This window comes from Cryptomeria japonica, chromosome 2 (genome assembly GCF_030272615.1).
Source record: "Cryptomeria japonica chromosome 2, Sugi_1.0, whole genome shotgun sequence".
Lineage (NCBI taxonomy): Eukaryota > Viridiplantae > Streptophyta > Pinopsida > Cupressales > Cupressaceae > Cryptomeria > Cryptomeria japonica.
Genome location: NC_081406.1, coordinates 138,686,870 through 138,758,958, shown reverse-complemented (window position 1 = coordinate 138,758,958; position 72,089 = coordinate 138,686,870).

The window sequence follows — 72,089 nt, the reverse complement described above, 5'->3', positions numbered from 1 at the left end:
ATACTCAGCCTCTGCAGTAGACAAGATTACAAATTCAAGTTTCTTGCTTAACCAAGCAACCAACTTTAACCTCAAAAAAAATGCACCACCACTAGCACTTCATATATCATCAATACAATCTGCCCAATCTACATTTGTATAAGCTATCACAGTGAAATTATTAGTCCATGGATACCATAAATCATAATTTATTGTGCCTTTGAGATACCTATAGATTCTTTTTATTGCATTTACATGAGAAACTTAAGGAGTAGACTGAAAATGAGAAACCATACACACTGCTTGCATAATGTCAAGTCTTACTGTGGGAAGATACAACAAACTACCTATCATAGACCTATACTTTGTCTAATTTGTATCAAGTGAGTCAACATGTTTACTTAACTTGCAACCAGTGATTATCGAAGTACTAATAGGTTTACAATCCTCCATTTGGAATTTCTTAAGCATTTCTATTACATATTTGGTTTGAGATAAAAAAAATATACCCGTATCCAACTAAGAGACTTGTAACCCAAGTAAAAATGCGAGTTCTCCGATCATTGACATCTCAAACTTTGTTTGCATTTGGTTAGCACAAATATCATCATTGCCACCAAATACAGTATCATCAACATAAATGACCACAACTAATGCATGTTCATCTATAAACTTGAAATATAGATTTCTTCTTGCATTACCTATGTTAAACCCTTGTTGAAGAAGATAGTAATCAAGTCTGGAATACCAAGCCCTAGGAGCTTGTTTTAAGTCGTACAAAGCCTTCTTCCACTTACAAAAATGCCCTTCTTTTCCTGGATACTCAAAACCTTCTATCTACTCTATATATACCTCTTCCTCTAGGTTCCCATACAGAAAAGTTGATTTTGACATCCATCTGCCACACTTTGAAATTTTAATAAATTGAAAAAGCTAAAAATATTTGAATATTGTCGGTAAACCCTGTCTCCGGTAGACTAAATCACTTAGATGACAAACCAAACATCAGGAAAAAATAGTTAACATCATTTAACATCAGTTGCCATTAATGAAAACATAAATAACTAACCAAGTCATCTAATCACAAAATCTCAATCTCTTCATCACAAATAGTCTTCTATATTCTACCCGTTCAGTCATCGGTCTTCAACTGCATCACCTCATCTGCATCAGTTATGCCAATCATGCCAGCATTTTCACCATTACATTTTGGTGAACTCGACATATTACACTTTAATTTTTTTTTTTATGTACTCGGGATCTAAGTGTTTATGCATTTCAAATTCAAATTTACATTTACGAGTTTAATTTTCAAACTAAATTTTAAAAATTTAGACGTTAAATTCACACAAACCCTAATTTTTTAGTTCTAAAATTGAGCTTGTGGTTTGTCTAATTCGGATTTATTATTTTAGATCTAATTATTCATTCAATTTAAAATTCAAATTTTCCCTCCTAGATCCCATTTTCAAATTGAATTACATAAATTTAGTGGTTGAATTTACAAAAACCCTAATTTATAATTTTAATATTTATATGTGGGTGGCATTAAATCAATTTTCAGATCTAATCTTTATGATATGCTATGCTATGCTATGATCTAGAAGCATTTATATTTCAAATTCACAATTCAAATTGCTTAATTAATTGGTTAATCAATCATTTTTCCAAAATTTTGTATTTTTAAATCACAATTTTCAATTTCAAATTCAAATTTCCCTCCTTTGTGCATGAGTTTTACTTCCATTAGTCCTACCTATAATATTCCTATGAGAAATAGTTGTAGAATTAAGGCTTCCCAAGGTTTAATTACTAAGGATGTGGAGCCTAGTTTGGATAACTTGTTTCATGAGAATGTTGGTGGTTCTTCTATTCCAACAATTGATGGACCATTTATCCCCATTCTTTACATAATTCTTATGATGAGGGTGAATCACTAACTAGGGTTTTCGTTGATCAATTAGAGAAGATTGACAATAAATTTGAGAATCTTCAACAATGGATGAGTCAACAATACCCGAAAAGTGAGGCAATCCCATTAATTGAAGGATTAAAGAGAATTGTTTAAAGTGGTAAAATTGGTGTTGATTTATTGTGTGGCCTTGCTCATATTGTTGATAATAATATCATCCCTATGAAAAGTTGTGCTGAAATCCTTGGTTTTGCCCAATCTCCTAGTCAAATTAATCATTTTATTCCTATGGCTACATTTATGCCTAGTGTTCCTACTTTCACATCCACAATCATGGCTACATCCACACAAAATTGTGATCCTATACATGTTAGCCAAGGGGAAAATATTGCTAATCTAAACTCTTTTGAGCATACCTCCTTACGCGAGTCTTCCATTTGTAACCCAATCATCTCCCATGCCTACATATCATAGTGTTCCACCTCCTTACTCTTAACCTCCACCTTCATTCAACAATGTTACCCCTCCATCCCAATCCAACATGTCCAATTTCAATCCATCCATCAAAGCAACCATGAATAGCCTAGCCCAAACCTTCTCATCCCTACAACAATAAATAGCTTCTATGAACCAATACAAGTTTAATGTGCCCACATTTGATCTAGCAATCCCATTATCTAATGATATTGTTCGTGTTGTCCCTCCTAAACATATTGAAGTCCCTCAATTGGACCTTTATAATGGAAAAGGTTATCCCTTGACTCATGTGAAAACATTTCAATATTTGTGTAGTGATTTTTCTCATGATCAAAGACTTTTGTCTAATTTTTTTACTAAAACATTTAGGGATAACTTAGCATTGCAATGGTATTGTTTTTTGTCTCCTTATTATATTATATCATTTCAATAATTGGCTAATTCTTTCATTCAACAATTTCACAATAATATTGGTCCTAATATTACTTTGACTAATTTGATTCATTGTAAGCAAGGTGTTAAAGAAAAACATCAACTAACATATGATAAATCTAATGTAGTGGTTAAGGTCTTTGATAGTTTCTCTTGTCCTACTATTGGTTCTATTACTCTTCCCATTAAGGTTGGTACTAAGTTCTTATATATCAATTTTGTTATCATTCCTACATTGGATCAATTTCGTGTGGAAGTTGGGACACCCTTGTCTCTCTTACATGAAAATTATTCCTTCTACTATTCATAAATGTCTTAAATTTCCTCTTAATGACAAAATCATAACAATTAATCATAGCATGTATCAACCCACAGTGACACGTTGAGATGTTAATCATGATTACTTTTGATCTAAACAATTTGAACCTCTTAAGCCTCATAGTGATTCTCTTTTTCAATCTTATCAAAAGTGGAAAAATGATATGACCTTATCCTTGAGTAAGCCTATAAACCCTAGACCTATTCCTCCTCGTGATGAACCCAGTCTCCTCCCTACACCTTCAATTCCTCCTTTATATGTTGCAGTATTTCCTCCTACATTTTACAAAGGGAAGTGCCTGACATCCCCTATTTTTCAACCTAGTAGAACTTCTCTTATCCCTCCTTTAAAGGAAGAGAAGAATCCTATGTCTATTGATCCTAAACCTTCACAACCCTCAACTTAAACTAAATGAAACCATTGTGTGAGAGAATGTTGATGGAGATGTCATGCTAAGGCTCGTGAACTTGCTTCTCAACCCATTTCCTCCCCGAAGACACCAAATGTTGACATGATTCTATTTGTACAACCTTTGCCTAACCCTAGGGTGGAAATTCAACCTAAATCATCAAGATTAAAAATGCTTAAGAAAGATGACGGTTCATGTTCTATTTGTGTTAAAGATCCTATTTTTATTAATCTTGATAAAGAGATGGATGAAAATGATGTTCATGCTAACAATGTTGATGCTAATGATTCCAATGATGGATGTGAGACTACTGTTGTTGATAATAATTTATCTAAACAATTTTCAAAAACATTAATCCTAGCTCTTAGTAACAGGCAAAGCGACTCATCATTAGAGCATGGTCTTTGCTTGGAACTTGTAGTAGCTCCATCTACCATACTCGAAGTTTCTTCTCTTGCCTATTGTCCACCTTCCAAAAACAATATTCAGCAAGATTGGGAGGTGGATAATTTTCTTGATTAGCTTCATTCGTGCCATAGATTCCCTCTCTCCTCTCTTTCTTGTTTGTGACTTTCCTCTATTTGTTTCTCAATTCTTCTATTTGTTGTCACTAGTGTTGTCTACTTGAGGACAGTGCAAAGCATTGAGATCTCCTTTGGTCTCTTCCATGGTGACTCAAAATACACATGTGCCCTTCTTCCATTGTGGTTCTACTTTCTTTGAGGGATGAGGTCAATTCAATGCAAATATACTTCATGATATACATTATTTATCATAAGAGCATATTGACCCAAGAGTTATGTAGAACCCTAATGTGTTTTGTCTTTTGTGATCATTATCCTTTGATTTGTTCTTTCTTAGGGGCATATCAATGTGATAATATACTTATCTTTTGGATGCATGTATACCACCTTAAAGCAGTTTCTCCTCTTATGACTTATGCAATCTCTTTAACATAGGGGCATACACTCTGCTCAACATTTCTCTCTTTTCATGTTTCAATACTCAAGTTACTTTGCAAACTTAGCCTTTTTGTTGTGTAATTTTGGTATTTTTCTTTCATGATTCATAGTAAGAAAACCTTACTAGGCTAGTAGTCATGATTCTCTCTCTTTCTTATGATGTCCTTTTTATCTTCATATTGAAGTAGTAAGATCCCAAATTCCTTTGGGGGCTTGGTGTATCTTGCCTCTTTGATGACTTGATGAAATTTTCCAATGTTAACCTTTGTACTTTCCTAAGAGTATGCTTAGTCTCATACTCCTGCTAAAGTGGGGGCTAAATATAGCATCCTAAATAGTACTCCCTTACATTTTTGTCCTTATTTGGGCACTCACCTTGGCGTTTGAGGCCTGATCAAAGCCTTGATTCTACTCACACAATGCAAATAATTCATTTTTTTCAAAATGTACACTTTCTTACCCCATTTCTTGTGTCCTTGACTGGTCAAGACTAGGACGCTAGCACTCTGTTCTTCGCCCAATGCTCTAATCCTCCCAATCAATACCTATTTTGGGGCCCCTCAATGGTAACATCATTTTGGTGAGGATCTAGATGCTGTGTCGTCTCATGTTGAAAAATTAAGTTGTTTTTCAATGGGCATGTATAAATGGAGGTCTACCCATCTCATTTTGACATTCAAGAATTTAATAAAGCAATCAAACTGTAACCAGGAATTTAGGTAAAGACATCAAAAACCTATAATTAGGAAACCACAAACCTAACAAGCTTATGAAATGAAATCCTAATACACTCAACAAAGGAATGCAAGACAAGATTCAAACCAAAAGAAAACCAATATTGTAGAAATATCCTTCATTGACCTCCATTGGCATTCATTCTCCTTCAAATTATGTGGGTGTCACCTACAAATTCAAGTAAAAATGAGAACAAGTTGGATTGAAAAAGATGGATTTGAAAGCGACAACGTAAGGGTACTCGAATTGTGGTTAGCCATGATCGAAGAAAATGACTCAATTTATAGACAAAATGATGAAGGAATCAAATTGGAATGAGCAATTTGAAAGAGGGAATTGAATTTGAAATTGGCATGATTATGACATGATTGAATGACAAATTGGAAGAAAAATTACTATGTCAAAATAGTGACAAATTGAGAGCAAATTGTGCTCGCCAATTATGACATGATTAGGAGGTAACATAGCCATTTAGCTATGACAAATCAGGCCTAAAAAATAGCTCATTAATTGAATGACAAAATGAGCATGAAAATAGCCTCATAATTTATGACATAATTGAGCATAAAAAGTGGAGACAAAATAGAGGAGAAATTAGTGGGAAAAGTTAGGGGAAAATTAGATGGAAAAAGGAAATTAGAAAATTAGAAAAATTAGGTTACACTTAATTAATAAAATTCATTTATTAATTATCTCACACAAAAGGGAAACTAATTAGCCAATTAAAAAATTCAATTTAGTTGTGACATAAAAGACTTAGGATAAATGAATTAATTCACTTAACCTAAAGAGAAATATTAGATAGTCCATTTAAATGATTAAATCATAAAAACCCTAGGAGGCAGACTAGAAATGAAATAGGTCTTGACACAATTAGAGGACAATTGACAAAGAAATTGATCATGATAAAAAAAAAATGAAAACAATTTGATATCGATATGACAAAGATCGATGATGAATCGATCAAAAATGACAAAAGGATCAAATTTATAGAGGACAATTGATAAATGATCGATGACTAATTGACCCAAAAGTGAGGAAGGTTGATGACATATTGAGATCAATGACAAACTGATCAAAGATTGATAAAAGGTCGATTTGATGAAGGTTGACTTGATAAAGACTAACAAGGACCAATGACGAATCGATCGCAAATTGATAAAAGATTGACGACAATGACAATTGAAGATTGAAAGGGATTCAAAATGATCCAAAATAATTGATAATTGATCAAGGATGATTTACAATTGATTGAAAATGATTAAGATCTATGACAAAACCCTAATTCAATACAAATTAGGATTGACGATTTCCAATTGACATGATAAGGTTGATGACGACCAAAGATTGCAATTTGAAAATGATATCGACAAGACCCAATTGAAATGCGAGGGATTTGGAAGCAAATAATAAAAGAATACAAAGGAATGATATGATGTGGAAAAATGATAAATATTAAGCGTGCAACATAGAAGAAACGTTAATAAGATGCAAAAACCCTAAAATAATGTCACATGGACATGTTAGAGTATGACGTTGCAAGAGTTGACCAAGTTTAGATTCCTACACAAGCATTCATTCAAATTCAAGTGAGCAAGCAATCAGGCGTCCTCAAGCATTGGAGCAGAAGTAATGTCGAGATTTAAGCATCGGAGTTGACATTCATGTTCTAAGTTTATGAATACTTCATGAAACCCTAATTTCTTGTGGAGACAAACAAAACTTCATTAAAATGTACAACATTTGTGTTTCACACATTATTCAGTATTTCCCTCAAAAGGAGATCATTTCCATTACTACAATTCGGTTACATTTCATTTCTATTTCATGGTTATTTCAAAAACCAAGGTTTGACCTAAGGCAAACCCCTATTTCTAGCCTATTTCCCTTCTCTAGTGTGCATAGGAATAGGTACAGAGCTACGATCTTCAGAATTGGCTTTATTTACAGAGGGAAATAGGTTCACCTTTGGACAATGAAAAGTATTGAGGACTAGAACAATGAGCATTCCAGACCCAACATTTCAAGAGCTCCTTCTAGGAATAGATCCGAACACTCTTACACTGCTCAAATCCAGGTTTGTGTCTCAATCTGACGACTGTAGCTCAAAGTTCATGTGTTTTCACTTCAATTCTAGCACATTTACCCTAATTTTAGCATTCAATTTAAAAGAGGATAAACAATCAACCCCCAAGGTGAATCTAATAAGAATTCTCAGCCTTATCCTTGTTGATTTGAGGTTAGATCTATTAGGTTTGCCCCTCTTTTAATGTGATGGTCCCTAACTCTAAATATTAGCGATTTCCATACATCCAATTGTATTTAGATCTTTTTATATATTGCATACTTCTTTACACAACACAATTTTCTTTTCAAATTTTACTAGACATATAAAAGCCTTACACATCCAATCACCACAAACTCCACACTCTCAACTCTTTCATAAATTAAATGAAGGAATGTATAAATGGAAGGTATCAAATGAGTATATGTTAAGAAGTTACAACTAACTTCAACCTCAATTGCCAACTATCATTGAACCTACATATGGGTATGCCACATCATCTAACTATCATTTATTTATTTGAACAAGTCAAAATAACAATAACTAGTCTTCATTCATTGATGGAAATCAATGAAGGATTAAAAAACTTTGTATTGATAGAAAAGCATAAACTATCTGCACAACTAATAACTATCACCAAACCTCCTTCATCGTGGATTTTATTTAAGCAATCAAAGATCCTTTCAAAAATTATAAATGTTTAAACTATCAAATGCTTATGCATATACATATTATTATAGACGATGATCAATCAGAAAAAATTTCAATAAAGAATATCTAATCACAAACCGATAAAAAGACTATGAACAACATTCTTTTCTTCTGAAATGTTTCATCCAAGAAATTTGAACAGTGATCCTTCAATCCATCTGTGCAACCCAATTGTGTTTTACTGAAACTTATTTTTGAAAAATGATATTGTTCTAGACAAACAAACCATATGCCAATTATATTCAATCTTCTAAAAAAAATGCCTTTTGCATGATGCTTTCTATGCATTTGAAACATCTAACATGACAAAGCTTTATGTGCATTTGATACATACAACGATGTTGTGATCATCAATGTAGATTGTATAAAAGAAAAGGATCCAGTCACACACAAGTTAAGTCTGCTACAAAGCATTCAAACAATGCATATAAATTGAGCAAGTATCACTTCCTTCAATTACTCCATCAAACATGTGTTCATGTTTTCTATTGGGTGTTTAATAATAGTGATCATTCATGCAAACAAATTATCGTTTCATTTTGATTCTTATTTGACATCAATGACAAGATATTTTAACAAAAGAGTCGGTCTTTCTATTTCCATAATTATCTCTGATGCAAAAAAATGATTATTCTAAGTTGGCCAAAAGGTGATTTTACTTTTAAATCCCTATATAAGATGTCACTCCTAATTCATTTCATCGTCTTTTATCATCTCATTATTTCCTTCCTAGGGCAATTATTCCATTTCAAGAGCATATCTGAGTTTAAGGAGCAACAAGATACAACAAGGAATCTTTAATTATATTTCAATTATGATTTCATGATGGATTTTATGATGATTTATCATATTATTGCATCAAAACATGGAGGACTTGACCTAAGAGAATTGTATCATCAATTGAAGGAATAATCATTTCAATTGAGCATTTCCATTCAAGCATTTCAATTCGGGATTTTATTTCCTATTCATCATTATTTTAGGGTTGAGTCCCAACCTAAAGTTTGACAAAGGAAAACCCCTTTACAACTCCAAACACTATTTTTCTCCTCTTGTATGCAAATCCAGGTTAGCTACAGGTTTCTGACAGAGACAAAAGACAAAAAAAAAAGTGATCATGACCCAAACACAAAGAAATACTACAAATTCATTAGAAACACTCTAGACAAGGGTGCCTAGTGAGTGGTCTCCACTATATACATATGGTCAGTGCAAAATATCATGCACTCAACCCAGTCAAAGTGTCCAACAAGGTAACCAAATGTCCTAAGTGAAGGCTCATCGAATTATCGACTAGGGATGTAACTCTAGGATGATGTTGGCACTATATGTGTAGTAGAGGTTTCTCAAGCCTTATATCGTTGCATGAAAGGAATACTAACTAAATAAATTGTAACAATGCAATAAATGGAAATCATATCATACAATAGTTATCACGGGTTACTTGAAGAGTGACTCAGCAGTGGTTGTAGGTAACATTATACTAATTTGGTTGCAACCAAGACTCTATGAACTAAATGACTACATTAATTGAATCCATAAACTAAGTAACCACAATTAAGAGAGTAACATACTTAATCTAACTAATTCATATGTAAATGAATCAAATCTAATTGAAAGAAAGAAGAGGAAATTCATACTACCTCAAATGGTCATCTTGAGGAATGCAATCTCTAGAAAGTAACACTACGCTAACTCAAAGTGTAATAATTATTGTTCGTTCATATTAATAAGTTCAACAACAACAACGATACTCATAGAGATTAAAAAATTCTAGTCTTCATTATCATAATGATTAACTATTAATTGATTGAAGGAAAATTGTATATTGTAACAACAGAATTAACTTGAACAAAACTCTCCCATTTTAAAAAAACCTAAGAGAGGGCAAAGCATTTATGACCTTTGACTAATCCTAAAACATGTTTTGTTCATCCCTACTACTAAGGATGACTTATCCAAACTATAATAATGACTACATAAAAAAAGTCCTATTCTAGAATAGATTCTTTTATTTGATAGTAACACAAAACTAGAACCATACACAAGTACATTAAACTAAATTTATGAGGTACAACCTCATATTTATCCATGATACTACAAATTCTCTATGTGTGTTTGGTAGTCAGATTCAATCAAAGACTTAGCATGCCCACGCTTCTCACTGTAATATTTGATTGCTTCCACACAAATTGACAGGGTGAATCTCCTTTAGCTGTGGGTGAACAATGATCTCTCAAGCTACAGGCTAGTTGTAGTTCCTTCAAGCTACATGTTAGTCCTTTATAATAAGAATTCATCCACATAAATCATCATATACAACATATTCTAATTATAAAAATAAATAGTGTATTTCATATTAACATGGCATGTATATGCCATAAACTAGGCGATAATATTATTCAAAGGATAATTAAAACATATAATAATTTTAATAAAAGTAGTAGGAAATGCGTAAACCAGGACAATCCCAAGACTCATCACACCTCCCAACTTTGCCCTTTTCTTATCCTCAAGCAAACCAAATCCTAAGATTAAATCCTAGGACATCTAAAATGTAATTTATGGACTCGGTAACTCCTAATAATTGTTGTAAATAGAAACCTTTGTCTTTTGTAATCCAGTCCCAATGGTCCCTTTCCTTTGTGATGTCAAGCATCTATCTTTTGGTCCAATATGGTACTAGATAGAGAGGGAGAGGAGGATGGAATTTGAGTGGAATCCAAGATGATTTTGTATCCTTTGAGGCCTTCATATATTTGTGTGCTTTCCACTCCAAGGCAATAAAATTATAAAGGGAATGCGGTTCCCTTTGTTTGAGTTCTTGGGACAACTATGACCACTTGTGTTGACAATGTACTAGGTTCTTTTCCTTTGGAGTCTCTTGCATAAAAATTGTGAACCTATGATAGTCATGTTCTCTACATTCATGTTTTTTTATTGCAACCTCTAGCCTATTGGTCATCCTGAACCATTCAACCACAATTTTAATTGGCTCATCACACTCGGCTCTGATCATTAATGGATGTTACTTTTCTCTTTCTTGACATAGATAATATAGTTCTCCTTTCTCTTGCTCATTCCTTAAATGGGATGTTATCTCTTTTAACTACACATCTACCACACAAAGTAAGGGATTCCAAGTGGTATTGTAGGGAATTGTCTGATTGTGTAGGTAGAATTGACACATCTAGTCTCATGTGGTCAAGGTTGCTTTGTAGTAGGAAAAGAGTAATGAATTAGGTGAAATGATATATGTGTGCATTTCTAAGCATTTGACTAATATGGAAGCAAAAAAAATTCTCTTGTAAATGTAGGTCGTGGACTCTAGCAGCAGGTCAACAACTTGTGAGTTGATTGGCCAAATCAACCATCTTCTCTAGGTTGACAATCAATTTATTGTCCTCTATGTATTTATCTCCTAATTTTTCTTCACACCCAACCTTGAGTGATTGCTTTTCCTTCTCCCAGTGATTCTTGGCCACTCAAATTTCAAGTGTTCTTTCCACAAGGCAATATTGAGGGTGAGTGTGGTGAGTGGTACTGTTGTATCATTCTCTATAACAATAGGATATCCTTTATTTTATAGCTCTACAATAGCCACATTGGATAGCTTATCCAATCCTACCCTTTCTTACTGTTGGAGAGTCAATTGTGTCTCCATCTCTCTCACTTTGCCCTTTATCCCCATCTCCCTATCTTTGGGCTCTACCAAAGGTTGTTCCAAATCTTTTATCCTTTTAAGAGCTGCTTGCAGCTCATCATTCTATTTCTTCCCTTCCAGGGTGTATTATGGACCAATAGAGATATTGGACCCTACATCAATGTCATTATTTCCATCATAGTCCTCCATTGGGGGTATTATCCCCTATTGTACTAGGCTTAGTGTTTTGGTGGAATTTTTCTTTACGTCGAAGGGGTCATCATCTCGAATCCCATGACCAAAATCATATAGTTCTTGCCCCTTGTGTACCTTTTCTCTAGTGGGTTTCCTTTCTGGTATCCCTTCATCTCCATTAATATTCTCATGGTCCCTAAACAAGTATATCCTCTCTAAATCAGTATCAATATGTACAATATCTTGTATGAGAGGTTCTTGTTTAGATGAAATCCCCTTCTTGGAGAGACAATTATAGGGTCTCTCCAGTCTCTATGGCTCATGAAGCCCATTTTCTTTGGGATTCTTATACTAAGACTTCCTCTCAATTTTTGGGTGTCAAAGTTTTCTTTAGATTTCCCATTTTCAGACCCTCTTTTTGATACCTTCCTAGCTTCGTTTACAACTCTCTACCTTTTTGAAACATGATTTTTAGTCCATAGGTCAATATTTTTCTTCTTATGTTTTGATGTCTTAGAGGAGGCAGGTTCTTTTCTTTTCTTATTTGTAAGTGAGTTGGAAGGCCTAGGGCTTTGTTTTGAGGATGAAATGGGGATTTTTCTAGAATTTGCAGGTGTTTTCACTGATGCTACGAGTGAAGTTGTTTGTTCAGTGTCAAAATCACTTTAATATTTCAATTCTTTCATCTTTGACATCCTAGCATTTTGGGTAGGTCAGGAAGAAGATGGTATGTTACCCTCATTAACTCTTGATGTTTATCCTACGAGGGTTTCCAATTCTTCTACCTCTCTTGTCTAGCCTTCTTCCCTCTAAATTATTCCAAACCCTTCAACCCTATCATTTACATTTTCTCGAACATTTCTTAAAATCCTATTATAAATATTATCCCATTCTTTAAACTCGTGTCAGCTAGCATTCTGAAACTGAGAAGATAATCTCATTTTCACTAGAAGAACAATTAAACAATAATGTGACAAGGAATAGGATTTCCTCTTCTTTCTATATGCCCATTGTTGTCAACATGTGATGGAAGTAGTTTGACACAGTGACTAACCTATTATGATGAAGATGACTCATCAGCTTAAAATGTACAATATAGAGAAAAGAGTGGCTGCCATGACAAGTTAAATGTCTGATAATCTAGGATACCACCTCTCTCTAGAGTTGAGGCAAAGTAACTCGTTGAGTGCCCTAAGAGTTTGAATCGAAATTCTCATCAAGGTAGTCAAATTATGCTCTTACTAACATTGCATATGGAGATGTTGGAAATTCTTCTCTAGTCCATGGAAGAATAGTCACTTTTGAAAAGGCGACCTCTGATGCATCAACCCTTAGTCCTTTGACAATGGCTTCATTGTTACAAAAGGTTTCTGCAAATTCTTGTCTTCTCATCATTATATTCTATCAACCACAAAGCATAATGTATCCATCCCACTATTGGCTTGATGATGATTTTTGTATTGGATGACTTTATGTGTTGTCATTGATGGCACATATACACACACACATATGTTCATATTGTCATAGTCATCTTAGTTAAGTCAAACCGGTACTACTCCTAAGCCTTCATATTGTAAACCAATATCATATGTATAGAGTAAGTCTAACCAGTATATGTAGTTAAGACAATCGGTTTTGGTCTATTTCACTGTCACCAATTTCGAGATGCAGCGGAGAGCGACAAGGTGTGAATGGAAACAATGAGTATATGAGTTGGAAGTGGTCAACACTCAACCGACATCGGTGTTCCAACCGGTTTCCCTGATTATGTGATGAGATATCACCGGTTGTGATGTGCTACCACCAACTGACGTTTTTGGCGGTGATTTGTGATGTGTTATGGAAGATTGTCCAGATACACTGAACCTAGGAAATTGTGTTGAGGTTCTTGAGCCGACATGAAATCTAATGTCTATAAAAAGACATTGTGATGAGTTATTTTCATATGCAAGATACAAGTTGTGTTATGAGTTGATGTTGATATGATTTATTGAAGGAGTTGCAGAGTATGTTGTTGATGTAGTATTGAGTGAGCAGCAAAGGATCTATACAAGAAGAATGTGTTATTCCTAGATCATACCACTTGTTGTTTTCTAATCACTACAGTAGTTAAATCCACTAACCGGGTAAGCTCTAACAAGCTTCATTGTAGAAATCCTCTAACAAGGTGATTCATTAACTTGGATCTAAGTCATCCACTGAGAATACCTTTAACCATGTATAGCTCCTAACAGGGCTTTGGGATCTTTAATAGGATTCGCTCCTAACAGAGCACTTTGTAGACCTTAACCGATCAATTACCTATTTCTGCAGATAGTTAACTTGTGAGTTCCATCTCACTTTTATTTTTCCCAATATAATTACTTGTGTTATGGTGAGTGTCTTGTTGTGAATGCGTTTATAACACTTTGGATTGCATGCAAAGTCATAAGTAAACTTGTTAAATGTTTTTACCGGTTTAGGTTTAAAGTGTTATTGTTTTTGCTATCACTGATTCACATAAACTCCTAGTCCCCCTCCTTAAACTCTTTGGTTTTGATACACCAATCATGTCATTTGCTCCTCTAATTTTGAAAAAATCTCAATAAATTCCATTGCTTCCATTCGCATCTCATCAGGTGCATTAAATTGATGCAACCTATCATTTTGAGCTTGGTAGAGATTTATATCTAACTCCACTATTGTCCTTGATGTTTAAAATTTCAAACTCAATTGCGAGTACTTCCTTCTTTCCATACAAAATCTTGTAGGATGTAAAACTTGTCATCGTCTTTCATGTTGTTCTATATGCCTAAACTTCTTCAGGCAGTATGGCAGCCCAATTTTTCCATGTATTCAAATAGTCTTACTTAGAATGCCTTCCAATTCTCTGTCGGTAACCTCTACTTGACCATTTGATTGTGGATGATAGGGGGTGGATTTTTTATGTTTGATTTTAAATGCCTTGGCCAATTGTGCTATTAAATCACAGGTGAATTATGGACCTTGATCAATTACTATATCATGAAGAACACCATACCTACCGAATAACTTGTTATATGGGAATTGGGAAACTTTGGTATCACTAACAGTCTTAAAAGGCCTTGAATTCTGCCCATTTGGTTAGGTAATCATTGTACACTAGAATGTAAGCCTTGTTCTTAGATGTAAGTTTAATTTATCTAACAAAATATATACCCCACTTTTCAAATGGTACAAATGCTAGTTGGGGTTGAAGTGGAATTTCATTACTTCTGGTGGTCCTTCCCATCCTTTCACAGTGATCACATCTCCTTGTATGTTGGACACCATCTCTATGTATAGTAGGCCACTAATAGCCAGCATTAAGTATCTTGATAGTTATCCTTTTGACTGCAAAATGGCCTCCACATGGTTCATCATGGCATGCTTTAAGGACATCAAATGTCTCACCCTCTCTAATACATCTATGCATGATATTGTTAGGTATAGTATAAAATAGGTATCCAACTATCCAAGAATAGGAAGATTTGTGGTAGACTAGTTGCTTTTTCTCCTTGAGTGACAGATGTGGAGGTGGTTTACCTCCATCTATATAGCTAGCAATATCTACAAGCTATGGGGTATAAATTGATAAGGCAAAGAGATGATAATTTGGAAAAGAGTCATCCACCACTGGATCATCTGTTGAGGTTGTCAATCTAGAAAATAAATTTGCTACCATATTAGCCTTTCCATACTTGTCAAGAATGGTGATGTTAAACTCTCAAAACAATAGTAGCGATTTGACAAGTTGTCCGCTTACCACTAGTTTTTTCAATAAATAATGAATTGTTGCATGATTAGTATGAATGAAAATAGGGTATCCAATGATAGTGTCTAAATTTATTTATGGTATAAATGACAACAAGCATCTCTTTGTCTGTAACTATATAATTGCCCTCAACACCTTGCAAATTCTTACTAATATAGTAAATTACATATTAAAGATTATCTTCCTTTAGACCCAAGAATGCGCCAATTGCAAAGTCAGAGGCATTCATGTGTATGTGAAAAGGAAGAGTCCAATCAAGATCTCTGAGTACTAGTGCTTTTGTCAAAGAAAAATAATGTGATTCAATGGCTTGTTGGCAACTTGCAGTCCACTCAAACTCTACCTCTTTTGTAAGCAATGTAAATAGAGGGTGATTTTTTTTTACTGAATTCCTTAATGAGGTTCCTATAGTATCTAGCATGGCCTAGGAAACCCCTGACATCTCTTTATTTTTGTCGCACTAGAATCTTTGAGATGATTGCATTTTTTTCTAGACCAACTTGGATTGCATTGTGTAAGACAAAATGTCTAACAACAACTCCCTCTTCCATTAGCATACAACACTTTTCATGGCTGAGAGAGAGGTTGTTATCTTGACACCATTGAAGTACCTTCTCTAGATTTGCTAATACTTCCTCATAATTATTACCATAAGTTATTAAATCATCCATATAGATCTGCATGGTATCATGAGCGAAGTTTGGGAAGATGCTTAAGACAACTCTTTAAAATGTAGTTGGTGTATTCCATAATCCAAATAGAGGCACTAAATAGGCACATGTCCCCAATGGACATGTGATGGTGGTCTTGTCTTAACCTTCAAGGGCTATTTTTTATCTAATTGTATCCATTGAATCTAGCTAGAAAGGAGAAACACATTTTTACAGAATGAATCCAAGACTTAATCAATAAAGAGAAATGGAAAGTGATAGTTTCTTGTGGTTGCATTCAATTCCTTATAGCCTACACACACTTGACACTTGCCTCCTTCATTTGGCACAATTACAAAGGTTGATACCCATTCATTGTCTGATATGGGGTATATAAATCCTACATCAAGGAGATTTTCCAATTCAAACTTCACTATGTCTCTGAGTGTTGGATTCATTCATCTCTATGGTTGCCTCACTGATCTAGAACCTTCACTAATAAATATTCTATGCATGCATAAGCTTGGATTAATTTCCTTCATATCATGTTGTCTTGTTAGAGTAAGCATGTTGGATAGGCTTATTGTTAGGATTTGGTGCAACTTGAGCAAGCAACTACGATGTTCATGGTTAGCATAAGGTAGGTGTATTCTAATTTGTCATAATGGTTGGATATATAGGAATCACATGGGCTTCATTGGCTAAGCAATGTTATATCACGTGCATTCATATTGAGGTGTTTAATATCCAAAAAAATGAGCTCAATATATTTCCTATCTGGTGAAAATTTGTGTTCTGTATTAGGAGGGGGTGACAAAAAAGGAGTTTACGGCAATATTTTTGAAAATAGGGGGATTCTTTTGTATGCCATCAACGAACATGATATAACCCAGGTTCACTAAGTGAACCTTGTTAGCAACAACCAAGAAGGAAAACTGGGGGGGGGCTAATCAATTTTCACCAAATTAAACAATTTAAGCCCAAATTCGGATCTAAAAAACTGTAGCAAGAATAAAGATAAACACAATAGCACCAACACACATAACACCAAGATTTTGACATGGAAAACTCAGTTAAGAGAAAAACCACGATGGGAACCAACCCACAATAAGATGATACTCTGCAGTAGTATGTATAAATATTACAATGTGGAATTCACATACATTCAAGCACGCTGTCTAGAGCTCACTTCTCAAAATAAGATGACCCAGAAGACTGAAACCCTTAGGGAAGGCTCACTACCTTACAATGAGATTCAGACTACAATCCGGATTACATGAACTGCAAATATAACATCTCCTTATGCCTGATGGCAGTTTCAGTTAAGAACATTTGTCTTCACTGCAACAATCTATGCTCAATACTCCACACCGAAGGATAAATTCGCTTAAGCACCACATATACCACTCTCTAATAATGCAGACACAACATCGACACCTAAATTACATGACTATACCACCTATTTATACAAATCATCAACCTTGAATACAAGGTCAGCCAAACCCTCAACTCTCAATTACAAAATCACATCACACGATACATAAATGAACCACCAGACCAATATAATGATATACATGACATAACATGGACCTAAATCAAATTTCCAAACACGCATCACCACCGGATTTCTTGCCAAGATCAACCGCAACACGTTACACCATCAAGAATACCTCATAACACAAAGAATATCACCGCATCAACAAAACCACCAAGAACGCACACAAGAATCAATGTGGACCAATAAAACAAATAGGAAACGATCAATAAACACCAACAAGCACATTAGAACCATTCAAAATAGTTGCACCAACACCACTTATGCAAATCTTCATTGATCAACACGCTAACTAACAGGAACGCTCAACAACAACAATTCGGATTAGAAAGATAGCTTGCAAAGCACCAAATCGTGAACCATTTGATTTGAGGATACACATGAACACCAAAAACATTCTCCCAAATCTGCAACCAAATATATGATCATACCGGATCTCACGGAATCAAACACCAATCTATCAACCAGTGCACAGAAAGACTAAACTATAAATTGGATCAAATAATGTGATCGAGCAATCTCTTGGATCACTAAAACCAATAAAGAATTAAATAAAGATATTGAAGATACTTCATTATTGAACCACAAATCCTCAATCCAACTAAATCAATGCAATGCAATCACCAAAACACCAAATAGATCTCTGCAACACAGGAATATGTTGACATCAATGACAACAACATATCCTAGCAGAAGCAATATCCAACAATCTCCCCCTTTGGCATTGATGGAAACATATGAATGTGAAAAACAAGCAATGCAAAGGAAATAAATCATCATCAGCAATCTGCAACAAACTCCCCCTAAGATCATACACAACAAAGCTCCAAAGATAAAGCAGTTTTCACATGGCTCTCTCCCTCTTTGACAGCAATGCCAAAGACAACATTCAAATCATACTCTCTCCCCCTAAACTCATCTGCTAAGAAGCACAATCTTCCCCTTAGGATAAACCCACAACTGAAAATCTGAACCACACATTGACTACTCCGACTAAGTAGTAGCAACTCCTCGCATTTAGTTCTCAACAGAAGGGGCAAAGACCCTAACTTGTCTCTCAAATAAGCAAATGTATCTGCAGGCAAAGGCTTAGTGAAAATATCTACAATATGATCCTTTATAGATACATATTCCAATTTGACTTCCTCGTCATTGACCTTCTCCCTCAAGAAATGATACACTATAGACAAATGCTTTGTTTTAGAATGCAACACCGGATCCTTTGAAATATTGATAGAACTTGAATTGTTACAATATATGTAATATGGTGAAAAATGATGAGGGGAGATCAAGTGGAAATCTTTACTCCCCTCAAAAGAGGGATGAAAGTTTCACAAAGGATTCCCTCCAATTTTTCACACACATTACATTTAAAAGAGGGGTTGAATTCACTAGATCCAATCCCCAATGGTAAGAGATTGAATTCTAAGTGAAATGTAGTAATGTTTGGAAAGTATTAGGAAAGTAAATTAACCCTCTTATATAATAGACAAGTTTAATTAAGCAAATTAAGACTAAGTGCAGAAATGACAAAGAAACGATTATATCTTGAGATAGAGATGTGAGATGAAGTTGTGCACCTGGAATTAGCTATAGATCGAATGTTGAGATGAAACTTCCCTGCAAATCTGAGCAAAAGTTGCAAGGACTGTGTGTAAGTTGCACATGATCTTTTGAAAAATCCGTGCGTCGAAAAGGGTTTTTCTGTCTTTGAAAATGAAGCCCAAACCTGCAATTATAACTGCACACCTACAACCTACACACAGAAAAAAGAGGGAAATGTTGGGATAGGGGATTTTCCTTCAGGTCAAACCCCATTTTGGAATTAACCAAGTGGTTGTAAAATGTTGCAAGTAAATGAAAGGAAATGTCTAAAGTAAAATCCACCTCAAGAAGGGGATACAATTGAAATGTTGACATATTTGTAGATGAATTTGCTTGAATGGATATGTAAAATAGGATGTCTTGATTATTGATAGAAATCTCTTCTTCAATGGTTGAATCCTTGACTTGAATGCAACACCTATCCTTGAAAGGAGACTTGAAATGCTCAATGCTTGAATCTTTGAATGCTTGCACTTGATTTCTCTTTATGATCAACTTCGCCTATCATTGACTTCGCTTATGCAAATAGGAGGGGAAGTGCTCCTTGTATACTTGCCAATTAGGGGTATTTAGGTAATTTCTCGTCTTATGCCAACATAGAGAAATTGTTCCCGCTCAACAATTGATAAGCTCAATACAAGGGAGGATCAAAGGGAGCCCAAAATAGGGCTAGGACAAGGGCGCCATGCCCTTGTCCTGCCCTAATTTAGGACACGCAACATCAAAAGGCAATACAGTATGATGGAAAATGCCAGTTTTTTATGTTTTGAGCATGTTTCAAGTCTCTGATCAGGCTTAGGAATTCGTCCGCTAATGAAAAGACCCAAATGTGGTCTAAAATTGCAAGGGTCACAATTTTATGACACTACATTTAGCCCCCACTTTAACGGGAGTATAAGCATATGCCAATACTACTAGTAAAGTACAAGAAGACAATATTGAAAGACTTTCACCACGTCGAGGCAAGATGCACCAATCCCCCAATGGACTAAGGATCTTACAACTTAGATTGACAAAGTAAAAGGGAAGATCAAGAGGGAGAACCATGACTGCAAGTAGTAAAGTTCCCCTCACTATGAGTCATCAAAAGAAAGGATAAGAAAAATTACAAAGAAAAGCCAAGTTCACTAAGTAACTTTAAGTATCAAGAAGGAAAATATGAGCAGACTGTATGCCCCCATGTTAAACAGATCGCACATGCCTTATCAGGAGCGATTGCTTTAAGGTAGGATACACATAAGACAGAGAAAGAGAGGGAGCACGTTATCGCAGTTATGTAGCCCCCAATCAAGGAATAAACCCAAGGATAATTAACAAAAAACACAAAGCACGAGGTGGCTTTGCTTTCCTCGGGGTCAATATGTTGTATGATAACTCATGTATATCATGTATATATATATATGCATAGAATAGTCCTCATTCCCCAAAGAAAGGAAACCACCTTGGAAGAAAGGAAACACGTGTCTTTTGAGTCAACATGAAAGAGACCAAAAGATATCTCAATGCTTTGCATCATCCTCAAGTAGACATCACTAGGGACAACAAATAGAAGAATAGGGATACACATAGAAGAATGTTCACAAAAGAGCAAGAAAGGAGAGAGGTAGAGGATCTAGGGTGTTGACGCAACTAGTCTAGCATGACATCCACCTCCCGATCTTGCTGATCACTACTTTAGGAAGGTGGGAAACATGCCAGAGGAATGACATTAAGCACAGCAGATGGAGCTATCACAAGATCCAAACAAGGACTATACTCATGTGCTAAGTCACTATGTTCATTTCTAGGAGCTAGAATTAAAGATTTTGAAAATTCTGTAGATAAATGTTTGTCAACATCAACATATTCATATTCACTATCATAAGCATAGGAGTTGTATTGCCATCATGAATAACATTTTCACCCATTTCTTTATCAAGATTTATAAAAAGAGGAGCTCTAACATGAATAGAAGTAAAACCATCACATGTTTTTCTAGCTTATGATTTGGAGATTCAGGTTCAACATCTCGCTTAGAAGAAAATGGAATCATGTCAACTGTTGGTGTTTTCGGAGATTGAATAGTTTGAGAAACAACTTCATGAGCTCTAGCATGACGTTTTCGTAGGCGTTCTCTTGCACAACAATTCCATCTAGTCTTAGTGGAACGCTGAGAAGACTGAGGTATATTTGTTGAAGAAGGAATGTTCTCATCTTTGGTAGTTGGATGGTTAGGTTGAGGTCTTTTAGGTTGGACAAGAGGAGAGGCAGGTCTCTTCTCTCTATAAGAGGAAGGAGGTGGAAATGCAACATATAAAAGAGGAATGTTTGGTGTAGGAAGGAGACTAGATCCATCATGAGGAGGAGGTATAGGTATAACCTTAGGAGGAATATTATTTTTCTTCTTAGGAGAAGGAATAGTCTCATCCATAGGAATAGGTTGGGAATATTCCTTAGGAGGAAGATTAGTTATATCTATTAGGGGAAGAACTTTATCTTCAAGAATGATGGGAATATCAAGTGTTGGAGTTCTAGGTTGGATTAAGGGTAAAATCATATCTTTCTTCCATTTTTGATAAGATTGAAAGAGAGAATCACTTCTTGGTGGAAGAGATCCCAATTGTTGAGGCTAAAAGTAATCAATAGGAACACCTAGGCTTCTTCTGATTGGTCGAAATAAGCTATTGCTAACAATTATGATTTCTCTATTATGAGGAAATTTCAAAAACTTATGGATTGGAGAAGCAATAGCCTTCATGGAAGATAGCCAAGGGTATCCTAACTTCACACGAAATTTTTCAGATGAAGGAATGATTAAAAATTTGACATCTACAGATTTAGTATGAACCTCAATAGAAAGTGTGATAGAACCAATAGTAGGACAAGAAAATCCATCAAATAACTTAACGACCACATTAGTATCATCATAGATTTGTTGATGCAAATGTAAAGTATAAATATATTCTTCAGTGATGACATTAACCATGCAAGAAGGATCAATAAGAACACCACGATAAGGTTTGCCTTGGATCTTCACAACTATGTATAAAGGGCCATTAGGTGCCCTAATGGTCTCACTAGGATCAAATGTGATACATGGGTCCTTAGGTGTGTCTTGTTTCTCTACCATATTAACCACATTTGGAGTTGTGAAAGTGACATCAGAAGGAGAGAAAGAAGTGTGTTTAGTCTCAATTACGTTAGAGGTATGAGAGGGTAAAGGATCAGTGAAATTTTTAGATTTTGATTAGGAGGAGATACCGATTTGTTTCTCTTATCATTAACACATGTCATAGATATAGTATTATTATCAATCAAGTCTTGAATCTTATATTTTAATGCAAAAAAAAAAAATCGGTATCATGACCAGGTTGACGATGAAATTGACAAAAAGAATTACTATCAAAGTGAGGTGAATTTGCCTTAGAGAGGTCAACTGGTTTTATTGGAGGCAGTTTAATAACATTTATTTGTAACAACTGAGACATGATGCTATACAAAGATTCATTCAAAGGAGTACATTATTTCTCTCTTATGAAAAATTTAGAAATAGGAGCCACACCTGTTGTAGCATTCACATTGTTGTTGTTGATAGTGTCATTGAATTTGATGAAGCTTTTGTTTGGTTTGAACTTCGCAAATGGTTGTTGAGCACTCTCACTCTTAGCACTCGGAGCCATAGGAGTAGATTGTTCCATTTGACTCACAGTCAGTTGATAATTGTGAAGTGTTGCGCACAACTGCGGAAAGGAAGTAAACTCGGAAAGGAGAAGTTTTTCCTTAATGTCTTTTTGCAAATTAGAAATGAATTTTTTTTTAATATCATTATCAAGAACTAGAAAAGAAATTTGAGAACACAAATACTTGTATCTACCAATGAAATGAATCAGTTTTTCTTGAACACCTTGTTTATAATCCATTAAATCAGTCAAAATGATTTTAGGGCCTATGTTGTTTTGAAATTGTTGAAAAGAAGTAATAGAATAAGAAGGCAAAGAGCAATACCACTGTAAAGCCTTATCTCTTAATGTTCTAGTAAACAATTTGGCAAGCAATCTTTGATCATGAGCAAAGTCAATACACAAAGTTTGGAATATTTTGACATGTGTTAAAGGATCACCTTTTCTATTCTAGAGTTCCAATTGAGGTACTTCAACATGTTTAGGAAGAACAACTCTAACAATATCAAGAGAAAGTGGGTTCGCAACATCAAATGTGGGCACACTAAACTTGGATTAACTCATAGAAGCAATTTGTTGTTGCAATGAAGACATAGTTTGAGCAAGGTTATGAATGGTTGCTTCAATTGAAGAATTTATGTTAGACATGTTTGATTGAGAAGGTGGTGTGATGTTATTGAAAGAAGGCATTGCTTGAGAATAAGGTGGTGGGACACTATGGTAATTAGGCATAGGTTATGATTGAGTAGGGAATGGGACACTAAAAGGAGGAGTAAAATGATTAAATGAATTGCCCCCTTGTGTCACATTGGTTGGTTGAGAGACAATAGGAATACTCATTGAAGGCATAGATAAAGATGGACGATTGAATGAAGAAGAGGGATTTCCCCCATGACTAATGGTTGTAGGAATGCCATTTTGAGTTGAAGTAGCCATGATGTTTGAAGGGAAAGTAGGAATATTAGCCATAGAAGTGGTCAAAGGAATAGAATGATTGATTTGTGTAGGAGGTTGTGAATAACCTGAGTTCTCAACACAACTCTTCATAGGCATAACATTATAATCAACAATGTGAGCAATACCACGCAATATATCAATTCCATTATTATCACTTTGAATCATGAGTTTTAGGCCTTCAATTAATGGAAGAGCTTCACTATTAGGATATTCTTTGGACATCCATTGTTGGAAATTGTCAAATTGATTGTCCAATTTTGAAAGTTGATCTATAGAAACTCTAGTCAAAGATTCTTCATTATCATGGGAATCATCAATTGGATAGGTAGAGATATTATTAGGATGGGAAGAATTAGCAATATCTTCATGGTAGAATTCACCCAAATTAGGCTCCATCTCTTCGAGAATTAAACCTTGGGAAGCCTTAATTATAATGCTTCATCTAATGGGGATAGTATAGGTAGGACTAATAGTTGTAAAATCATGCACTAAAGGGAAAATTTGAAATTTGAATTTAAATTTTGAATTTTGGGAACAAAGTTTGCAAAACTGAATAATGCAAGATTCAAGAAAATGATGATTATACAATTTGAACTTTGTGGAAAGAAGAAATGACACAATCTCCAAGAAAGATTTATAAATAAAAAGGTATTTGAAATTTAAAATTAGGGCCAATGGGATACCACTTAATTTCAAATTTAAAATTGATAAAATTAAGATCATAAAATAAGGGCAGATTGTAATTAACCACTTAATTCTAAATGTTTTGTTGAAAATTGTAATGTTGAAATTGGGAAGTGTTTTCGATTTTAGAGGGATCAAAATTCAACAAAATCGGCCAATTTTCTAGATTCAAGCAATTAAATACAGTCATAACAGTCTCCCGAACTTTCGGGAAAAAAGTCAAGGACTGTGTGTAGGTTATGCACGGTCCTCCCAACTTTTTCGAAAATTTTCATGGATGAAAGCTACAATGATTTGAGAGCCAACCCCCAAAAATTGATTGATTTTACGATCTCTAGATAGGTGAGATTAAGTTTTGAATATCGAAATAGGACCCTATTAGGGTTTTGAAAAAGATAAGAAATTGAATTGCAATTTTGAAAAGGGCAAACCTAATGGATAGGGCCACCTTAAATAATATTTATAAAATTGAAATTGATTTAAATTTGCACAAAATCTAATTAAATTTGAAAAATAGGGTTTTAGGACCTAACCACTGAATTTTGAAATTTTGAATTTTGGGAAAGGAGGGAAATTAAAATTTTGAATTTTAGGTAAGAAGACAAGTCTGAAAACAGTCACAAATCTGAAAATTAAATGTAATCCAATTTTTGCACAAGTTTGATGTTGGAAAATTAGGGTTTTGACAATTAACCACTTAATTTTGTAAATTTGATTTGCAAATTGAACAAGACAATGAAAGAATTGAATTTGACAAGCAATGTAATTTTCAGATCTAAGACAATAGATAACATTTTTTGCAAAATACAACTTCAATTTCAATTTTAACAACTAGGGTTTTGAATGAATTAACCACTAAGTTTGTGTAAATTACAAGAAATTTAAACTTGTAAATGAAAAATATTGAATAATTTTCAATGTAAAGAATGTAAGACATCGAGTTCACCAAAATGTAATATGGTGGAAAATGATGAGGGGAGATCAAGTGGAAACCTTTACTCCCCTCAAAAGAGGGATGAAAGTTTCACAAAGGATTCCCTTCAATTTTTCACACACATTACATTTAAAAGAGGGGTTGAATTCACTAGATCCAATCCCCAATGGTAAGAGATTGAATACTAAGTGAATTATAGTAATGTTTGGAAAGTATTAGGAAAGTAAATTAACCCTCTTTTATAATAGACAAGTTGAATTAAGCAAATTGAGACTAAGTGCAGAAATGGCAAAGAAACGATTATATCTTAAGATAGAGATGTGGGATGAAGTTGTGCACCTGGAATTAGCAGTAGAATGTCAAGACGAAGCTTCCCTACAAATTTGAGCAAAAGTTGCAGGGACCATAAGTAAGTTGCACATGGTCCTTCGAAAAATTCGTGGGCCGAAAAGGGTTTTTTTGTCTCTGAAAATGAAGCCCAAACCTGCAATTACAGTTGCGCACCTGCAACCTACACACAAACAAGAGAGAGAAATATTGTTGGTATTTGGGATTTTCCTTCAGGTCAAACCCCATTTTAGAATTAACCAAGTGGTTGTAAAATGCTGCAAGTAAATGAAAGAAAATGTCTGAAGTAAAATCCACCTCAAAAAGGGGATGTAATTGAAATGTCGATACATGTGTAGATGAATTTTCTTAAATGGATATGTAAAATAGGATGTCTTGAATGTTTATATAAATCTCCTCTTCAATGGTTGAATCCTTGACTTGAATGCAACACCTATCCTTGAAAGGAGACTTGAAATGCTCAATGTTTGAATGAATGCTTGAATGTTTGAATGTATGCACTTGATTTTGCTTTATGATCAACTTCACCTATCATCGACTTCGCTTATGCAAATAGAAGGGGAAGATCTCCTTATATACTTGCCAATTAGGGGTATTTAGGTAATTTCTCATCTTAGGCTGACATAGAGAAACTTTTCCCGCTCAACAATTGACAAGCTCAATGCAAGGGAGGCTCAAAGGGGGCCCAAAATAGGGCTAGGACAAGGGAACCACGCCCCTATCCTGTCCTAATTTAGGACAGGAATCATCAAAAGGTAGTGCAGTATGATGGAAAATGCCAATTTTTTATGTCTTGAGCATGTTTTGGGTCTCCAATCAGGCTTAGGTATTCATTTGCTAATGCAAAGACCCAAATGCAGTCGAAAATTGAAAGCATTGCAATTTTATGATGCTACAATATATAACAGTATGCTCATCATAAATAACTCTAATATCCTTCAACATCTTCATCCAGACTACCTAAGTACAATTACTAGCAACAACAATATATTAAGCTTCAGCAATAGACAAAGATACAACGTCTTGTTTCTTACTGGACCATGAAATTAACTTCTTTCCCAAAAAGAATGCTCCATTGGTAGTGCTCTTCCAATCATCAACATCAGTGTAGGCTCATAGCAGGAAATCATCATTCTTCGGATACCACAAACCATAATCAACAGTCCCCTTCAAGTATCTGATAATCCTTTTCACAACAATACCATGAGTCTCTTTAGGATCTAATTGAAATATAGCACAAAGACAAACAACATGCATAATGTTTGGTCTAGATTGAGTTAAGTACAATAGTCCACCAACCATAGATCTATACAAAGTCTGATTAACTTTCTGAGATTCATCATTCTTATATAATTTGCATCTAGTCACCATAGGAGTTCCAACAGGCTTAGAATAAGCTAATCCAAACTTCTTTAACAATTTCTTCACATACTTAGATTGAGAAATGAAAATACCTTTACCGGTATGAGTAATATGCAATCCTAAGAAGAATTATATTTCACCTATCATAGACATCTCAAATTCCTTTTGCATATCATCAGCAAACTTCATACTCAAATTATCATCACCGCCAAAAATGATATCATCAACAAAGACTTCAACAATTAAAATTTTATCATTCTCAACTTTGAAGTACAAATTACTATCAGTAGTACCTTTACAGAATCCCAACTTCAACAAATACTTGTCCAATCTAGCATACCAAGCTCTAGGGGCTTGCTTCAATCCATATAGAGCTTTCTTCAATTTCCATACCATATCTCCTTCATCAGATAAAGAAAATCCATCTGGTTGGTCAATGTAGACTTCCTCTTTAAGGTCACCATTCAAAAACGTTGACTTGACATCCATCCGATATACCTTGAAATTCTTGTAACAAGCATATGAAAGAAACAATCTAACAGCTTCAATTCTAGATACAAGAGAAAAAAAATCTTCATAGTCAATACCTTCCATCTGAGAACAACCTTTATATAGCAATCTTGTTTTTTTTTTCTGACAACTTCAATGACTTCATTCAGTTTATTCTAGAACACCCCTTTAGTACCAATCACATTTTTGTCTTTAGGCCTCAGAACAAGCTCCCAAGTGTCATTATTTTCAATCTTGTTCATCTCTTCTTCCATTGCTTTTAACTAATTTTCATCCTTGCATGCTTCTACAACATCTTTAGGTTCAATCTTTGAAATCAAGCATATCTCTTTAGCAACAATCCTTCTCCTAGTCATCACACCTTTATTCTTATGACCAAAAATCTGATTTTTTGAATGATTCAATCTTACATACCTCGGAGTCTTCTGATTGTTCTGATTTTCAGGCTCTTGCACTTCTTCACCAGAAGCAGCAATATCCAGATTAACTATCTCCACCGGATCATTCTGCTTCAAGATCTCAATCTACACAGGCTTAGGAATATCTTCATCATCAAAATCATAATTGCATGCTCTAATATGTTTTCCAAGACATTCATCTACCTTCACATTTTCACTCTCAACTATCTTCTTCAGTCTCTTATTGTAGGACCGGTAGGACTTTCTCTTAGTAGAATATCCCAAGAAGATTCCTTCATCACATCTTGCATCAAACTTTCATATATTCTCATCTCTTTTGATATAGCATTTACTTCCAAAAATTCTGAAATATCTAACTGTAGGAACACGACCAAACCATATATCATAAGGAGTCTTATCAAAATCACCTTTAATATGCACCTGGTTGAATGTATAAACAACAGTGCTAACAACTTCTCTCCAAAAAGTTTGTGCAACATTTCCTTCAATCAACATAACCCTTGCAGCATCTAAGATAGTTATGTTCTTCCTTTCAACAACTTCCATTCTGTTGAGAGGTTCTAGGAGAAGATAACTATCTTCTAATTCCATTCCCCTCACAGAATGTATCAAACTCTCATAATGTAAATTCTCCTCTATTAGATCTCAGGCATTTCAGCTTCAACCATGTCTTAGTCTCCACTCTGTCTTTGAATATCTTGAGTTTCTCCAATGCTTCTGATTTCTCCCTTAAGAAGGTAACCCACATCATTCTTGAATAATCATCCATCAACAACATGAAATAGCTTCTCACTCTAGTAGGATTACATAAATCAGTATGAACTAGATCTAGTAATCCATTAGATGAATACAACTTACTCTTAAATGAAATTTTTGTTTTCTTTCCCATCTGACATTTCTTACACACCGGATTAGCAAGCTTCGCAATCTTAGGCATATCTCTAACAGCTTGAGTAGAACTTATCTTTACTATGTAGTCAAAATTAACATGACACGTTATTCTATACCATAACCAACTTTCATCAATCTAAGCAATCAAACAACTCTTTTCACCAACATTTAAATGAAATATATTACCTTTAGTCTTAGTACCCGATGCAATCTCTATACCGGAGGCATTTAGGATATTACATTTACCATTCTTGAATTGGAAATCATATCCTTTGGCAACCATCTATCCAACACTCAAAATATTATGCTTCAAACCTTCAACATACAAGACATCATCAGTATTATGCTTACCATTGAAACATATAGAGCCTCTACCACGAATCACACAAGCTTTGTCATCTCCAAATCTCACTATTCCACCATCATACCTTTCTATACTTACAAATTTTCTTTTATCACCTATCATATGATGTGAACAACCACTGGCAATCACCCATTCATCTTTCTCTTCAACCTTAGTAGCTAAAGCTTTCTCTTCAACAATGCAGCTTGTAGGATTCACGGATACTAGACCATCTTCCTTGATAACAATAAATACAAATTTGTCTTTTGAATTCCCATTCTTAGATTCCACATCTGTTACACCTTCATTAATAACATAGTAGCATCTCTTCTGATTTATGTACTTCTGGTAGGGCTTATAGGGCTTATCATACTTATCATGCTTCTCATATCTATCATTCGTATCGGATCTATCATGCCTTTCAAATTTATCATGCTTATCATATCTAGATATTCTCTCAGGGCACCTAGAAGAAAAATGTCATATCTTATTGCAAGAGAAACATTTCAAAGGTAACTTTCCATCATACTTATCGGCTCCTTTAGGCAGTCTCCGAGCAATAAGGCCCTCAAGCTCATCCAATTATCTTTCTTTCTCTTCCATCTCTCTCTTTCCTCTTTCAAATCTGGATACCCAACAAGAACTTTCTCCCAGAACATACTTTTGCTTCCTAGATACAGAGGTTATACATGTAGTTTCAGATTTACCATGTGATTCTCCAAATTTTCTCAACTTAAATGCAGTAAGCTTTCCAACCAACATATCTCTAGTCACTGTAGTCACACTCTGGATCTCATCAATACCAACTACTTTGTGTTTATAAGCAGGAGGCAATGATCTCAACACCTTAGAAACAATCTCATCTTCTTCAAGGGTTCCACATATACATCTAATATTCATAACAAGTTCATTCACCTTAGCCATAAAGGTTGATATATTTTCATCTTTCGCCATCTTCAATGCTTCATACTTTCCTTTCAATCTCTACAACTTAGCAACTTTAACTTGTGCATCACCTTCATACAAGGTCTCTACCTTCTTCCAAATCTCATGTGCAATCTGTAAACCCATCACATTAGTCATCTCTGAATCAGTTAAGGCACTAAGCAATGCTTCCTTCCCTCTTATGTTATGTTCAGCATCCTTGATCTCAGCAGTAGTAACCAATCCATTCTGAGGAACATTATAAGCATTCTTTGTGATCTTCCAATATTCTTCTCCAAGACATTTCAAGTGAACTTCCATCTAGTCCTTCCAAATAGTATAATTGATTCCATCCAATCTAGGACTCTCCTTCTTGAACACATAAGTTTCCATCCCGAATATCCTAAAGCAGTCAAGCTTCTATCAGAGGATCTAGCTCTGATACCAATTGTTAGCAGCAACCAAGAAGGAAAATTGAGATGGAGGGGTGAATCAATTTTCACCAGATTAAACAATTTAAGCCCATTCTCAAATCTAAACAATTGCAGCAAGAATAAAGATAAACAAAATATCACCAACACACATAATACCAAGATTTGATGTGGAAAACATGGTTAAGGGAGAAACCACGGTGCGAACCTACCCACAATAAGATGATACTCTACAGTAGTATGTGTAAATATTACAATGAGGAATGCACATGCATTCAGGTACATTGCCTAGAGCTCGTTGCTCAAAATAAGATGATCCAGAAGGCTACAACCCTTAGGGAAGGCTCACTAACTTACAATAAGATTTGGACTACAATCGGGATTACATGAACTGCAAATATAGCATCTCCTTATGCCTGATGATAGTTCCGGTTAAGCACATTTGTCCGCCTTGCAACAATCTCTGCTCAATACTCCACACCGAAGGATAAATTCACTTAAGCACCACATATACCACTCTTTGATAATGCAGACACAACATCGACACCTAAATTACATGACTATACCACCTATGTATACAAATCATCAACCTTGACTACAAGGTCGACCAAACCTTCAACTCTCAATTACAAAATTACATCACACAATATATAAATGAACCACCGGAATAATATAATGATATACATGACATAACATGGACCTAAATCAAATTTTCCAACACACATCACCACCGAAATTTCTCCAAGATCAACCACAACACGTTACACCATTAAGAATACTACATAACACGAAGAATATCACCAAATCAGCAAAATCACCAAGCATGCGCACAAAAATCAATGCGGACCACCAAAACAAATAGGACATGATCAGGAAACACCAACAAGCACATTAGAACCATCTGCAATAGCTACACCAACACCACTTATGCAAATCTCATCAATCACCACGCTAACTCACAGGAACACTCAACAACAGAAATTCAGATTAGAAAAATAGTTTGCGAAGCACCAAATCATGAACCATCTGATCTGAGGATAGACATGAACATCAAAAACATTCTCCTAGATCTGCAACCAAAGATATGATCATACTGGAGCTCATCGGATCAAACAGAAAACTCTTCCAACCACTGCACAGAAAGACTAAACTATAAATCGGATCAAATAATATGATCAAGCAATCTCCCAGATCAGTGAAACCAATAAAGAATGAAGTAGAGATATTGGAGATACTTCATTACTAAACTACAAATCCTTAATCCAACCAAATCAATGCAATGAAATCACCAAAACACAAAACAGATCTCTGCAACACAAGAATACATTGACATCAATGACAACAACATATCCTAGCAGCAACAATATCCAACAAAGCCCCTATGTGAGGAATTATGTTACACATGAGAATAGTTTAATGGGGTAAAGGTTGGTGTTGCTATGGGTAGGATGCATTGTGCTATTGCCATTGTTGGTTTCCAAGCCATCAAATCAAATGATGCATAAAACTCAAAGTTGATGAGGGAAAAGGTGTTATTTTCTAAAATGGAGAGGAATTATATGAATCCTAGAATGTGAGACTCATCAAATCATTTCTTTGGTGGATATGACCCTTGTGGGTCAACATGATAAAGTGAAGGAAGTGATTGGTGGTGCCCGATTTGATTTTGTTATTACAAATAACTATTTAACTTTGCACATCTTGGACATCATTTGATATTCAACATATAGACTATTTTATTTTAGTTGTATGTAGTAATGGTGGAATTTAACTTTGCACATCTCGGATATCATTTGATATTCAACATATAGACTATTTTATTTTAGTTATATGTAGTAATGGTGGAATAGTCTCTATTTTGGTCAAATAGTTGATCATCTATATTATAATTTGTGGATAGAAAATGGATACTATGAATATTATTGTTGCTAGAATTACTTTCATGTGATATTTTCAAATGTTTGATAGATGAAAATAAATGCTTTTATCCCACAAATTTAACTTATAAGATTATGATAAATTATCTTAAATCCTTTATTAAAGTTGTATTATTAAGACTATTACATTAATCAAATAATTTTTCGAACTTGTATTTGTTAAAAGTCCTAAAGTGGTAGTTGCACAATTAACTTGATCTTTAAAAGGACATAAAGGATCCAACAACAATAAGAAAAAAATATGTAGGTATATACAACTTAATTCTAATTTATACTATTTTCTTTTCTTTTCAAAATATTTTTTAATTGGTCATATTGATAGTAGGAGGATTATAACACATTCTCTAATTGATAGTACATACACTTGCGAATATAAATGATATACAACATTTTGAATTATATTTTTCTAATTATTTTTAGTAGTTTAAAGTTTGATCAATTATTATTTCCAAAACTATTTGAATGCCATTATCTTTGAATGGCGAATATTTATGTACTTAGTGCATAGTAGTTTATGATATTTTTGTTATGTTTGTCAAATATGTTTCTATTGGCATTTTCTAATCAAACTTGTTAATGTCTCTTATCATTGGTCTAAGTGGGTCCTCTTGTACTTATATTTGTACTTTCATAGTCTTTTCATGATGATGATGTATTTTTGTAGTTTAACTATTTAATTAGTTTTAGTATCTTAAATGTGTTGTATCATTTGTAATAATCACCTAAACATGTTAATATTTCATTAGGGTTTATATTTGATTCACTTAATTCTTTGAAATAATTCATATTGTATGAAACAAAATAGATCAACTACATTTTAGATCAAACATATGTTTAAGTAAATCCATTTATTTCATGTAGTTCCTTAATAATTACATTCGACTAATTCATCAAATTGTATGAAAATATTTTATTTTTTTCATGTATAAGTGAGACCCTTTCTTGTGCTTCTCTTCACACTTTGATCATAACATAGATTTACAAAATTAATTTTTTTAAAGAAAGATCCTAGAATCTACTAGGTACACATAATTTTTCCCTTGCAATTAAACCACCCTTCTCACATTTAAACTAGTTTTTAGTTAGAGGTCCTTATGATCAAACTAGTTGAATTCTATTTTTTATTTCAATAGGTTAAAAGGTTGATTGGTTGAGCCAATACATTTTTTGATGTCAACACCTTCTTCCCATGGAGTTGCTATCTTCAACTACTCGTACACTCTTATAATCACAACCTTTTTTTAAAAAATCTTGTTTTTATTTACATGATGCAATTGATTATGAATTTTCCAGCATTTTTTCTTATTGTGCAATAACACATTCTTCATAATGATTTTAGGGTATTTACAAACATGCACAATTACAACTTGTTCCTATCCTTGAAATTGAAAGATTTCTTGACTCCTTGTTTTGAAGTGCAATTTTTCTCTTGTATCAGATATGACAAGAAAAAGATGGCATTCTTACCAAATTTCATGATGAAATCACTAAGTGTGGTATCATCCAATAACTTCAACTCAGTCAAATATACTTTTTATGCAAATGTCAGTATAAAAAACTCTAATGTTCTTCCCTACCACATCATCTATACTGCATATCCCCATCATTGTTTCCAAAATATGGAACTCAATAGCATAATCAAACAAGGTTTGTCCCTTTTCTACATGTAGTTCCACTTGAGCGTTTTGACTCTTGAATAGTTAGGTAGAGATATATTTGGGTCTTGATCAATTCTTTAAACTTCACTCTGCACCTCATGGAAAAGGATGTCCACTAGTTTTAAGAGGCTCAACATAATTATCCCACTTAACAAGTCCATGACTACTCTCTATTCTAGAACAAGTAATTCTTTGCACATCGCTAAACTGTTAACAGCAATAAAAAGGGAAGACTGAGAAGGGGGCAAGGGGGTGAATCAGTCTTCACCGGAAATCAGATAATCAAACATCAAAGCATAAACTAATAAACAACAGCAACTTGAAAGATAAGCAAATGAACAACACAACACACAATACCAAGATTTTTGACATGGAAAACCCGGTTAAGGGAAAAACCACGGTGGGAACCTACCCACAATAAGATGATACTCTGTAGTAGTATGTGAAAATATTACAATGGGGAATACACATGCATTCAGGCACACTGCCTAGGCTCACTGCCAAAAGACATATTCCCGGAAGGCTCCAAGCCTCAGGGAAGTCTCACTGACTTACAAAAATGAATTGGACTACAATCCGGAAGAAGTGAACTGAAATAGTAGCATCTACAAATGCCTGAGAACAGTTCCAGTTAAGCACAGTTGTCTGCCCTGCAACATCGATCTCACCACTACACTTCACCGAATGATATATCTCTTTTTCGCATATACAACTCTCTCTGATAATGCAAACATCACACCAACTCCTAAATTATACAAGTATATCACCTATATATACAAATCATCAAGCTTGATAGCAAGGTCGGATAAACCCTCAACTCATAAATACAAAAATTACATTACACGATACAAAGATCAACCACTGAACTGATATTATGATTTACATTACATAGCATGGACCTAATTCAAATTTCAAAACAATCATATCCACAAAAAAATGTGCCAAGATCAATCGCAAAGCGCTACACCACCAGAAACACTCAAATCACCACCGGTTGATAGAAATCACCAAAATTCACACAACGATCAATGTGGATCATCAAGACAAATAGGACACGATTAGAAGACACCAGCAAACATGTAAGAATCATTTGAAACAGTTGCACAATCATCTCTTTTGAAATCTCCATCTGTCAATGTCTCAAAGCTCAAGAACACAACCAAACAACAACTGTCACGAAGGAAAGATAACTTGTGGGTCACCAAATCACGAGCCATCTTAAATGAAGATACACAAGATCATCCCAAGCAACATCCCAAAGTCTCAGCACAAGATCTGATCATACCGGAATATACCAGAGGGAATACCGACAAGAACACTAGGAACCGGTAACCAAAGAACAGCAAACCGGATCAGAAAATCTTCACCAGAAAAACTCATAGGAATATGTTGACATCAATGACAACAACATATCCAAGTCCAACAACCAAATCCAACAGACTACAACAATCACCCCCTTTGGCATTGATGGCAACATATGAATGTGAAAAACAGTTAATGCAAAGAAAGAACATATCACCAACAAATTCCCCCTAAGATCAGAATAGATAATGTAGTTTTTCACATGATCTCTTCCCCTTTGACAACAATGCCAAATCTCACCAAAAACAGAAAACCAAACACATATCTCCACCACAGAAACATGAATCTATCACAACCAAATCAACAGACTACTCCAGCAGAGGAGCAACAATAATACATCAATCCAAATAAGAAAAATAAGGCTCTGAAATCCATCGGATCAATGCAACTCAATGCATCTAGTTCTCATCAAGAGGGGTGGTTACCCCTATCTTATCTCTCAAATAGACAAATGTATTTGCAGGCAAAGGCTTAGTAAAAATATCAGCAATTTGTTCCTTTGTAGATACATATTCCAGCTTCATCTTTTGTTCACTGACTTGCTCCTTCAAGTAATTGTATTTGATTGATATATGCTTAGTCTTTGAATGTTGTACTGAATTATTTGACATGTTTATAGCATTGGAATTATCACAGTATATAATAGTAGGCTCATCATAGATAATTCTGATATCTTTCAACATTTGCTTCATCCAAACTATTTGAGTGTAGTTACTAGAAGCAACAATGTACTCAGCTTCAGTAGTAGATAGAGATACAGAATCTTGTTTCTTGCTAGCCCATGAAACCAGCTTATTACCCAAAAAGAATGCTCTGCCGGTAGTACTCTTTTGGTCATCTACATCACCTACCCAATCTGCATCAGTGTAAGCACATAACATGAAATCATCTTTCTTAGGATACCATAAACCATAATTCATAGTTTCCTTTAGATATCTGAATATTCTTTTAACAACAGTGACATGACTTTCCTTCGTATCAGCTTGATATCTAGCAGCCATACATACATCATGCATAATGTCAGGCCTAATCTGAGTAAGATATAATAGTCCAGCAACCATAGATTTGTACAAACTTTGATTAGATTTAGGAGATTCATCATTTTTAGACAATTTACAACCAATCACCATAGGAGTTCCAACCAGTTTGGAATCATCTAGTCCAAAATTCTTCAACAATTCCTTCACATACTTAGTTTGGGATATAAAGATACACTTCTCTGTCTGTGAAATCTGCAAACCTAAGAAAAATTTCATCTCACCAATCATAGACATTTCAAATTTATTTTGCATATTACCAGCAAAATTCATACTCATATCATCATCACCACAAAAAATAATGTCATCAACAAAGACTTCAAAAATCAAGATGTTATCATTTTCAATTTTAAAGTGCAGATTACTATCAACGACACCTTTAGTGAATCCTAATTTCAACAAGTATTTATCCTATCTAACATACCAGGCTCCAGGAGCTTGTTTTAGTCCATAAAGTGCTTTCTTCAACTTGCATACCATATCACCATCATCCGACAGTGAAAATCCATCAGGCTGTTCAATGTAGACTTATTCTATATCACCATTCAAAAATGCAGATTTGACATCCATCTGATATACCTTGAAATCTTTATAAGTAGCATAGGCAAGTAATAACCTATTGGCTTCAATTTTGGCAGCTGGAGCAAAATTTTCTTCATAATCAATTCCTTCTTGCTATGAATACCCTTTGCATACTAGTCTAGCCTTATTTCTGACTACACGAGCTTCATTCAATTTGTTTCTAAAGACCCATTTAGTACCAATAACATTTTTATCCTTAGGTCTGGGCACAAGTTCCCAAGTATTATTTTCTCAATCTGATCTAATTCTTTTTCCATGGCCCTTATCCAATTCTCATCTTTACAAGCTTCAGTAACATCTTTAGTTTCAACTTTGGATATCAAACATACCTCTTCTGCAGCTAACCTTCTTCTAGTCATCACACCTTTATTCTTATCACAAATAATCTGATTCTCAGAGTGATTTAATCTAACATACCTTGGAGTCTTTTGATTCTCATATTCTTGCACATCATCACCAGCAGCAGCAACATCTGGATCAATAGTATTTGTCTCTACCGGATCATTCTTCTTAGGTCCTTTAGGTTGAATAGGAGCTAAAACAGCATGTTGACCTTCATCATAAGCTCTGATCTCCTTTCCAAGGTTCTCATCCACATGCACTCTCAATAATCTTTCTCGGTCTCTTGTTATAGCACTGGTAGGCTTTACTCTTTGTGGAATAACACAAAAAGATACCTTCATCACTTCTAGCATCAAACTTTCCAATATCCTCATCTCTCTTGATATAACATTTGCTACCAAAAAATTGAAATATTTCATAGTAGGAACATGACCAAACCAAATCTCATAAGGGGTCTTACTGGTATCGCCTTTGATATGAACTGTTAAATGTGTAGACTGCAGTGCTAATGGCTTCTCTCCAGTAGATCTTCGGAAGATTTCCTTCAATCAACATAGTCCTTACAACATCCAAAATAGTATGGTTCTTCCTTTCAACAACTCCATTCTGTTGTGGGGTTCTAGGAGCAGAAGGTTGTCTTCTGATTCTATGCATCTCACAGAAAGAATTGAACTCACCAGAACAAAATTATACACCTCTATCAGATCTTTAACACTTCAGCTTCAATCCAGACTTTGTTTCAACTTTAGCTTTGAATATCTTGAATTTCTCAAATGCTTTTGATTTCTCCTTCAAAAAGACAACCCATATCATCCTAGAATAATCATCAATTAGCAGCATAAAGTATTTATCACCCTGCACACTTCTAACATTTATAGGTCCACATAGGTCAGTATGCACAAGATCCAGCAATCCATCTGATGTATACCATTTGTTCTCAAAATAAATTCTTGTTTGCTTACCCGACAAACACTCCTTACATACCAAATTAACAGGTTTAACAATCTTAGGCAGATCTCTAACAACGTGTGTAGAAATAATATTGATCAGAGAACCAAAGTTTACATGACATGTCCTTCTATTTCATAGCCAACTCTCATCTATCTTAGCAATCAAACAACTTTTCTCACTTGCATTCAAATGAAAAATGTTACCTTCAGTCTTAGTCCCAGATGCAATCTTTATATCGGAGGCATTCAAGATTTTGCATTTACCATCCTTGAATTGTAGATCATAACCCTTGTCAACCATCCGTCCAACACTCAAAAGATTATGCTTCAAACCTTCAACATAAAAGACATCATCAGTGTTATGCTTACCATCAAAAGATATAGAACCTCTCCCATGGATTACACAGGCTTTGTCATCTCCAAATCTGACTATTCCACCATCATACTTTTCCATACTTACAAATTTTATTTTATCACCAATCATATGATGTGAACAATCGCTATCAATCACCCATACAATACTTTCTTCAACTTTAGCAGCCAAAGTTGTTTCTTCAACAAGATGGCTAGTGGAATCAATAGGCACAGGTCCATCTTCCTTAATGGCAATAAACACAACCTGATCTCCTTCTGATTCTTCATATGTAACACCTTCATCTGTAGCATAATAACAGTCCAGTTAGACATAATGCTTATCATACTTCTCATGCTTTTCATATCTATCATTCCTATCATACTTATCAAACTTATCATGTCTATCATACTTAACCATTCTCTCCAGACATCTAGAAGCAAAATGTTGTATCTTATTGCAAGTAAGACATTTCAAAGGGCAACTTTCCATCATACTTACTAGCACCTTTAGGCAATCTTCGGGCAATCAATGCTTCAAGCTCATCAAGCTCTCTCTCTTGCTCTGCAATCTCTCTTCTTTCTCTTTCATACCTGGATATCCTGCACTCATCGGGATCATACTTCTACTTACCGAAGACAAATGTTGTCTCAAAATTTCCATGTGATTCTCCAAATTCTCTTCGCTCAAATGCAACAAGTTTTCCAACCAACGTATCTCTTGTCACTGTAGTTACACTCTGGATCTCATCTATAGAAGCAACCTTATGTTTGTATGCAGGGGGCAAAGATCTAAACACCTTAGCAACAAGCTCATATTCCTCAATTTTTCCACTGGCATTCATGATACCAAGGACAAGTTCATTCACCTTAGCCATGTATGAGTGTATGTTTTCATCATCTCCCATCTTCAAAGTCTCATACTTTCCTTTCAAGCTCTGCAACTTAGCAACTTTCACCTGACAATCACCTTCATACAGGATCTCAAGCTTAACCTAGATCTCATGTGTAGTCTGAAGTTCCATTTCATTTGTCATTTCAGAATCAGTCAGGGCACTAAGTAATGCTTCCTATATTCAGCTTCTTTAATTTCATCAGGAGTGGATGGTCCATTCTGAGGAACAACATAGGCATTTTTAGTAATCTTCCAATAATCTTATCCAAAACATTTCAAGTGCACCTCCATCCGGTTCTTCCACACAGTATAGTTGTTTCCATCAAACCTCAACTGTCCTTCTTAAAAAGAATACCTTGAGTTACCATCCCAGATCTCCTCAAGCGATTAAGATTCTACCGAAGGATCTAGCTCTGACACCAATTGTTAGCAGCAATCAAGAGGGAAGACTGAGAAGGGGGGGTGAATCAATCTTCACCGGAAATCAGATACTCAAACACCAAAGCATAAACTGATAAATTGCAGCAACTTGAAAGATAAGCAAATGAACAACACAACACACAACACCAAGATTTTTGACATGGAAAACCTGGTTAAGGGAAAAACCATAGTGGGAGCCTACCCACAATAAGATGATACTCTGCAGTAGTATGTGAAAATATTACAATGGGGAAGGCACATGCATTCAGGCACACTGCTTAGGCTCACTACCAAAATATATATTCCCCGAAGGCTCCAACCCTTAGGGAAGTCTCACTGACTTACAAAAATGAATCGGACTACAATCCGGAATAAGTGAACTACAATAGTAGCATCTACAAATGCCTAATAATAGTTGCGGTTAAGCACAGTTGTCTGCCCTGCAACACCGATCTCACCACTACACTTCACATAATGATATATCTCTTTTTCGCATATACAAATCTCTTTGATAATGCAGACATCACACCAACTCTTAAATTATACAAGTATATCACCTATATATGAAAATCATCAACCTTGATAGCAAGGTCAGCTAAACCCTCAACCCTCAACTCATAAGTACAAAAATTACATTACACGATACAAAGATCGACCACTGGATCAATATTATGATTTACATTACATAGCATGGACCTAATTCGAATTTCCAAACAATCATATCCACCGGAACATGCACCAAGATCAACTGCAACACGCTACACCACCAGAAACACTCAATCACCACCAGTTGATAGAAATCACCAAAACTCACAAAACAATCAATGTGGATCGTCAAAACAAATAGGACACGATTAGGCGGAACAGTTGCACAATCATCTCTTTTCAAATCTTCATCTATCAACGTCTCAAAGCTCAAGAACACAACCAAACAACAACTGTCATGAAAAAAGATAACTTGCGGGTCACCAAATCACGAGCCATCTGAAATGAAGATACACAAGATCATCCCAAGCAACATCCCAAAGTCTTAGCACAAGATTTGATCATACCAAAATATACCGAAGGGAATACTGACAGGAACACCAGGAACCAGTAACCAGTAACCAAAGAACAACAAACCGAATCAAGAAATCTTCACAAGCTCACCGGGAAAACTCACAAGAATATGTTGACATCAATGACAACAACATATCCAAGTCCAACAACCAAATCCAACAGACTACAACATAAACATATGCACATAAAAGAAAACATTAGACATCTTTAGAAAAAATCAATTTTTTTGCATTAATACCTTTGTATGATTAACATTCATCCTAGACTTGAACATGAATGGGTTTTCTTCTTTAGCTATTTCTACATCCATGTTTTTGCCCTTTTGTGCTTCCATGCTTCAATTGTAACTAAAAGAATCTCAATGTTAAGGTATCCTCCCTTGAAGGTGACAACTAAGTTTGACTCTATTAGCTAAATGATACTTTTCTACTCTTCAAATTTCCATCATCTTATATACTCTAGAGTCCCCTTCCTCCATGGATATTTGTGAGGATCTTCAACCCCTTGAACCTATTTTAGTATCAAATTTACAAAATTCCCTTGTCCTTGTGCTTTGACTCTCAAAGTAAGTGGCATAGACAAACTTCACAATTGCCAAAATTTAAAAAGAACTTGGTTTTGATACCAAAATGATCTATAATATTATGCTCCTATGAAATTGGTTTAGTTGCGCCAAAATGATCTATAATATTATGCACCAATGAAATTGGTTTACTTGCAATCTATTACAATCATTATTCAATAATTGGATTAGCATCAAATGAATAGTAATGCTATAGAAAGAGTATTATTTTGAGTACAATAAATGTAGAATATTCATCACAACCCCCATGAGAGTAGAGCCAACTTGAAATATGGACTTTTTGACTCTCTAGCTGAATTATGCGAGTAAAAATTGACTATGACACCTCTTAAGAAAGAGAATGAGATATTTCATCATAGAATTCTCTTCAAACTCTGCTTTGCTCCACAAACTCTACCATCCCACTCTAATTTACCATCACTCATGTTTAAACTCTCATGATGCAAATATCATGATTTAAAGACAAATGTATAGAAATTAGAAAACCAAGTAACATTTTCTCTTCCACTCAACCTAGATTTCAATCAATCAAGTGTCTATTTACATATTTGCATGGATCACTTGGATCAAAATGATAAGGTAAAACAAACCTTAGGATAAATTTAATGTTTGTAAATCCACATGCTATGAAATATGAGTATAGTATTTTTTTCTTATAAATGTTGGTAACTAGTAGGTCTCTTACAAACAACTTCACAAGTCATTTCTATGAGAAATTTAATCATATTGGGTCCATATCATCTACTAGCACTAGCCCACATAATAGGAGGAAGAGGTAGGAAAGTGGACTTGAGGCAATGGATGTGTTCAAAAAACTACATGGGTACAATATAACTTGGAGTTGGACAAATTCCTAAACAAATCCCTAAACTTGGTGCAAAGGGACATGAGTAAGAAAGGAATTAACACTTTAGATGGCAACCTCACAATAGAAAACTTGACATTAGTCAAAGGTGATGGGTTCAACATTGGGTATAAGGTGCAACCATGCACCTTGAACAAGACTGCTATTGAAGCTAGTCTCCTTGAAGAAATAGTGTTAACAAAGGACCCACTTGAAATCTACTTACCCAAATATCCATTAGGGGGAATTGGGATTCACTGATTGTCTATTTCCTATTCAAGACAATAATTATAAAGACTAGAGGCATTGATCTCTTAGAGTGATTGAGAAACTTAAGGATGTCACTAATTTATGCTTGTTGACTCTATTTGAGTGTATATTGTATGGCATTTTATTTTTTTCCTTGTACACGAACATATTTTCAAAGTCATGATTTAGTTATTTAAACTATTTGATATAAATTGTAAGAAATCGTGTAAAAATGTTTATTTAACTAATGAATAATGAACATGGCAATGGTTATAGTTCTCATTTAGCTCAATAAGAAAATATCCTGAAGGCCCATGTTGTCCAGCCTCCTGCATCAATTTATCCGTTAAGCAATATAACTTATCTCTCGGGACTGTGAGTGGTTGGCTTCCTAAAACCAGAAGTTCTTGAATCTACAGTACGATTGATTGGCAAACAAAATGAATAAGAATATAACAGTAACAAAATCTAAAGGGTAGAATGAAGTCATTAGGGAAAAAGGGCCTTCAATTCACACAACATCTAAGTTTCTCATCAAAGAAAAAAGGAGCAAAAAAGAGTATGATACCAAATCCCAGATATAATTTCTAGAACAAAACATAATCATTAATATTATGCCTTCCTTTCTTGGATCAAGATCCTGTGGTGCCATTAATCTCTTTTGGATTAAGGTACTGTAATTTTTTCTTTTTGATAAAAAATAATTATATTAATAAATTGGTAATCTCACAAGAATCCCTGAAGGGCTGCCGTAGCAAGGCCACAGGGCTTGACACGAGAATATACTTACATCAATGTTTACTTAGTTCAACAGTTAACAGGAACGTAGAAAACTACCAAAATATAACATAGTAAACTGCAATTACATATTGATATCTATTTTGCAAAATGTTGCATCATCATTTAAAAGACAGAAACAAAGAGAAGGATCAATGTATCTTCTGGGAAGAGGCATAAACCTGCATGTAGTCATTTAGTGGGAAGTAGATCTGGGAATTTGTAACTCTTGTTTTAGGTTTATGCTGATTCCTTGTACATCAGTAGCTTTATTTCCATAGTGTGAATAATGTTTTGTAAAAACCCCTTTACATCTGATATGAGCTCCAGCAGAGGAGAATCCCATAGGATTGATTGGGATTCATGATGTGATCTGGTGCTTGTTTTACTGAATACCTTCAGCAAGCTTCCCCCATAATTTTTAAGCAGTGAATATCTGTTCAATTGCTTCAGTCCTACTTTGCAGGCTTATAAAGTTTTGGCTGAGCAGGTTGAGTTGCTCACCTTGCTTTCGAGGTAGTGTTAGGGAATCTGTTGTTTCTGTTTTTGCTGTTGGATGTACTTTACAAGCAAATTGACACATTACTGCAAAGATTAATTTTAGCGATCTTTGATTCCATTGACTGAAGGAGGCCTTGTAGGCTATAATTGATGTTTGCCAAGGGGATAAGGATAAAGGAATCCATATTTGTATTGACTTAGCTCAGACGAAATTTGGTGGGCAAAGGGTTGATTTGGATTCACTGTAGAGCAACTAGTTGTTTCCTTCTCAAACTGAAACCAAGTGGGTGATTTTTCAGTAGTAAAATCAGTCTGATAAGAATCAAGATTCTGTGTTGATAAAATTGCAGACATGGATGGGTGTAAGCTGAAATGCAGAAATGGGAACAGGGAAAGCAGATTTACGCGATGTTACCTGACCTTTTCAAAACTGCAACTTGTGTGAGGACCTACGGGACCTGAGATGGCTTCATTGAAAAAATGCAATGTTTCATGAAGATTAGAAAGGGTGATGTGAGGACCCAAATTTGGGAATAGCTAGGAGACAACAGTGCAAACACAATATAGTAATTGAAAAATTAGTTATAAAAAATGTATAAGAGACTGCAATTTATCACTTATATAAAGTTAACTATTAAACTTCAACCGTAATGAATCAATGGAACCAACAATCATTATGATTACATCAATAACATTATTAGATTACATCAAGTTTCATCTTTCAAGTAAAATGGGCCAATACATCAGTGATCTAATCAATAATCATCCTCCCCAAACACTATCATAAACTCTTTGTCACTAGAAGTATTGGATCTAACTAGCTGAAGCTCCTCCAAAGAGAAACCAACCAAACTTGTTTGTATAACTTGATCCTCATTAATCTATGTTGGCTCCTCTAAGTCTACATTTGAATGTGCTGCTAGACTTTCTTTCTATTCGATCATCTTGGGGTCCATAAGATGCAAAATATTATGTACAACCACAAGCTTCTCTACTTTCCTAGAGGTAAACTTATTCCCCTTGATAGATGAAATTGTGTGTAGACTAGTTTTTCTCAACAACAAAGGAACTACAAACTTGCAGCAATAGGGGAATGACTAGTGTAGTTATCATTGATTGAAGCCCGTACAGATGGTCCAGAGTATTGGGTTATCTTGCACCATAGTCTTCCTATCCAACCTTGCCTCTTCTGCAGCCCTTGAGTGTAGCAAATCGGTTCCACTCATTAAAAATAATGCCATCATTCTCTGCAATGTAATTCTTTAGAATGGCTTTCATGAAGCCTCTCTCACCTTAGCATCTACTATAGGGGCAACTCCACCAAGCCTTTGTACATACTGCTTCAGATTCAACGTATAGGTAGCCATATGCAAGGGACAGATGAACTTACCTACTCCATCGAATGATATAATAAATGCGCTCAATATAGAACTGCAAGGAGATTTCTTTCTTTTCTACACCTCACCTCTCCAATGATCTATAAATTCTGATACTAAAATTTAGAGAGCAACCAATATATATATATATATATAGTCTCCTACTTGCTTTGCAAATAAAAGTTCAAACTCAAAGAAGAAATTAGTGTTCAAAGCAGAAATAAATCAACAACTCACAACACAGATTTTTATCCTGGAAAACCATCAAGGTGGAAGAAAAACCAGTCCTGTGGTGGTAGTGGCAATTTGTCATGCTACATTCCTTTATTAATTTGGAGAATAAGTTTTACAAGTGGGAAATCTCCTTGCCTTTACTTCTGCCATTCCTCTGTATTACGAACAGAACTGAAACGTATAATGATTCTCACAATTCTTTAACTCATAGGCATGCCTTTGATGCTTGCAAGTTGCAAACATGTCTATTTATAGATTTCTAATGACAATAGAATTCTCTCGAGCCCAAGAAAAAAATTGAACATCACCAAAAGTTGAATGTAAGCCTATTCAGTTTGGTTTCTAGGTTCTAGCATGTGTACCAATGATGGACACTATTGCAATCACAACACAGACTATTTTACAGCTCTACAATGCTGTTCTACACCTGTCCTTGCAACTGAATTCAATCTCCTGTTCAAGTTTTCCTATTCTATTAGATTTTCCAGATCCATTTGGATCACACCTCCTTTCTTAGGAAGGCTTTTGGTCCCACAAAAGCTTACTGGGACATTACATGGAAGAAGAGTTCCCCCACTTTTTCCTTGGAATGGTTGAACTAATATTTGTGCCCAATTTTCCATGTTTCTTGAGCTCTTGTTTCTTTGTCCTCTTTTCTAGTACCACATCCTCAATGAGTATGGCTATTCCTTCCACAATCAAGTCTTTTAAAGAGAGTTGCACTTGTTCTTTTTTCTTGTCTAGCATGGAGAGCTCTTTTTTCTTCTCAATTCACAATAACGTACATCTTCATGAAAAAAGAAAGATCAAGTTTGAATGCATTTTCACCTATGGTATCCAAAATTGAGAAGGGTCCATATCTTGATGGCTTAGTTTTCTTCATTTATTGTTGAAACCTTTCCTTGCCCAAAGAAAGCCAAACTGTGTCTCCTAAATTGAGTTTATGTTCCTTCTTATGTCGATCATGCCTTTATACAATTGTTGTGTTCTTTCCAAATGTTTTTTAACTCAAGTTGGATTTGCACAATTCTCTCAATAAATTTGTACAATCCTCTTGTTATTTTTGCTTATCAAAAGCTACATCAAGTATATTAGAACGCAAATATCCCAAACCTGCTTCAAATGGTGACTTATTAGTAGAAGAATGTAATGTTCTATTATAGAATGTTGAATGAGAGATGCATCTTCCTGCCCACCCCCCAGGGCATGTCTCCTATCTCTAAGATGTGACAAGAAATATCTCCCTTCACAGAAGATGTCTAATCACATCTCTCACACATCTGCGGCTACCACTGTCAATGTGTGTTTTATGCACTATCAAACACAGAATAAAGTATCGAATACTCTATTCTCTCTTGAACAAAGACTTCTCAAATGCTGAACACAAGGATCACTTGAGACGACTCCAAGGTTTACAATGTCAGGTCTTGACGTGTTGGATAGCTTCAATGATTTGATGTATTTGTTGCTCCTCCAAAGGGACTTACGTAATTGTTCTTCAAAGAGATGAAGCTTCTTAGTCACAAGGAATGTTGTTTGTACAAATGATGTTGCAATGAAGTTCTTCCTACTACTACTAATGATCTTTTAATTAAAAAGTGTAAAAAGAGGATGAAGGTTTAGGAATACTAGACTAACACTAGGAATGCAAGAATAATGGTCGACTTCAAGTGAGGCTCAACTAAGCTTTTCTTTAACATGCGAAGAACATCTCTACAAAGCTAGTGCGATCTTCTAGGGATAGCTGGTAATTTTCAAATCACTACCACAAACATAGATGCCGTCAAGATGAAGCATATCAATAAGAAAGTAGTAATTGAAGTTAAGCCTCGCTAAAATGAGTCTAGTCGACTATGCAAGATACTTCACCATTGATGAAATACTAGTAGTATGAACAATGAGAGCTTCACCATCAATCATGCACATGAGTCCTTCATTCATCTAAATACTTGAGCAAATTCTATTCTATCTTTTTTTTGTTTTTTAGATATTAAGTTCTCTCATAAAAGGATGAAGAAACAAGCAAATGTTTCAAAACACAATAATTCACCAACACTTCAATGACTTTATTATTTCTGGCAGCATCAAATCAACAATTCTTCAAAACTCTTCTAATCGATCCTTTACAAATGAAATGAGTGGAGCTTATATAGTGCTCTCAAACACAACGAATGGCCAAGACTAAATCAAAATCAAAGGCCAAGATCTTCCCACCTAAACCCTAATTAGGGTTTGTTACAACAAATACCTAACTTTGGCAAATTATTAAAAATCAGCCAATGGGAATCTGACATCCATTTGGCACAAATTTTGAGAAAAAATCCTCCAATGAGAACAAAGATGCAACATGGGATCATAACAAACTATCTTCTAGAAGTTCGTTCCCCTTATCCTTTTCTTTTGTTCCAAATTCAACAAATTTGGACACTATGATCTCAATCTCAATTATTGGAGTAGTAGGACATTCTTCAACTGATCTTCCATGAAGCTCACCTCGTCTAAGGTAGAGGCTATCCCATCCTGGCCCAGAATATTTAGTCTTGTTGGCAAGTACCATGAATGAGTGTATGTCTTCTAGCTGCTTCTCTGAAGGTGATCCGGCTGTCCCAAAGAATATGACTTTTACTTTCTCAATTATCTGATCGGCAACTACATGGATTCCTTCATTCATCTCCTTCTCAAGTATGATTTTAGCTAATTCCATGATTTTATCATGTATCACATTCATTGCATTGTCTACTTGAGTGCAACCACTGTTGATATACTCAAAGATGACCTTCCTCATTTGGAGCAATTTATACCAATGCTAGAAATCATGTGATTGTCCATCTTCCAACATTCCTCCATTCACCAAAGTCTACTTAGGTAAATTCTTCATTGCTTGTAGTCTCAACATGGTGTAATCTTTGGTGAAAGTAAAAACATCATAGGCTACCATTAGGATTTGGGTCCTTCCAAGGACGCTTGAAACTTTGTCAAATATCTTCACTAGCTCCTTCACAAATGCATTTGCCCTTTTGAAAGACTTATTTATCCAATTCTCCATCAAATGAGCCGAAGTCCTCATCTTCTCTAAATTATCAACTAAGTCTGGAGGAAGTAGCGGCGGAGGCATTTTTGAAGGATCCTGTTGCCTTATTGGTTCTTTGAACTACTGTAAGTAGTTCCTCAATGCATTCACTTCTTTCTCAAGCTTCTTGTTTTTCTCTACCTCAAGCTTCAACATATCATTATCTTTACCATGTCATACAAGTCTTCCATTGCCTCCTCAATGGTGAGAGGACCTAAGTATATAGTCTCCAAATCGTATTCCTCTGTTGTGATCTCATCTTTAGTCTTGTCTAACCTTGGAGTGGTAATTTGTATCACTCAAGATCCTCTACTATCCTTTGTTATCTTTGACATCTTAGTGGCCTTCTTTTCAACTCTCTTGAACTTTATTTAGGAGCCTATCTAAATTATCTATAGGTTCTTCTTCTACCACTATGACTTCCTTTGCCAATCTAGAGCGGATCTTTCTTCTCCCACTTGCACCTCTTTGAGTTGCTGATCTTCTTGGGGTCGAGAGGTTACCTCTTCATCTTCATTCTCTATATCCACATATACATCTTCGCCTTCTTTATTGCTAGCTTGCTCATGTGGTACTAAATGGTCTTGTACTTGTGGCTGTTTCCCTTTCTTTGTCTTTTCACATCTACTATTTTGGATTGTAGACTCCATGGATTCATTCATGCCATGATCTATGCTTCCCCTGGGTGGCTGACTCTCCTTGTCGGCTGCCTAATTCATCTACATCATGTATGGAAGAAGTACTAGTAGAAGGACGACCTGTATTTGATTTATGCTTCTTATGTGATGATCCTTCTTTATGACTTTCTTTCCTCTTTGAGCCCCTAGATTGAGTTGACTGGGTGGCACTTATACTCACACTCATGCTTTTTGTCTCTTCATCAAATGAATCTAACTCTCCCATCAAATCAAATGTCAATTGTGCATTCTTGCTCTTCAACTTTTGAGTTTGCATGTCTACCCATCGTCATGTCTATGCTAAGACTAGTTACATCAAGTCCTTCAAATTAGTAATCTCACCATCAATCCAATTGACCTCTAACTTCTTGTCTTTCTCTCATTCGTATACAGGCTGGAGGAGTTTTCCACTATCTTGTGCTTGATCTGGAATATTGAAAATTTTACACATCCTGACGATGTCAATCAATAGCTTTGAACACATCTTCCTTCTTATCTCTAGAATCATCTTGGGCATTCATCCAACAGTCTTCCAATTGTAGACTATGCTTATGCCTTCTTCCATTAGCTCTTCTCATATTGTTGTAAGGATCAAAGTTTTCTCTAGAGAAATATGGGATAAGGGAATAGGATCTCAATTCTTCCTCCGATTTCTCAATTGCCTGCAAGGATGGACACACTTCTATTGTTTGTCCAACTAAGATGGGAAAAGCAATCCCTATCTTGTGTCTATTGTTTTGCACTTTATCATATGTGATCAATTGTCTCACCAACTCCAACAATGCCATCTTGTCAGTAGGATAGTGTAGTAGCATGTAGGGTGGACAAGAGCATCCTTGAATTCTTATATAGGTGAACTTGGGAAATTGAATATACCAAGCACCAAATTTCTTTACTAACTCTTTTGTCTGTGGGGATAGTCTTTCATGGATGTCGCCTTGAAACATTCTTGTCAAGTGCATAGCGAAAGCATTGTTCACCATCTTGTAATGAGCCTTGCCCAGGTAATGCAGCTGCATGTAGGACTCACATGCTCTCATCTCTCCAGCTCCCATTCCAACTAGACCTCTATACATTATTCCTGCATATTCATGAGTTTTGGCAAGTGAATACATAAGGTATGAACTCATGTAAAATGTCTTAGTACGTTCAAGCCTCTTCAACTATTTGTCAAAGTTGTTACTTATGATTCTCGCCTAGTTGATCTTTTCTCTTCCAATTGACACTGTTTCCATGAAGTAGAACATGGCTACAGGTGTAATCTTCATTAGTTTCTGATAGTTTTTCCACAAAATGCCAATCCAACTCATCTTCCTTAATGACGTCTCTTTCAGATTTTAAAGCCTTATCATTAGATGTTGATCCATAAGGAATATTTTCTGTTATGTCCTTTTCCTCATGGCTGCAAACTCCATTTCTACTTTCATCTCTAGAGCGTTCTTCCATCCCCTAAACTATCTGTGTGATTTCTAACAATCTAGCATTATTTCCTTCTTCCATAGGAGTGGCTGTTGTAAATGATTGAGTGTTTATCTCGGATGACAAAGCATATGCAAAACTTAGTTGTAAACAAAGATCATCAATTTTTTTGTCTTTTTCTTCAACCATCTCGGTAGCTTGATCTCTATCTTTGAGCAAGTGAAGTTAATCAGTCTTTATTACTTCCATGCCCTCTTTAATAAAATGCAATTGTAACTGAGAGATCCTACTTTTCAGCCCCTTTTGTCTTTCCTCAATTTGTATCTTACCAATAAGGTCTTCAATGGCTTTATGAGTGTTATCCATCCTTGTAAGTGCTTGTGTTATCTTGTCATCTGAAACCACACATTGATTCTCAATAACTTGCAATGCCATGAGTTCATGATCAAACTCATTTAAGTGATTTGAGTTGCCACTTAAGAAATTTTCTGATTCTTCTTTGTTTGATTGAATGTTGTCTTTATATAATAAGTGACTTACATGAAGACATCATATAATCTTCGGAAGGTAAGGTTGTTGGCAATTGACACTCAATTGGTTGGTTTCAATATCTTGTCATTGATGGCAACATGGCAACACGTTCTGGCTTCATATTTTGGTTCAGTTGTGCACCGGCAGGCACTTCACAGACACTTCACCGGCGCCAGCAGGTTGGATAGATTTCTTTGGTTACCGGCAATGCCAGGCCGACATGGTTTAGAATCAGGTTATCGGTATTGGAGGCCGACATCTTTTGGATCCGGCATCGGCAATTGTTTTTGATATTCATGTATTTATGTTATTGAGATGACATGTATATTCATATTGTAATTATCTTTGTAAGCCGACATAAGGCATGATGAATTGTAAAAGTTATATAGGTCAGTTGACTAGATCATTTTGATATATCATATATAAGAGTGTGTAAGGTTATGGAATGAAAAGGAGATGTGAAACATATGAGAGAGATCATGTATGTGAGGATACTTATGTAAGGGTTATTCCGGTATAGGGTTAAGGGTTTCAGACCAGAACAGTGTTGTGACCATTTCACACATCGCCCCATTGCAAATGGGGACCCCTGCTTTTTTGCTTTTTAGGGTTTGTTTTCTAGGTCTTTTAGGGTTTTGTCTATTAGCCTTTGCGTTTTGAGTGTCGCCAAGGGGATCACTTGGATAGCAAGTCCTGATCCTGAAATTTGGCTAAGTCTGAAAGTCCTGATCCTGAAATTTGGCTAAGTCTGCAAGTCCTGATCCTGAAATTTGGCTAAGTCTGAAAGTCCTGATCCTGAAATTTGGCTAAGTCTGAAAGTCCTGATCCTGAAATTTGGCTAAGTCTGGAAACTAAAAAACCTCCAAAAACTAGATTTTGCAATATAACTCTTGGAGGTCTGAAACCACTCTCAAACATCCTGAAAGTATATATGGAATATAACTTAAAGTATAAATGTCACTTATACTTAAATGTTATATTCCATAAAATTATCCTATCGGAGAGTTCAAAAAGTCAAATTTCGCTCCTGACCCTTGCTGAGGATCCAGAGAGAATTTCGCTCCTGACTCTCTCAGGAGGTCCAATGCGAATCTCGCCCCTGACCCTGCCAGAGGGTCCAAGGCGAAAATCAATCTAGGACTCATTCCTTGCCTTATTTGACCAAATTTTTATTTGCAAAGCATTTTGTTTGGACTTTGGCCAAGATTGGGAATTTCGCTCCTAACCCTTGCTGAGGTTCCAAAGCGAAATTCATTATAAACTTCGTTTGCCACCTTGATTGAACTTGAAACCTTTTTCCTGGCCTTCAAAACGATCTTACCTTGCCTTGTGAAGTGATTTGAAACTTGAAGATTGAGCAGTTTAGCCTAGATTGTGAAATTCGCTCCTGACCCTTGCTGAGGGTCCAGAGCGAAAATTTTATTTGAGCCTATTTGTCACTAATTTTGGCTAAATTTTTATGTGCAGGGTCTCCTGGAAGGAAGGTCGAACATCATTCAAAGGTTTGGACGCTTGCAAATTGATGAATTTTGGCCAATAAAGCCAAAATCGCTCCTGACCCTTGCTGAGGGCCCAGGGCGAAATTTTGAATAGCTCTCATCTTGCATGGAAAACAGTCAAGTTTTGGACATGAGTGAAACAAGGGCAACTTCCTTTTGCCTCCTGAAAAATTTTTAGCTTGAAATAATGAAGGATTTTGTTGAAATCACCAAAATCGCTCCTGACCCTTGCTGAGGGTCCAGGGCGAAAAACCTCAAAATCACACCTTTTCTCCAAAATTTGAAGGAGCTAAGTTTGCAAGTCAGTGAGAAGGCCTAGTTGGAATGTCTGGAAAAGATTTAGAACGTTGAAAAATGCTAATTTTGAGCAAAATTGGGAAAATCGCTCCTGAACCTTGCTGAGGGTCCAAGGCGAAATTCCTCCAAAAGACATTTTTGCCTTCAAGATTTTCGATGAATTTACTCAATTGTGCAAGGAAATTGATCTTGGAAATAACGATGAGAGTTCAACAATCAAATTTAGGTGGATTATAAGCCTAAAATGGAAAATCGCTCCTGACCCTCTCTGAGGGTCCAGGGCGAAATCATCATGAAGTTTCATTAAGCCTTGTTTTAAAAAGTGATATTCTCCAGTTTGCATGAAATTTCACCAAATTTGCGAAGTTCGAAACATTTGGAAGGTTGAATTAAATGCGCATTAATTAAAACATTTTGCATTTAATAAATTAATTTTAAGCCTTGAAATAATAAAAAAATCCACCTTGGAGGCACTAAAATTAATTTTTAAAATTAAAAATACAAGTTGAGCGCTTAATAGTCATTATTTTGCCTTTATTGTTAAGTCGGCCTCCTTCTTAAAGGTTTTTTATTTATTTATGTTTTACCCTTTTTGTCAAGTCGGCCTTGGGGAAAAAGAAGGTGAGCGCTCTATATATTGGAGGGGTTTTGTTTCACAATTCAAATCATTCATCCTTTCCTAAGTGCGAAATTGGAGAGCTATTTGAGGAGCGAAATCCAGAGGTTGAAGTGCAATTTGGAGGAGCGAAATCTAGCTAGAGTGGAGCGAATTTATTTCAAGTGTTGAAGACTAGAAGGAAGTGGAGTTGATTCTTTTGAAGGCTAAAGGAGGCGCATTTTATCCAAGGGAGAACTTTGATCTACATTTTGCCTAGCGAAATTCATCTATTCTTGCATCATTTCTTAGAGTTTAATGCTCAAAGAGGAGGTATGGCGAAATCATCTTGACACCATTGTTGAAGATTTGAATTTTGAACTTTTATTTTGAAAATTCTAAGTATTGCATGGTTGATTAGAAAATGATAACTCAAGATTTATCATGAAGTTTCCTAATTAAAATCTTAAATCTTCCTTTTAAGTTTAATTTCTACACTTCAAGATATAATGCTAATTGTGAAATGTTGTGTAGGTATCAAGATGGCGACTCCAAAGCCCGGAGGATCTACAAGTCAGCAGGTTCTCATCAAAGAAGATCCGGTCCAGGACAAAGATGATCTCCTCCAGCCCAGTATCATCAAAGACGATCAAGCAAGGATAAGGGTGACCTCCTCCAGTCTAGCATTGACAAGGACGGCCTTCTTCGGTCAAGTATCATCAGGAATGACTTCTTCCAATCCAGCATTTCAAGGCGAGGTACATCATCATCCTGCGCATCAAAGACATGAGAAGTTAGAGCAAGGGTTCGTTGAAGGAGCAGATAGTTCCAGAAGAGTTAATTAAAGCTAGCTTCTCAGCAACATCAAATTGGCATCAACCAAGTGTCAGACGAATTGGCATCCTAGTCATCACTTCTCCAGTCAGTGTGGTCCACCTCAGCATGTCCAGATTCAATGTACCTAACTCATGGAAGGTGGCACAAACTTCGATGTACCTACCCCGGCTATCCATTGGTCGAATTTTCCAGAGAGGACATGTGTCCAATTAATACAATTTTATCATTGGTCAAGCATTAAATGTTATGTAATGGTTGTAACAAACCCTAATTAGGGTTTTCATTGTAAAATCTTGGCCATTGATCTAATTGATCTAAAACATCGAATTGTATTGAGGGCACTATATAAGCCCTGGCATTTCATTTGTAAAGGCGAATAGAAGAGAGTTAGTGAATAGAGAGTATTTAGAAGGTGATTAGCTCGTTGATAGAATAGCAATTAGAGTAGAGTAGAGAGAGAGGGCAACGATTGTTGCCAAGATGTTGTTGTAAAAGACTTGTAAAACTTCATTGAAGAAATGGTGAAATTTATGGGTCGATTCGACAATTTGCATGGTCTCTATACTTCTCATATTTGATCTCATGTCATTAGATGAGTGGAAGAAATGTGCTTGATTGATGGTGAAATTCATATATCCATACTACTAGCAGTTTGTTGATTGCAGACTTGCCTTGTGTAGTCAACTGGAATCATTTAGCTTAAGCTTAACTTCAATTGTCGCTTCTTCATTGATATGCATCAGCCTGATGGTGTCTATGCCTGTAGTGATGATTTGAACATCATAAAGCTTTCCTTCGAAGATCGCACTAACCTTGTGGAGATGGTCCTAGGATGTCAAAACAAGACTTAGTTAGAATTTCATCAAAGATCATTCATTGCTCTTACATTCTTAGTGTTAGGATTAGATCCTTTCCTCACCCTCGTCTTTTTTCCTTTTTTTCAAATCTAAGGCAGTAAAATCTTGTGTTCCAGCAATATTCAAAGCAAATCAGAAGTTCAGTCATCAAGTGTAAGTCCCCTTGTGATTCCAGCAAATCAAATCAAACCACAGAGAGCTTATCCACACATAGAGATCCTACAGTGAAGAACCTTGAAGTCACCCTGATTGATCCTTTTCGCAATATCTTCAGCATTCAGAGGCTTTACTCAAGAGAGGATAAGGTACCTTTAGGTATTTTATTCTGTGTTTGATAGTGTACAAAATACACGTCAACAAACAGACAGAGCTTAACCGGAACTGTATTTCAGACATAAAAGATGCTACCATTGCAGTTCAATCATTTCTCTGGATTGTAGTCTGGATTGTATGTAGTCAATGAGGCTCCTTTTGTGATTGAGCAGTGTGCTCTAGGTTGTAAACCTTCGTGCATGTCCAGGCCCCTATATTTTGTAAATATCTCTTCATATGGCTAGTGGATTGATATTGTGGGTCACCAATCCCATCGTGGTTTTTCCTCTTTGAGGTTTTCCACGTATAATTTTGTGTGTTATGGTATTCATTTATGTGATTGGCTTATTGGTTGCTTTACTTCTTTCAATTCTATATGTACTAGTATACGGGTTGGTGTATGCATGTTTTAATAAGGTTAAAATTGATCATTCCGGTAGAATATTAATTCACCCCCACCCCCTCTCAGTGTTCTTGGAATCCAACAATTGGTATGCCTCGAAGGAAGTTTAATAGCTTGAGGAAGATCCTGAATCCGGAATCCATGGATATGAGTTTGGAGAAGCAACTTGAGGTGGCACTTGAAGATTATGATGCTGAAAGGATGAAGAACTTGAAGCTACAAGATGAATTGAATTTTGCTCAGGAATTCATTCTTGTCCTATAGGAGAGGCTGTCATCTGTTCAAGCTAGGAGGAAGGAACTTTTGCAGAATAAGGATAATGAAGAGAAAGATGCACTTAATGAGAGATGTCTGAAACTGAGTCAGGAGAACATGGTTTGCAAGCTATAACTATGAGGATGTCTAAAGAGATTGAGGACCGGAAGAAAAAGGAAGAAAATCTTGTTGTATCTCTGAAAAACAAATTTGAAGAATGTGGTAGGTTGGTTCATGAGAATGATATGTTGAGAACTGATTTAGTACAATCCCAAAGTAATGAACAAGAGCTTGAGAGACAAATGATAATTCTGAAAGATGATCTAACTATCGCAAGTGAATATAAAGAAAAATTCAAGATTAGTTCAGCATAGCTAGATGAGTTATTGAAAAGACAAAGGCAGAAGGGAGATTCCAGTGGACTTGGATTTGAACAAGGACAGAGTTTTGGTACTGCAAATGAAGATCAAAACCATAAGGCACCGGTAAGGCAGTTTAATGCTTATAAATTTAATGGTAGATGTTTTGTTTGTAATAAATTTGGTCACATGGCTAGGCAATGTAGAAATAGAGCAAATCAGAACCCTGATTCTGCTCCCGGTCAATGTTCTAAATGTAATAAGTATGGTCATAAGACAGAAGATTGCAGAATGAATGTTAAATGTTATGCATGTGGAAAATTTGGACATATGGCTAATCAATGCAGGTCAAGCAATTACACCGGTTTTAGCAAAGAAATTCAAAAGAACAATATTACATGTTATGCATGTAATGAGGTTGGTCATATTGCTAAATGAGAAAGGAAAAGAGAAGGTTAATTAAATCTGGCAAGATCATACCCAGTGATGGGTCAGGAAGACAGAAGAACAATCAGCAGATGGAAATGCACCGGTTACTCAACCGGCAAAGGAGGTTGCTCCTGCACCGGCAGAAAGCTCATCCAGTAACTAAGGCAAATGCCTTAGGGGTAGGCAAAATTCATGAAGATGTTGCATATGCCCTGAGAAGAGGTTCTAGAAGATGCTCCAGACATTGGAGATGCTTATCCGGCATGGAGATGTTTGATCGATATCCGGTATCTTCCACCGGAAGTCATTGATGTCAATAAAGGATTAGAGTTTCTTGGAGGTTAAAAGGTCGAATTCACTTCATTTCTGATCACTTTGCATTTAGAGCAATTCAGAGGTGATTCAGTGCAATCGATATCATCTTGAGCAATTTCACCAGCAATCGGAAGAGGTCTTTAGGGTTTTTCACCGACAGCTATTCACAGGTATTTATCTTCAATCATGGAAGCGAGATCATCATCTGTATCTATATTTGTTGCAAATCCGACTATTGTTGAGGTCAAGGACCGTCCCAAACCGGATTTCAAGCGATATCCGCATGTTGCTACCCTGGACGATTCGATTGGCGCTTTTTCCCGTGTTCCGAAAGGAGTCGTGTATGTTGAAGATGTAAGAGCTTATATTCACTGTTATATTGAGTATTTAGGAACGAGTGATATTAAGAGCATGTACATAAATGAGCTAATGGGAGATTCTGGAAAGATTAAGCCCAAATACCAGCATATTGTGGATTTAGGTTTACCGGCATTCTGGATATTCTGGAATTTGAAGATGAGATTGTTAGGTATGTTTTAAGCAGAGTACATGGAGAGTTTATCTCGTTGGATAAGCCGTATAAGATTACGAAGGAGGCCATCAGGGCAATCACCAGTTTACCACAGGTTGGACAACGTTCGGAGAAGAAAGTTTCAAATGATCAGGTCAACAAGATTCCCAGCGCAACATCAGACAAGCGATCAATGACGATCAGTACTATCACCGACACAGACATCAGATTCGGAAGCATGGTCATCGGTTACAAGGTAACACAATCAAACCGACTGAATTCTGTTTCTAGCTCCTGCATTTATGCAACTCATAAAATGATGAGGGAGAATGAGAAGTTAGATCTATGTGGTTGGACGTTGGATGAATTGTTGATTAACCTAGGAAAGATTAAAGGAGAAAAGAAAGGAACATTCTAGTATGGTAACCTAATTGTCTGTTTAATGCTACTTTTCATCAATGAGACTCCCGGTTTTGGGAAGAGAAAACGGGCATTCAATATCCCGGTAGGGAGCCAACTCAAACAATCAATTGCTACATTGGGTAGTCAGAGAGATGACAAAGTGTGGGGTTACTTTAAAGCATTTCAAAAGGCTATGAATTCTAGGATGAGGGTTCCAAAGCACATTGTTGAGAAGTATTCAACTGAGATATGCTTCATGGTCAAGAAAGATGAAACTTTGATGGAAGTTGTAAGGCCCCGGAATATTTGGATTGAGGAAAAGGGTAATGAAGTTGATGCTCAGATTCTTGATGCTTATGCACAAATGCTAATTGATGCACCTATTGATGAATCTGTAAAAACCTTTGGCACTGCTAAGCAGAAGAAGCAAGAGGTTGAAATTGAGTTCAACCGGAAGAAGAGAGAGAAGCAGGAAGGCAAGGCAAGTAAATTTGTTGAAAAGGTTTCACAGGACATCAAAGCATTGATTGCTGTTGTCTTGAAAAAAGACATGAAGAGGAAAGAGCCAGAAATATTCATTGAGCCAATTGCAGTTGATTCTGGATCTGAGGGTGACACACCCTTGGCATTCAAAAGGGTATTGAGGAAGAAAACTGAAGAGACCAAGGTAGAAGCTAAGAAGCAACCAGTTAGGAAAGTTACAATCAGGGTACCGGCATAGAAAAGAGCACCAAAAGAAACACCTTCAGCCCCATCTGGTACTGGGAGGAGAAAGAAGAACGATGACATTGATATTGCAATTGAATTTGGTAATGTAACTATCATTCCACCAAAGACTTGTGCAGAGTTAGTTGATGAAATTACTAAAGATGGTATGTTAAAGAATGTACAATTTTATTATGAACATTCAAATAATGATAAACAAAGAGAAGTATGGGAAGCAATTTTGTTGTATTTGGATATTTATAAGAAAGCCTTGTTAGAAATTGAAGACCAAATACCGGCACAGTTGTATGACATGTTAGATGCTAGAAGACTATCAGCAATGCAAGAGGACAGGCATATAAAGATTCAGGAGTTGTTATCTGTTTGTGTTTCTATTGCTCCAGAGGAGATGGACAAGACACTTGAGGTTGCAGATAGGAAAATCTTTAACAGCAAGCATAGAATAATCAGTCTTATGTTAGGTAGGGTAAATGAGATAATCAAGGAGACCCACAAGGCATGGGTTAAGTTCTTTGAAGAGAACCATGGTTTGTATACTTCACCGGAACCTAAGACAGATACTGCAGACATCCAAGTTGAAGGGAAAGGTAAAGGTATTATGGGTACTTCACCCTCAATTTTGAAAAACATTAAGATAGTGGATATTGAGCCCCCGATAGATACAAATGTACAGGCAAATGTTGAGATACCGGTAGATACAGAGATGTTGGAAAACAATAACACTAAGAGGGGGGTGAATCAATGTTATACCGGAATAGTAGATTTTAGCTTTACCAAAACATTCATACACCAACCGGTATACCAGTATAAACAGAATTGAAAGAAGTAAAGCAACCAATAAGCCAAACACGTAAATGACAATCATAACACACAGATTTATACGTGGAAAACCTCAAAGAGAAAAAACCACGGTGGGATTTGTGACCCTCAATATCAATCCACTGGCCATATGAAGAGATATTACAATATATGAGGGGCCTACACTTGCAAGAAGGCTTACAGCCTAGAGCACATTGCTCAATCACAATAGGAGCCTCACTGACTACAAATAATTCCAGACAACAATCCAGAGAAGTGTGAACTGCTAAGATAGCATCTCTTATGCCAGAATACAGTTTCAGTTTAAGCTCTGTCTGTTCTGATCTGAAACCCTTTATCGGAATAACCCTTACAATAAATTCCTCACATACATAATCTCTCAAAGTAATTTCGCATCATATTACATTTCCATATCCATTCTTAGTCACACACCAAACAATCTATCAAACTGACATATATACCCTATACAACTTTTATGCCTTATGTCGGCCAGATAACATAAATGTATAAACATTAAAACAAATTGCTGATGCCGGATCTAAGATATGTCGGCCTCCAATACAGATAACCTTTACTATACCATGTCGGCCTGCATTGCCGGTGACCAAAGCAATCTTTTGTCCTGCCGGTGCCGGTGCCGATGTAGAATCTATGAAGTGCCTGCTAGTACACCATATGACGTCGGAACACAAAAACATGTTGCCATCAATGACAACATAGTGAAACCAACCAATAGAGTGTCAATTGCCAACAAGAGAGTGTAAAGGTTGATAATGTACAAGTTACTAATGTTGAGGACAGTAGTCCTCCGGATCAGATTGTACAGGATTAGGTTACAGTTCCTAGGGAGGAACCAGTAGTTACTGAGACTGCACCAAGTGGCGAAGCCACCGGTGCAAGTGAGGAAGCTATACAGGTTAAATCATCAGAGGAGAAGAAAGGAGAATTCGGCAGGGAACTGGTAGTGAGTCCATCATTGTTGTCAATTGACACCTCGCAGGTTGAAAGGAAAAGCATAACCGAGATAAGTTCTACTGAACTCATGATGATGGTTGCACAGAAAATGATGGAGGGATCTATGGATAAAGGTGTTATTGACCAGTCTATCACTGTTTTGCACAAACTAGTCCTGAAGTGCAAGTTTGACAGAGAAGCGAGCCCATCTAGCAAGCTTAAGACAATCACAAAGCACATTTCAAAGGATTTTCAGTCCTTGCAGCAGATATCAAACCGACAAGCACTGGAGAGATTCACACAGGCAAAGGGAGCTACATTTGATCAAATGATCGAGTCGGAGAGGAAGGAGATTAATGATAAGTTGAAATTGATTGATAATGCATTGAGGCAGTGTACTAATATCTGTAGACTATGTTGTAACACAGGTTTACTCACAGCTGAGATAGATAAAAAGATTAAGGATATTCAGGAGGAGATTGCAGGTATAGCCAATTCTTTTGATGGATTGAATTCATTGACTACATCTATTGATGGTCAGATTTTGGTCTTTGAAGCCCAAGTTTTTGCTCTTGAGAAAGAAAAAGATAAAATCATAAGGAGAGCCAGAAGTCTTAGGGGATTGGTGAGTCCCGATTGGATTCATTGTGTACATAAGGAGTGTATAGATATGGTTGGTAAGCCCACACCGGCAGAGCTTAATGAGAAAGAATCATTTGCTCATATGATAAATGGACTTCTATCAATTTCCGGCACTTTCAAATCTGGTTGGGATACCTATCTTGAGCTTTTGGAGAAGGCCTATCCGGATATTTTCAAATACATCCAGCTCCGGTAAGGTATTTTGGGACATATTCATTGTACAGTCTTTCATTCTTCGTCCCGTTTTTTGGTATTCTTTTTGGTATTTTCGATGGCATTGATGTCAAAGGGGGAGAGATATTGATGTGAAAAAGAAAAAAGGGAGTTGTGTACATTGGGGGGGTATAGGTAAAAAATATTCAGGAGGTATGGAGTATTTTGTATTGATGGATATTCAACTCAGGGGAAGCAGGCTCAGGATGAAACCGACAGATGGAAACCATGATCATTTTTCACATGAGTGTTGCCATCAATGCCAAAGGGGAGATTGTTGGCAATTGACACTCAATTGGTTGGTTTCAATATGTTGTCATTGATGGCAACATGGCAACATGTTCCGACTTCATATTTTGGTCCAGTTGTGCACCAACAGGCACTTCACAGACACTTCACCGGCACCAGCAGGTTGGATAGATTTCTTTGGTTACCGGCAATGCAGGCCGACATGGTTGAGAATCTGGTTATCAGTATTCGAGGCCAACATCTTTTGGATTCAGCATCGGCAATTGTTTTTGATAGTCATGTATTTATGTTATTGAGACGACATGTATATTCATATTGTAATTATCTTTGTAAGCCGACATAAGGCATGATGAATTGTAAAAGGTATATAGGTCAGTTCATTAGATCATTTTGATATATCATAAATAAGAGTGTGTAAGGTTATGGAATGAAAAGGAGATGCGAAACATATGAGAGAGATCATGTATGTGAGGATATTTTTGTAAGGGTTATTCCAGTATAGGGTTAAGGGTTTCAGACTGGAACAGACAGAGCTTAACCGGAACTGTATTTCAGGCATAAAAGATGCTACCATTGCAGTTCAATCATTTCTCTGGATTGTAGTCTGGATTGTATGTAGTCAGTGAGGCTCCTTTTGTGATTGAGCAGTGTGCTCTAGGCTGTGACCATTGTGAGTCATGTTTCCATATGGTCAATCTTGGGTTAGTGATTGTGAACCCTTCACTTGTGTTATGTCAGGATTATTTATGGCTGTCAATTTCACCATAAAGTCTTCATAGTGAGGTACTTTTCCTGTTAGTGTCCTAGGAGAGAGAGTGGCTTTCGAGCGGAGGCCGCACCCAAAGTGGATGGCAGGATAACCCCTCGGAAGTCAAATAATAAGTCATAACCTAACAATTGATTAGGGGATGGGTAGTTATTAAATTAATTAAGATGTTGCACCCCGCACACGGTTGAGTGCTTGTATAGGCTCAAGGTGTGTGGGAAGGGCTGGAATGGCAAACCTACCACCTTGTCTTCACGAAAAGTTGGTAGGGTCCGCATGATGCTTTGATGGAGCCGGGGGTTCGGGAAAGGTTACTAGGATAACCCAGGATGGGGGTCGGGACCTATGGAGACCTACCTAGGGTAACCATCTTAAGCCATGTGATGACACTCTCTCTTTAGGGTCACTAGTGTTTTGTGAGTTGAGTCACTTGAGTTCTGCGGAGTCATGTGTATTGTTGTACTTGCCTTATTGCTTGCTTGAGGGTCTTATGCTATCTCCTAGCACGGTGGGGTGGTTCCATTATGGGATCACATGGTCGGGTGGTAATGCCACTTCCCATCGGATATCTTGGTTCTTACCTTCTTGCGAGGATCGGCTTCGCTGGTGGTTCTTGGTTCGTGATTCTTGTATCAGCTCTTGTTCGAGATTATTGTGCAGTTGTGACCATGTGGTCATTGCATCTTTAACTTTGTAACCTTGGCTTTGTAACCTATGTACTTTAATTGTTCTATTGAAGCCAGGTAATTTATGGAATGTTGTAATTTGAAATTCAATGAAATGTATGTTATTTCAGTTATCCTTCATCTTATGTATAAATGAATCATTGGAAGTATATATGTTGTAACTCTTTAAACCTATCTATTTGGAATCAGTTTTAGAGTTTGAGTTAATCATCGTAATTGAATTTCCCTAATTTAGATGGATAATTGGATTAACATTGTGATGTAGTTTTAATTTGAAGTAATCTTTGTTGGTAACCCTTTAGGATGTCATTGTTAGACTTCTGTTTGTGTTATTATACGTGCAATGTTATTATGAATGCACTTAAACTTTTTTTTTTAAAAATTATTTCACCCTTTAGTTGCCTTGTAGCGTTGTATTCCTTTAGGGTTTCTGGCGGGGCATTACATTTGGTATCAGAGCCCATGTTTCAACATTGGGTACTCTAGGATGTAGTGAGCCCATTCAACTTGACCTTTTGTGTAGGTCTTAGTGTTTGAATTTCCCTTGCTTTATCCTTGTCATAGATCTGAACCGCTTTCTCTTTTGCAGTTTTGGTCATGGTTAGGAAAGCTAAGGCAGTTGGCCGTGTTGGTGGCCACAATAGAGGTAGAGGTGGGGGACGGGGTCGAGGTTCAGACCGCCATAGTCCTTCGCTGCCACCCGCTCATGTGAGTGTGGAGCAGGAACAGTCAGTTCATCAGGATTCACCACATGCAGAAGAGCAGGTTCCCGAAAGGGAAGAGCTGAGACAGATGTTTCAGGAGCTTCTAGCTAGGCTAGGCCCCAGGCCTGAGGGTGAGCAGCCCATCCATGCTCAGGTTGGGGAGTCGCATCAGCATGTTTCAAAGGAGAGAGAGAGAGAGAGAGGTCTCCTAGAAGGAGGGAAGTCCCAGTTGGTCATGACCCAGCTCCCTTGAGTCACATCAACGACCTGATGAGAACCAACCCTCCGTTCTTCGATGGTCGAGGCACAGGTCTTGAGGCAGAGACTTGGCTGATTAGTTTGGATAGGTGTTTCGCTATGTTTCCATACAGTAGCAACACCAGAGCAAGATGTGCGATCATGCATCTCGATGATTTTGCTTCAATCTGGTGGAGGTTAGAGGAGGAGAAGATCGGTCTAAGTATCAACACCGTTTCTTGGGAAATATTCTTAGAGAGATTCAGGGCACGGTTTCTCTCACCGCAGTGGAGGCAGACTCGGGCAGACGAGTTCTACGCTTTACGACAGTTTGGTATGTTTGTTGACCAGTTCGAGCATAGATTTTATGAGTTGAAATAGTATGTCGGGATTGGCAACGATGAGGCTATGCTCGTGCAGCATTTCTTGAGAGGTCTTAATGACCGTATCAGTGGAGGGGTTAGAGTTTTCGAGCCAACTTCAGTGGAGATAGCAGTGGCAAAAGCCAAATTGGTTGAGCAAAACCTCAACCGTGCGCATGGTGGACAGTCGGGAGTTCAAATAGGGAGTGTTCTTTTCAGTGGGAACAGAGCTCGTGGGAATCAATCCCAGTCAGCTGCACCGTTCAGGACTCCTCAGGCACCCGCTAAGGGTGGACAGCAGCAGCAGCCGCTAAAACCGAAACAGACCCAAGGCCAGCAGGGTGGCAACCCTCATCATAGAAGGAACAGGAACTAGCAGAGGAGCAGACAGGGTGTTCCAGGACAGTCTTCTCAGAGTGCATCTCAGGCCCCTAGCAGGGGAATCTTTCAACAGTCCAGTGGGCCGACTGGAGGTAGAGGAGCTTGCTACTCTTGTGGGTAGTTCGGCCATATAGCCACGCAGTGTCCTCAGCATTCGCACCAGACGGGAAGTTAGAGGCCAGCTGCATCAGAGCCTACAGTAGGGGATGCTGGTAGATCCCATAGAGTGTTTGCAACGATGGATGACCGCCAGGCTGAGCATCAGGGGACAGTTATTGAGGCCGCAGGTGTGTTGTGTGGTATCCCTATCTCAGTGCTTTTTGACTCTGGTGCTTCGGATTCCTTTATTTCTTCGTCCATTGTGGAGCGGTGTGGGCTCGCGTCTGCTAAGCAAGCGGATAGGTGGCAAGTAGAGTTAGCTACCAGGGTGCGCGTGTTCGTAGATGCCTTTGTTCCTAGTTGTGAGTTGGATCTAGGACCCTTTGTGACTTTTGTTGACCTTCGAGTCATTCCTCTGGGGTCCTATGGAGTAGTGTTGGGGATGGATTGGTTATCATCTCATAGTGCTGGTGTGGACTGCCGTCAGAAGACCGTAGAGTGTATAGATGACCATGGCAGGAAAGTGGGGATCGTTGGAGTTCAGAGATCGATATCCTTACGTATGATTTCCGCTATGCAACTTAAGCGGTGTATGCGTAGGGGATGTCAGCTTTTTGCAGTAACTCTTGAGGATATGGATGAGGGAGAGAGTCGAGAAATCGCTCTTGATGCTCACCCTATTCTTCGAGAGTATGCCGATGTGTTTCCGTTGGAGATTCCTGGTATGCCTCCGAAGCGAGACATAGACTTTCGCATTGACTTGGTTCCTGGTGCAAAACCTATTTCGAGAGCTCCATATCGGATGACTACTCAGGAATTGAGTGAGTTGAAGTTGCAGATGGAGGAATTGTTGACCAAGGGATTCATTCGTCCTAGTGTCTCTCCTTGGGGTGCGCCTGTTATCTTCGTTAAGAAGAAGGATGGTTCTCTTCGGTTATGCATTGATTACCAACAGCTGAATAAGGTAACCATCTGGAATCGATATCCATTGCCTCGTATAGATGATCTTTTCGATCAGGTGAAGGGAGTCAAGGTGTTCTCTAAGATTGATCTGAAATCTGGGTATCATCAGTTGCACATTGATGATGCAAACATTCATAAGACAGTGTTTCGCACTCGTTATGGTCACTATGAGTTCACAGTGGTGCCATTTGGGTTGACAAACGCGCCTTCAGTTTTCATGTGCCTCATGAATGGGATTTTTCGCACCTACCTTGATCATTTTATCCTTGTGTTCTTGGATGATATATTGATTTATTCTAGATCTATGGAAGAGCATGAGGGTCACTTACGACAAGTATTGCAGTGCTTGAGGGAGAATCAGCTTTATGCCAATTTGGCGAAGTGTGATTTCTTCCAGACTGAGGTGAACTATCTTGGTCATGTGGTTTCAGGAGAGGCTGTATCTGTGGATCCTTCCAAGATCCAGGCCATAGTGGATTGGCCAGCGTCGACCAATGTTTCAGAGGTTCAAAGTTTTATGGGTTTGGCCAGATATTAACGTCGCTTTGTTCAGGGTTTTTCCCGAATAGGTCACCCGATTACTTCTCTTTAGAGGAAAGGGAACAAGTTTGTTTGGTCAGAGCAGTGTGAGTCAGCATTTCGTGCCTTGAAGGAACTCCTTGTCAATGCTCCGATTTTGGCAGTCCCTGATCCATCCAGAGATTTTATGGTATGCACAGATGCCTCTTTAGAAGGTATAGATGCAGTGCTTATGCAGGATGGACGTGCGGTTGCCTATGAGTCTCGCAAACTCAAGGACCACGAGCTGAACTATCCAGTTCATGATTTGGAGTTGACAGCTGTAGTGCATGCGTTGGTGAGATGGCGTCACTTTCTGTTAGGGCATCAGTTTGAGCTGCATAGTGATCACCGCAGTTTGCAGTATATCTTCACGCAACTGAACTTGAATGCTCGACAGCGAAGGTGGATGGAATTCCTCTACGAGTATGATTTTGAGGTCCGATATATTCAGGGGAAGGAAAATGTAGTGGCTAATGCTTTGAGTCGTAGGCGGCATGAAGTTTCAGCAGTGTCCCTTGGAGTGGACTTGAGACAGAGAATTCTTGGAGTTCTCCCTCAGGATTCTTGGTATCAGGATGTTAGAGCCGTGTTGGAGTCCGGAAGGCCTTTAGAGGGTAGATTTTCTGGTTTTAGTCTTGAGGCGGATGGTCTTCTTTATCATCTTGGCCGGATCTACGTACCTCCTTTGGAGGGTCTTCGTACTTTGATCATGACTGAGGCCCATCGTGCACCTTATTCGGCACATCCAGGTGTCAAGAAGAAGCACGCAGATCTTAGATAGATTTATCATTGGGCTGGCATGAAACGTGACATTGCTGATTTTGTGTCGAAGTGTTTAGAATGTCAGCGAGTGAAGACGGAGCACCAGCACCCAACAGGGCTTTTACAGCCTAATGTAGTACCGGATTGGAAATGGGACATCATTTCCATGGATTTCATTGTTGGGTTGCCTGTCTCTTCACGTCGTCATGATGCCATCATGGTCATTGTTGACAGGTTGACGAAGGTTGCTCATTTTGTTCCTATTCGAGCTGCCTATACGGCAGCAGTGGTGGCTCGTGTGTTCTTGGAAGATGTAGTGAGATTGCATGGGATTCTAAGGCGGATCATTTCTGATAGAGATCCTGTCTTTACCTCAGCATTGTGGACCTCACTTCAGCATGCTTTGGGGACTCAGTTGAACTTCAGCTCAGCTTATCATCCAAAGATAGATGGTCAGACTAAGCGTGTGAATCAGGTTTTAGAGGACATGCTTCGCATGTATGTTATGGACCAGCAGTCACGTTGGGAGGATTATATTTATCTAGTGGAGTTTGCTTATAACAATGGATATCATAGCTCCATAGGTATGTCTCCCTTTCAGGTTTTATATGGTCGTCCTTGTCGTACTCCTTTGAGTTGGGATCGGTTAGAGGATAGGGTGCTTATAGGACCGGATATTCTTCGAGAGATGGAGCAGCAGGTTGAGCAGATTCGTGAGCATTTGGCACTTGCACAAGATAGGCAGAAGAAGTATGCAGATGCTCACAAGGTAGATCATCAGTTTTTTGTTGGCGACCGTGTGTTTTTGAGAGTGCGTCCGCGAAAGAGTCCGATCCGTTATGGAAAGGGTTCTAAGTTGGTGCCTCGTTTTGTTGGTCCTTTTGAAATCCTTGAGAGGATAGGACCTGTTGCCTACCGTCTTGCCTTGCCACCGAGTCTATCCCGCATCCACGATGTCTTTCATGTTTCAGTTCTTCGACCTTATCACCCTGATGTGACTCATGTTCTTGATTGGAACGCTTTGCAGGTCGAGGACGGGCAGCTTTCCATGGAGCCCGTGCAAATTCTTCAGCGTCGGGATTTGACCTTCAGGGGTCGCACCATCGACCAGGTAAGGGTCCTATAGGACCCAAATGATGAGACCTCGGCGACTTGGGAGGATGCAATGAAGATGAGAGAGCTCTATTCTTATCTGTTTTAGGCTTCCAAGAGTAAGCCTAGTTTTGGGGGGGAGAATGTAGTACCCCTTCTCGATCGGACTTATTAGACTGATATTTTGGTTGCAATTTACTTTTCAGTTGATACATTTTGCTAAACATTATTCAGACATATTGGATATTATTTCATGTTTATCTGGATATGAGATGTATGAGTTATTTTCAGTATTTCAGTACTTGTGATTGGAGCATTTATGAATTATTGCATTATACTGACACTTTACTTTATCTATGCGATGTGTCATATATATGTTGCGTGTCTACAATTGTATTCGATGCAAGGGGACAATTTTCCTTCACTCAATTTGGTGAGACAGGGAATGCCGCGATTCTCCTTCATCGGTGTGTGTGTCGTGTACTCTATATTTATATACATGCATGTGTGATTCGATGATGCAGGATATTGCAGGTACAAGTACCGGGTAGGTACGGGGTATCGTCTCCACCTAGCTTCACAGGTCTGAGCGTGCCTTATATGTCCGACGGGAGTGGAGGAGATAGTTGTTGACCCTAATTCATACCTGTTGATGTGTTTTTAATGCACATGCAAACACAGAATAAAATACCTAAAGGTGCCCTATCCTCTCTTGAGCAAAGTTTCCCGACTGCTGAAGATCTCACCGAAGGATCAGTCGAGGCAACTCCAAGGTTCTTGTATGTAGGTTCTCTACTCGTGGATAAGCTCTCTGTGGTATGATGTGATTTTGCTGGAATCACAAGGGGACTTACACTTGATGACTAAACATCTGATTTGCTTTGAACATTGCTGGAACACAGGATTTCACTAGCCTAGATTTTTCGAAAAAAAAGGAAAAAAAGGATGAGGGCGAGGAAAGGATCTAATTCTTACACTAAGAATGTAGGAGCAATGAATAACCTTTGATGAAATTCTAACTAAGTCTTGTTTTGACATCCCAGGACCATCTCCACAAGGTTAGTGTGATCTTCGAAGGAAAACTTTATGATGTTCAAATCATCGCTACAGGCATAGACACCATCAGGCTGATGCATATCAATGAAGAAGTGACAATTGAAGTTAAGCTTAAACTGAATGATTCCAGTTGACTACACAAGGCAAGTCTGCAATCAACAAACTGCTAGTAGTATGGATATACGAATTTCACCATCAATCAAACACATTTCTTCCACTCATCTAACAACATGAAATCAACTATGAGAAGTATAGAGACCATGCAAATTGTTGAATCGACCCATAGATTTCACCATTTCTTCAATGAAGTTTACAAGTCTTTTACAACAACATCTTGGCAACAATCTTTGCCTTCTCTTTCTATTCTACTTTAATTGATATTCTGTCAACTGACTATTCACTATTTCTAAATATTCACCTTCTAACTACTGACTTACTATTATTAGCCTTTACAAATGAGGAGCCAGGGCTTATATAGCGCCCTTAATACAATTTGATGGCTCAGATCAACTTGAGATCAATGGCAGAGATTTTACAATGAAAACCCTAATTAGGGTTTGTTACAACAAACTCAATTCTGGCCAATGAAAAAATTGCATTATTTGGACACATGTCCTCTCTGGAATATTCGACCAATGGATAACCGGGGTAGGTACATCAAAGTTAGTGTCATCTTTGATGAGTCGGGTACATTGAATCTGGACACGCTGAGGTGGACCAATCCAACTGGAGGAAAGATGACTAGGATGCCACCCTGTAACTTGGTAGATGTTCACTTTGATGACGCTAAGAAGATAATTTTAATTAACTCTTATGAAACTATTTGCTTCTTCAACGAACCCTTGCTTTAACCTCGTTTGTCTTTGATGTGCAGGATGGATGGTGTACCTTTCCTTGAAATGTTGGACTGGAAGAGATCGTCCTTGATGATGCTGGACTGGAGAAGGTCGTCCTTGATGATGCCAGACTAGAGGAGGTCGCCCTTGATCTGGCCTGGTCTTCTTTCATTTGCAAGACAAACCATAGGATGATTAAGGACACATAATATATTTATTCTAACATAGCATTTTCTTCCTTAAATCATCAACAAGAAGACATCAAAATGAAGTTTGTTCAAGATTCTTTCTAGGGACAGGCCCTATAAGAATTTCGCCCAGGATCCTCTGGAAGGGTTAGGAGCGAAATTCACCTTTTGCTTGCCTATTCACACTAAATTTTACTTTCTTCACTTCACTTCATCTGGACTCCCCCATATTGAATCCACTTCCCAACTTGGCAACATTGGTTTGATCTTCACAAGGCCTAAAAAGTCAAATTCGCTCAAAAAACCTAGCCAGGGACATGACCTATCCAGAATTTCGCTCTGGACCCTTTGGAAGGGTCAGGGGCGAAATTCCAATTTTAGCTCAAAATTCACACTTTTGATGGTCAAACATCTTTCCAAGGTATTCCAAATAGTTTTTCTCACCCTAGTCCAGGCCTGACTTAGCACAAAATTTGGAGAAAGGGATGGTTTTAGTGTTTTTCGCTCTAGACCCTTTGGAAGGGTCAGGAGCGAATTTCTTCCTCTAGCCCAAAATCATCATTTTTGGAGACCAAAATCCATTCAAGGGCAATCTCAAGGGATTCTATCATCTTTGTCCAGGCCTGGCTTGGTCTAAATGTGAAAGGAATAGGTGGATTTTAGTATTTCGCTCTGGACCCTTTGGAAGGGTCAAGAGCGAAATTCTTGATTTGGCTCAATTCCTTCAATTTCAATGTTTCCTAGCAACTTGAAGTTACTCCTAAAGACTTCTTCCATCCCAATTCACTTTAGTTTGCAATTGTCTTGTCACAAATTTGGAAAAAAGGTGGTTTTGGTGAAATTTCGCCCTGGACCCTTTGGAAGGGTCAGGAGCGAATTTCTTAATTTAGGCTTATTCCTCCATCATTTCAAGTTGAATTCACCTCAAAAGGCTAGAAAACACTTCTCCTCTCACATCCAACCCAAGTTTGACTTGATTTTGCAA